This window comes from Lontra canadensis, unplaced genomic scaffold (genome assembly GCF_010015895.1).
Source record: "Lontra canadensis isolate GAN:19392208 unplaced genomic scaffold, GSC_riverotter_1.0 scaffold24, whole genome shotgun sequence".
Lineage (NCBI taxonomy): Eukaryota > Metazoa > Chordata > Mammalia > Carnivora > Mustelidae > Lontra > Lontra canadensis.
The window spans coordinates 5667236-5738274 of record NW_022631018.1 but is presented as its reverse complement, the minus strand read 5'-3'; the positions used below and the strand labels follow the sequence as shown (position 1 = coordinate 5738274).

At 45.5% G+C, this 71039-nt stretch overlaps 3 protein-coding genes across 7 annotated transcripts; all 3 read right to left on the bottom strand.

Annotated features, from left to right (window-relative positions):
* Positions 1–29757: 29757 nt before the first annotated feature.
* Positions 29758–38046, bottom strand: GLUL (glutamate-ammonia ligase). Of its 5 annotated transcripts, none has more exons than XM_032862699.1 (8): positions 37941–38041; positions 36768–36887; positions 35115–35296; positions 33599–33775; positions 31808–31954; positions 31062–31189; positions 30682–30881; positions 29758–30112 (listed from the first exon to the last, which is right to left on the bottom strand). In XM_032862699.1, the coding sequence occupies exons 2-8, from the start codon at positions 36872–36874 to the stop codon at positions 29794–29796; spliced, it is 1260 nt and encodes a 419-aa protein (XP_032718590.1). In that variant the 5' UTR covers positions 36875–36887; positions 37941–38041; the 3' UTR covers positions 29758–29793. The 5 variants fall into 5 exon arrangements, with proteins under 5 accessions (XP_032718590.1, XP_032718591.1, XP_032718594.1 ...); XM_032862700.1 differs by having other exon boundaries at positions 35115–35293; XM_032862703.1 differs by lacking the exon at positions 36768–36887 and having other exon boundaries at positions 35115–35293; positions 37941–38046.
* A 7457-nt stretch (positions 38047–45503) lies between these two features.
* Positions 45504–46458, bottom strand: LOC116870880 (transmembrane epididymal protein 1A-like). Its single transcript, XM_032863082.1, has one exon. The coding sequence runs from the start codon at positions 46407–46409 to the stop codon at positions 45504–45506; it is 906 nt and encodes a 301-aa protein (XP_032718973.1). The 5' UTR covers positions 46410–46458.
* An 8932-nt stretch (positions 46459–55390) lies between these two features.
* Positions 55391–70331, bottom strand: LOC116870875 (alpha-enolase-like). The gene is given in 6 exon segments (XM_032863072.1): positions 55391–55621; positions 64414–64583; positions 68945–69089; positions 69330–69547; positions 69550–69663; positions 69666–70331. Coding segments are annotated over 6 exon segments (1482 nt in total). The 5' UTR covers positions 70270–70331.
* Positions 70332–71039: the final 708 nt, after the last annotated feature.

Sequence of the window (71039 nt, the reverse complement as noted above, 5' to 3'; positions counted from 1 at the left end):
CCCTGGGAGACAGGTCCTCCAGATCCCAGGGCATAAGACTCTCCACCTTTATTCTGCAAAATCCCTCAGAAGCTGGACTCGGTGCCCCCTCTTCTTCGCTCTGTGCTACCTTCTCCGTGCTCAATGGCTCAAGAAGAAAATAACTGAGCTCAATCTACTAAGGCCCAGAGGAAGAAAGAGAGGTCTGGGTAAGGGTCAAGTCAGAGCAAGTACTTTTGCTGCCTGCAAGGCATTCATCATGAGCTCACTCTTAGGGTAAGACTCAAGGGAGGACTTTTATTTGGCAGAGAGTACGGGGCTTCATGTGTTGGCCGTGTGGTCTCACTGCTTCCCCAGAGTGTCAAATGTTTCCTCCAGGACTTCCTCCTTTAAGTCAAGGCTTCAGAAGCATTTGTGGAAATGTGTTGATCGTGTCTAAAAAGCTACTTAAATACCAACATTGATGGATTCAAAGTTTATCAGATCGACTAGCAAGAGACAGAGGCTTAAGAAAATGGCGCACAGGGGTGCCTGGGGGGTGGGGCTCAGTCAAATAACCAGCTGACTCTTGATTTCAGCTCAGTCATGATCTCAGGGCCCTGAGATGGAGCCCTGAGTCAGGATCTGTGCTCGGCGTGGGGTCGGCTTTTCCCTCTCCCTCTGCTGCCCCACCCCTGCCCCACTCGAGCTCACTCTCTCTCTGTCTCTGTTGCTCAAATAAATAAGTAAATAAAATCTAGAAAGAAAGCAAGCGAAGGAAGGAAGGAAGTATGAAGGAAGGAGGGATGGAAGGAAGGAAGGAAGGAAGGAAGGAAGGAAGGAAGGAAAAATGGAGCACTGGATAGTTAGAAAACTGGGAAGAAACTAGAAACTGGGCTGTGGAACTGCTCTCCAGAAGGGATGATGGGGTTGAGGCTCTGAAGGGCTTGAGGCAGTGGGCAAAGCTCACTGGATGCCTGAGGAAGCAGGCTGTGAGGTGAGAACATCACACCCAACAATTCCTGAGCACTTTGCTCTGTAAAAACTCTGCTAAGCAGCTGGTACACTTTCCCTCATTTCAGACTCACAGCACGCAACTTTATGAGGCAGGTACCACTGTCGTTGCAACAAAGAAACTGAATGAGTAACGGAGCCATTGAATAAGCTGTTAAGGACTGCACGAGCTAGAAGGAAGGAGATTAGGCCTCAAGTCATCTGACTCCATCAGCCTTTTACACGCACGCCAGTACCACCTCTGTGCTAGGGGCCCCCCAAGATAGAAGCTCTGGCCCGGGCATCTCTCGCGTCAGACTCCTGATTTCTTTAAAAGAAAGGAAGGGAGGAGGAGGAGAAGGAGAAGGTTTTCCAGGGCTCCTTACTCAAACACTTGCCCCTCCAAAAGCGATCTTAGATACAACATGTTTAAGCTGAACTCTTGCCTTCTTCCCCAAACAAAACAGAAACTTCTAACATGCAGGGTGGCTGCTGTTTCACCTAATGGCAACTTAATCCTTCCAGTTGCTCAGGCCCAAATCCCCAGAATCATCCTTGACTCCTCCCCTTTCTCTCAGATCACACATCCAGACCGTCAGGAAATACTTGTGGCTTAGCTTCAAAATACATCCAAAATCTGACCACTTACGGCCACTTCCTTCAGTATGAACCAGCATCTTCTCTCTTACCCAAATAATAGTAAGAGCCTCCTACTTGGTCTCCCGGCTCCTACCCTTGTAAACCTGCAATTAATTCTTAACACTATAGCCAAAGAGATCCCCACCTTTTTAATTTACCACTTTAATGTGAAAAAAATCTCACAAAGATACAAAAAGCTACAAATAAATGTCTAGTTTAACACATCCGTATGAGGTTAACACCCTTGTAACCACCACCCAGATCAAGAATGTGATGGGCCACCCGAGGCCCCCTTCTGTGTGCCCCATCCCAACCACACAGTCCAGTCCATCTGTGCCCCCAATACGAAGCATTACCCTGACCTTAATAGCCCTCACTTCCTTGTGCTTCTTCGTGGTTTTAGCATCCACAAGGACATCCCCCATACCACAGCTCAGACTTGCCTACTTTTTAAAACTTGGTATGTGTTCTGAGTCTCTTTTAATCTCCAGGATCCCCTCCATCACTTTCTTTTCCTTCTTTTTGTCCTGTTGAAGAACCTGGGCCATGTGATCTGCATACTCTCCCCTAGAGCGGGTTTTTATAGAGTGAACACCAGGATGCATTTCAACACGTTCCTGTGTCCTCTTGATGTCCTGCACATTGAAAGCTGGATCCTGGGACCCCTCAGTGGTTCAGTCAGTTAAGCATCTGCCTTGGGCTCAGGTCATGATCCCAGCGTCCTAGCATCGAGTCCCACATCGGGCTCCTTGCTCAGCAGGGATCCTGCTTCTCCCTCTGCCTGCCGCTCCCCCTGCTTGTGCGCTCGCTCTCTCTCTCTCTCTCTGACAAGTAAATAAATAAAATCTAAAAACAAAACAAAACAACCAACACAAAAAACCCTAAACTGTTTAAAAAAAAAAGAAAGAAAGAAAGAAAAAAAGCTGGATCCAAAGTAGATCAGACTCTGGTCTCATTCCTTTGGCAAACTGTGGTTTATTCTTTCAAGAGGAAACACATAAGTCTGGCATTGATTCTTTTTGTTTTATGGTTTTTAATAAATTTCATTTTTCAGTTTTCACTCTTTTTGATGTTAGCAGCCAGTGACGCTCATTGCCTAAACCCATTCATTCATTAAGGTTTGCAAAATGGGCATATCCGAATTGCATGATTTTGTTTCCATTTATTAGCTAGAATAATTGTATGAGGAGATGTTTCCTTCCATTAGTATTACAGTTGACATAGGAAAGGCAGGATATGTGATTGGCTTATCTCACAGATCTCCTGGTTCTCTTCTCCAGGACTTTGTTCTGGGGCTTCCCCTCCCCCATCTCTTTTGTCCTCTTTTGACTCCGCCCCCAGCAGCTTCTCCTGAGGTAGGACTGTGCTCAGAAACGGAGAATAACTGTTGACTATTTTGTGGCTTTTCTGTCCTCAGGTCCTGTCCCTTTCCTCTGCAAAGATGCTGATACCCTGCAGGTATTGTGGCTTTGGGTGATTGGTTTCTTTCTACTTCCCTTTTGGGGTTTGTGAGAATTCCTAGTCACCTAATTTTGAGGAAACTATTGTCCAAGTGTTCATAGTTTTCATTCCAGTCTCTCTTTCAGTTGTGATGTGGGGATTCAGAAATGTCCAAATACTATGCTGCCACAGCGGCCGCCATCTTTCCAAAGTGCTCCTTCTGAAACATGTCAGGTCGCACCACTTCTCAAAAGTCTGGAAATGCGGCACCTGGGTGGCTTAATTTGTTAAGCATCAGACTCTTCATTTTGGCTCCGGTCATGATCTCATGGGTCATGATCTCATGAGTTGTGAGATGGAGCCCCAAGTAAGGCTTCTCACTTATCATGGAGTCTGCTCGGGATTCTATCCCTCTCTCTCCCCACAAACCCCTCCCTCCATTCAGGTACATTCTCTCTCTCTCTGTCTCTCAAACAAATAAAATTAAAAAAAAAAAAAAAAAAGTCCAGAAAGGACTTCCCATTTCACTCAAAGTAAAAGCCGAAATCTCTACAAAGGGTTATAAGCCCTGTAGGATCAAGGCCTCTCCGGTACTCACCCCTCAGACCCTTTCTTGTGCTTTTCTCCTGTCTGTGCTCTTGGCTCTGGCTCCATGGGCATCCTTACTGTTCCTCGAATATGCCACGCCTCTTCCCATCTGAGCCTTTGCTCTAGCAGTTTCCTCTACCTCAGTCACTCTTCCCTCACAGGGAACTAACTCAACCTCTTCCTTCAAAACTGCGACCTCGCTTTCTCCATGACTTCTAGTCATGACAGGAGCCTCCTCATGGGCACTCCCCATCCCCTTTTCTCTTCCACTCTTTCTTCTTTCCAGAGTATTTCACATCTTTTAACACTAAACATGTCACTATTTTATGATGTTACTACGTATTATCTATCTTCCCCTTGCTAGAATATAAAACCCATGAAAGCAGGAATGTCAAGTTGGCTTTGTTCTTTTATGTCTATCGAGTGCCCAGAGCAAGGTCTGGCAGCAGATGTCAGTGGTTAATAAGTGCATGGATGAATAAATAAATGAAGCAGCCCGCCACTGGGGAGCAGCGTAGGGACTGAGTCACGACCTCCAGCACCCTTCTGCCCTCCTCCCTTTGGATGATCCGGTCTGCAAGCCCACTGTCTGAATAAGTACCGAGCACAGCCCCACAGTTTGTCCTTGAGCCTCAAGGATTATCAGAAGGCAAGCAGTGTCAGAAACATTCTTTCTAGGACTTCTGAGCTAAGCCCGAGCCAGAAATAGCACCCCAGCCATGTGCCTTCTAGCATTTCAGCACATCTGCTCCTCATCCCACTGGAAGAGCAGGGAAGCCTGGAGGGCAGAAAAAGGGAGACAACACCAGAGGGGCTCGCAAGTAGGCAAGAAGAGGACAGTGCGTGACAGTCAGCCTGCCCCTGGGTGCCAGCCTGGGCCCAGCTGCGTGCTGGGCTGTTCTGAAAGCCCAGAACCTGAGTCACTTGCGTCCTTGCCCCTTTCCATGGAATTCCTGACTTTTATTTACTTGGTGTTCTCCGCTGAGTCTCAGGGGACAGACGTCACATGGCCCCTCTTCTAGCTGTTCCAGCCTAACTAACAAAGTCAGGACCTGCCCACGCAAGCATTGGGCTCACTGTCTTACTTTCTAACCAGACCTAGTAGGTCTCAGGCAAGCAGGGTCCCCGCCCTCCTCTCCTTCCCTAAGAACAAAGAAACCTAAGGTGGGAGCCATTTCAACAGGGAAGTCCTGCCCCAGACAGTCTCTCTGAAACTCTAATTAGTCTTGAAAAATGCTCCCTGAGCTCGGGCGCCTGAAGGATCATTGCCCAATCAGGAGCTTGCAAGCCTATGGCCAGGCCCGAGAAAACAGGTATAAGGCCAAAACTGAGGCCTTTTCCAGCCCCACACTTAGGATCTCAACTCTTTCCTTCAGTTCTTTTTTTATTCTGCTGGAAACTGCCAACACAGCAACCAAGATTAGCTTCCAGACTCTCTCTGCATTGTCACAGGTGGGATTGTGTCCACGCCTCCCCTGAGCCTTCAGCAGAAGCAGCCCTTGAAGCTCTTCCTTCTCTTCTTTTGTCCTGTCTTCAATCCCAGCTAGTGGATGCATCGTTCTTAACCAGTGCAAATGAGTGGGCTCCACTTGCATCAACTAAGAATGAGCCAAGAACCCTCAAAGCACAGAAACCTGAGATTCCGATCATCTCTCAAGTTCTCCAAAGTTCCCTTTGAACTCCGACCAAATGTTCAGTGGTCCCCTTGTCCCCACCAGCCACCAGGGGCCCCCAACTCCTCTGAGAAAGACACTACTGGGCACCAGACATAGGACATAAGACATCTTACTTATTCCATGTAACCCCCGAAGATAAATACCATTGGGCCCATTATATACATAAGAACACTGAGTTCAGTTTGGTGGTGTAGCTTATGCAAAGTCATTCAATTCAGAAAAGACCCCATCTGTTTTGACTGCCTTTTGGGGTTTTCCAGCAAGCCTGGACAGTTGTGTTCTCTGTGTTTAAAGGTGACAGGGACACGGACTTCTGGGTTTCTTAAATGTTATGGAAATAGGACTACCAGATATTCTAGATATCCACCGTGCATCCTGGTGTCCCCAGGAGAGTTCTGATATCACTGTGTATTATTTTTTTTTTTAGATTTTTTTTTATTCATTTATTTGACACACCGAGATAACAAGTAGGCAGAGAGGCAGGCAGGTTGGGGGGAGGGGGAAGAAGGCTCCCCACTGAGCAGAGAGCCTGATACGGGTCTCGATTCCAGGACCCTGAGATCATGACCTGAGCTGAAGGCAGAGGCTTTAACCCACTGAGCCACCCACACGCCCCATCACTGTGTATTATTAGCAGTCCTCTTTTTTCAAAATCATCTTCATTTGGATAATAAGTGACATCGTCCCCCTATCCAAAGGAACAAAGGAGTAGGAAAATGGAAAAAAAAAAAAAAGAAGAAGAAGAAGAAGAATTGCTCAACAGGTCCCTGAGCAGCTGGCATAGAAAGGCCTCAATAGGGTTTTGAGGTGCTCAGGGTCTGCCTTACCCCAACTTCTCTTGCTGGTTTTGCCTCATGCGTTCCCTTCCACACTGCTATACTTCTCCTTGCACAATGCTGGAGCTAGGACCTACAGGACAGGAGGAAATGAGATCACTATGCCGGAGGGTTCTCAATACCCCTAGATGACCCTTCCTGTGGATCCCCGCATTGCTGAAAATAAACTAAGCCTCTGTTCAGATGACCTGTGTCTTTCCAACCCTAACAGATAAAGGACATTCCCGTGGAGAGAAATCTGAGGGATCACCAAGGTTTTGAATGTCCTACATGGAAGGAAAATAGGAATGTCTTTGACCAAAGTTTTCACGCCACATCAGACCTTCACCAGACACTCTCTTCCATCCTGTATTGAAATGACACAGTGGAATGAGCAGGTGTTTAGCCGTCAAAGATCCAAATTGTATGCTAGCTTGCCTGCTAATGAGTTGGGTGATCTTGGATCAGTTCGTCAACCTCTCTGAGCTTAAACTTTCTAATTCATCAGAAAAATGGGTATGAGAATGCTTACTTTGCAATGCAAGTGCAGGATTTCAGATGAGATTATGTATAAAATGTCCCACATATAAGAAGCACTTATTTTATAATTTTTAAGATTATTTATTTATTTATTTATTTGCCAGAGAGAGAGAGAGAGAGAGAGAGAGTGAAAGTACAAGAGAAAGCATAAGCAGGGAGAGCAGCAGAGGGAGAGAGAGAAGCAGACTCCCAGTTGAGCAAGAACCCTGATGTGAGGCTCAATCCCAGGACCCCAAGATCATGACCTGAGCCGAAGGCAGACACTTAACTGACTGAGCCTCCCAGGCATCCTAAGAGGCATTTATTGACAGTGATGATGACATAAGAATGCTAATCTCAGGGTATGGAGGAAATATTCCAAAGGCATAAACTCCAAAAAGAGTAACCAATAAATATTTGTCAAGCAGTCAGAACTCTTGAGAAGAAAGTGTTCAATTAGTTAACCAATTCAAACTAAACTGCGATTTATTTGGCGACTAGTATGTGCCAAATAAGATAATGGAAACTGAGGATTACAGGGATTTCTATACATGAGTTCATGCTCTCCAGGTGCTCACAACCAAATGAAGGGTCCGGGTTCAAGGGGGACATGTGTCCCCACTTTGCCATGATCTCAAGCAGTTTCAAAATACTGTAAGAGCAGAGAGGATGAGACAGGCCGTTTTGCTTAGCAGGTGCGAAGACCTAGCGGAAGAGTAGGCGGGGGAAATGACCCTTCATAGCTGGGCAGGATTTCTAGGCATCTGACAGCACGTTTACATTTTAAGCTGGGAAAATTCAGTTCCATTCTTCGCTCTGCAAAGAAGACAAGTCGTTTCCCAAAAATGAGGATGAAGGAGACTCCTTCATACTCCTCTTCTACTTTCTCATATGAAGTCAGTAGCCAAGTCTAAAACTGAATACACAATCTGAAAGCCACAGAGACCTGAGATTGAAAAAGAGCTTTTGATGCAGAAATTAATCAAGCCTTAGATACAAATACATGTCACGTATAAAAAAAAATGTTTCAACTTTGTCGAGTTAACTATGAGACATTTAATGGAAAACAAGGCATTGAATCACAAAATCAATGCACGAAACATGACTTAACAGAGGTAAAAGAGAAACAGTAATTGAGATATGTCACTGCTGAGAAATATTATCAATCAAGGTCACAGTCTGGAAAGAGGGATTAACAAATTCATTCGTTAGCCTTCTGCTTCTACTTCTATTATGCTTCTACTTGTTTAAAGTAGTAGGTTAGAGCTTCTTGGTTAAATAAACAGATAAGCAATTGGCTCTGGAATGGAAAATGAAACCAATGAGGCGCCTGGGTGGCTCAGTGGGTTAAAGCCTCTGCCTTCGGCTCAGGTCATGATCCCAGGGTCCTGGGATCATCAAGTCCTGCATCGGGCTCTCTGCTCAGCAGGGAGCCTGCTTCCTCATCTCTCTCTCTGCCTGCCTCTGCCTACTTGTGATCTCTGTCTGTCAAATGAATAAATAAAGTCTTTTTTTTTTTTTAAAGAAACCAAGTCATGATTTAGTCCAATTGTTCTTCTTTATATATTAGATGGCAGACCATGATGTGTTTCTGTGTCTGCTACTGGCCTCCTTGTCCATTTTCCCTTTTTTTGCCCTAAGTCCGAAGCCATAGTTGTCAGGTAGGGAGACTGCAGCCCAGATTTGGTCCAGGGCAACCCCACAAAGCAAAAAATTATCCAGCCCCATAAGTCAATGGTGCTGAAATTAGGAAACTCTGGACCAAATCTGGATAAGTTGAGAAAGGCTTTGCAAAGAAAAAGACGGAAGATGGGATTCAGAAAATTAGTACCTTTCTTCGTCATGATAATGCAGGAGAGTATTAATATAGGCAGGTACTTAAAACCAAAGCTCTTACAGCATTTTGAGAGAAGCAACAGGAAAAGGGCAGCTCCTGGCTTCCCAGATCAGAGGCTCCCTGGCTGCTGTTCAGGTCTTTTGGTGATTAGAGTTTATGAACTCCAAACTGAGCCACCAAGGATTTCTTTTTCTGATTAGTGAATTTGTTTATCTGAGATTTTTAAGCAGTAAAATAATTATACCATGTATTTTTGAATGTATCTGTATCTATACATATATAGCAATCCTGTTTTATCCAAAAGAACTATACTATGACAATAACTTCAATATCCATCAGTGGAGGGCTGCTGATATAGATTATGGTACATATCTTTATATCAGAGTATCTGTGTATCCGTTAAAAATAATAAAGAAAGACAAAAATGGAAATATGACATGCTGTAAGGGATTTGCCTTAAAATCCTACAATGAAGATTTGTAAAGTGAAAGAATAGATTCTAAAATAGGAAAATTATCAATTGCTGAAGCTGGATCAAGGTTATATGAGAGGTTAAATTTCCTATAGACTAATTTTGGGCCACTGGGGTGGCTCAGCTGACAAGCATCATACTCTTGGTTTCAGCTGGGGTCATGATCTCAAGGTCTTGAGATTCTGCCCTAAGCCTGGCTCCCTGCTCAGGGTAGAGTCTGCCTGAGATTCTCTTTCTCTGCTCCCCCCGCCTCTCTCTCTCTCTCTCTAAAATAAAATAAATAAATAAAATCTTAAATTTCTTCTTTTTATACACTAAGTTCTAAATTTCTGTGATAGAAAAAGTCAGAATAATCATTGGGAAGCACTCTATGTTCTTAGCTGGAAATAAAGATACAACGTGAGCAGGAAGAAATGAGAGACAATATGAGAGGACACAGTGGGGAAACATTTTATTTTTACGTACGTAAATGGTGAAGAAATTATAGAATAATACCCAAGAAATTAATTGAAGTGGTTACCTAGGGTACAGATAGAGGAGTCAGGAACTGGAAAAATGGGAATAAGGACAGGAGCTAGACTTTTCGATGTGTACCGTTTTGTACTTTTGAATTTTTCAGCCATGTGACTGTATTCCATATTCAAAATCTTAAATAATATGAAATGCAAGTTCATCAGATAAAAATTAATCTGTTCTAAGAAACGTAGGACATATCGTTGCCACACTTACATTCCAGCTTTGAAAAGAACTCGTGTTACTTTCACAAATATTATCTCATTTATCTTCACAAAAACCCTGAAAAAATTTAAAATGGGCACAGTGGCATGAGAAGTAGAAATTACAGTCTGATATGGGCTGGGCACATCATGTGAAATGGGAATGAGGTTTGTCCTCCCTGGCTCTTAGACCTAGAAAAGAAACCAAAGTGTAACATTAGAGAGAGGGAGGAGAGAGCGTTTGAACGCAACAGAAAGAATTATGGAAGGTCACATGTCTAAGGAGGCCTTCAGATATGTCAACTTCTCTGTGTGATCTCCACACGGAATCGTGGGGAACATGCAATTTAGCAAAAGTTTATTGAATTTGGGCTGTGCTAGGCCCAAAGAGAGACCTGAGTCAAAGATGAAAAAAAAAAAAACCACATTCTTAGATACAGCTATCTCTGCAAGAGAGTGAGAGTTACCAGCAGTATCATAAAGATTTAAAATACCCTCATCCGAAAACCCAGGAGTTTCATTTTATGGTGTCCACATGTGCAAGAGAGGCTCATGTATAAGGATAATATTTGCATCGTTGTTTTGCAGTAGCCTGAGTTGGAAATGACCTATGTGTCAATTAATAGGGATCCGCTGAATAAATGATAGTATTACATATCCATGCTAGGAAATACCACAGAGCAATTTGGCAAAGGAAAATAAAAGATAATTTGGGAAAGCTATCGATAATAAAAGAAGAGATTGCCAAGATAGACAGTTGAGTTGAAAACAAAAGAAAAAGGCTGCTGAAAGAGAATCCATATCATATGGTATGAATGAAATGTTAAAAAAAAAAACCTCTGTATTTGCATATAACGTGATTATATGAAATGTATAAGATCATATAACATCGTTAACATGATTATATGAAATGTGTAAGAAAAGTTCTGAAGGAAAAATAAAGTGATCAGTGTTTGCTCCCTGGGATTAGGAAAAGGGATGGTTGAAGTCAGGGGGTTGTCAAAGGGGCCTTGAGCCTTCTCTGTAGTATTTTTAATTTTGACAAAGCAAGTGAATTTATGAGTCTGTTGTTTAGTGAAAACCATTGTTTTCAGACTTCAAAGTAGAGAAGAGAAGAAGGCGGGACCCTTGCTCAGGGGGCTCACAATCTTTTAAACGATGCATTAAAATAGAATGCAATATGATCTGTGTAGCGATCCAGTAACAACAGCTAACATTTCTTAAACTCTTATTATGTACCTTGGGCTACCTAGTTATTAAATCATTTCATCCTGACCACAACCCTAGAAGTAGGAACCATTATTACCCCTACTTTGCCAAGCCCACAAGGCCAGTGAGTACAGAACAGGGATGTGAACACATACGCTTCTGACTCCAGAGTCCAAACACTTACCCTGCACAACCTCTTGCCCAAGTGTGGCGAGACCGCAGACGACCTTTGGCAGTACAGCGGGAAACATTTGAGAACTTGAACGGGGATCCCCAGGGGGAAGCACGGTCATGGAAGACAGGGCTACCTACATACACAATATTCCTTTCCCCTTTCTTTTGCACTAAGAGAACCCTGACTTGGTGCTACGTGTCGGAATTCATTTAAAACTCTCACAGGCCCCTGTGCGTGCGTGGGCTGGCGGGTGAGATGCAAGCAGAGCATGTTTGCAGGAGAGCTCGTTAAAGGGGCCAGTGCCACCGTTAAGGGCCACTTTGGCCTTTTGCCCTCCACCGTTGCTCTTTTTTCTTGCCTAGAATGCAGAAATAATCCTGGAGATGCAAAAGCGGTTTCAAAGGAGTTTGCTACGTTAATTACAGCCTCCAGGCGCTGCAGAGCCCAGGCACCTACCTCCAACTTCTTATTGTGCAAGAAAAATAACCTTCTTTGGGGTTAAGGCCGCAGTCAGGTTCCATGCGGATGAATGCAGTCTAATGAACACGTGGGGGTCTATAGAGGGTCGTTTCGATGGGGAAAGAACAAGATCCCTGAAAGGTCTCAACCTCGCCTGGTTTTGGAAATGTAAAAGACTTGCCGCTTTGCTCCAGTTCTCCCGGGGAAGACCAGGCCCGGGGCACGTGCCAGCCGGGGCGAGCCATCAGACAGAGCGTCAGCCCACAAAGACACAGGGAAATGTGGAATGGAGCCAGGGGCTGCCCTGGGCCTCAGATCCCCCTCAGCAAAAAAACACGGGGCCAGAAGGACGGTGGGCTGGAGTCGAGCACCTGCAACCTGACTCCTGGGTTTAGGGCTCTAGATCCCAGGCTACTTATAGCTGCAGCGAGCTCCGCGGGGGGCAGGGCAGGGCTCTGGCAGCTGCACGTTGTTTTGTTGTTGTTGTCGGGTTTTTTTGTTTTTGGTTTGTTTTTGTTTTTTTTTTTAATCAGCTGCTTGTTTTGAACCTGCCTAGGCAGATCCCGGAACATTTGTTTCAAAAGCAGGCGAGGGAGGGGGGACATTTCCGGGTTGGGGGGAGGGGGGAGTGGAATAAGGAGCATGGGGAGAAGAGGAGACATACACACCCTGGAAATGGAGTAGCCAGCGCTAACTCTCTGAGAATTCTATCCCCCAAGACAGTGCCCTGGGCCTGACCACCCCCAAGGGCCAGGCTTGCCCAAGGCGCAGCTCCAGCAGAGGTAGAGGTTGTCAGAAAGTCAAAGGGGGACAGAAAACAAGCTGAAGAAGAGACAGGAGTGTCCGGCAATGGCTGTAAAGGGGAGAAGAAGAAAAGTTGAGGAAGAGTCAAGTGGGTCAAGCTCCTTAGGCCAGGGAGGATGGGGACATGTAGGCAGCTGGCCAGGGAGTGTGGGCAGCCGGGGTTGACCAGACTTTCCTAACATCTGTCAGCGAGGGAACAGATATGGTAGGAGCTTAACAACAGGATGGGAGGGAGGAAGGCAGGGCTGTCTAGACCAAGGAAGTAGCCAGTAGGGCTGCGGGGGCAAACTGAGTGGGGATGTTAGACACCAGGGTGCAGCCACAGCCCTCCACTCGCCTCCCAGGGTGCCTGCTCTCCCTTTTTGCCATTAGGGTCCTTCAATCTTTTTGGCTTTCAGGATCTCCCAGAGAATTTGAACTTCAACTAGAAAAATCTTAAAACTCAAAACATTTGTCATGTCCAAAGACACAAACTTATCATGGTAGGTGCTGAGTGGGGGAGGGTACTGTGATCTTTAAATGATTTTTTATTGAAATGACATTCTACTTAAAGGTCATTCAAAGGGCTGTGCATCGAGCCAGCTCTGGATGGAAACTTGTGAGTATTTTCCAATGACTAAAAAGAAGTCAAAAGCCTAGAACGTGAACATTGGAAAGGGGAATGGACCACCTAATCCAAAACCCATTCCCTTGATTAACGAGAAGAAACGAAGGTCCGAGAAAGGAAGTGAGCTGCCCAAGTTACACAGCTAATTTGGGGATTATAAAAGCAAATACAGAGCACATATGACAGGAACTTTACAGATATTCTGACAGGCGAAGTTATTCAGTGGAGGTCACACAGAGACAGTCAAAGGAAGATGTGGGATTTGAACCCACGTAATCTTTCTCCAGAGACTGTGCTCTTGACCACTTCTTTTGATTCCCTTTTGATTCCCTCAGCAGCCTTTTCTCCATTCTCCCAAGCTACCTCAACCATGCCCCACTCTCTACTTCCCTCCCACGCCCTCACCTCACCCCTTTCAGTGTCCACAGACGTCCTCTCCTTGCTCCCAGCCTCTGATGGAGGCAGGGAAGGAGGTTGGTTTTCTCTGGTGTGGAAACTATGGTAAAGGAAGAATAAAAAGGACCATCATGGAGGCCAGAAAGGGGCTGAAGCACAAGCCAAAAAGGATCAGAGCCCACAGCCCTTCCGGGATGTAAGCAGGGAACTGGCCTTCCTGGGGAGCAGGAGTTGTCGCGTAGAGCATGAGGACCTGGTAGGTTGGAAGGTGACCCACCGCGGGTGGTGGTGTGCAAAATTCTGATCATATGAATATTTTAATATTTTAACATCCCACCCCCATCAATGCAAAAGCTGATCTAGAATGAACCAGACTCTTGGTGTTGCCCTTTCCCTCATCTCCTGGGATCCAGGGAGATACAGCTGTGATAAGGAGATCAGAGGACTGGGGATGGAGTTAGGAAACTAGGGTTCAAATTCTGCCTCCACCTCTGAACTAGCTGTGAGGCCTTAAGCATATCATATTACTTCCTGGAATCTCACCTTCTTGATCTCTTATGTAAGAATAACCTACCTCTCCCATAGCTGTGAGAATCAGAGGGAAACCAGCTGCAAGCAAGTGCTTGCCCAGCTCAAGCTTGGCAAGTAGCCTTTGCAGATTGCCAAATCAGGAACACCGAAGCAATGGCAGGACTCCCAGACAGAGGGTCTTGGGGCAGAATCTGGTGGAAAGAGAGCCTTGGGCTATTTGATTTAAAGCTAGATTTGCAGAGCAAGCACAGGGCTGTTTTTTTATTCTTTTGTTTTACTTTGAAGTTAATTTTAATTCAAAATTCTGTTTTTGTCTTAACATCAGCTTCCCTATTAAGAAATGAATGTTAAATGTTTTCACTATAAAATAATGCATTTTCATGATTCAACCCTTAGAAAATCTAGGAAAATCAGCTTTTGTTCTACCATTTAATTTTAATACCTAACATATTTTTTTGAGGTTTATCAAAGCGTGCCTTTCTTTGTTTTGACTTTGGTTGATGTTGATAAAAACTATCTAATTGGGTTTTATTTGCTCATAAGAGAAAACTATAAATACAAATGGAGAGAGAGGGGGGAGAGAGAGAGACAGAGACAGGGAGAGACAGGGAAGGAGGAAGATGGAGAAGAGGGGGGTAGATTTATTTTAAGACATTGGCTCACACTATTGTGCAGGCTTAGCGAGTCCAAAACCTGATTGGGTAAGCTTGCGTGTGGAAGATTGAGGAAGAGTCGCAATTCAAGTCAAAGCAGAATTCCTTCTGGCTCAGAGAAAGCCAATCTTTGTTCTATTAAAGGCCATCGTCAGATTGGATGAGGGTAAACTTTACCCAAGGTCCACCAATTTAAATGCTCACTTCATCCAAAAATACCCTCACAGAAACATCCAGAATAATGTTTGACCAAATATCTGGGCACCATGGCTCAGCCTAGTTGGTACATAACACTAACACTTTGTAAAAAACTTTTTATAAATAAAAGCTAAAAGGATCAAATGAACTCTGTAAGTTGCTTCTCATACCATAATGGTATCTGTGCAAAGCTTTGTGGAAACCATGTCAGGTGTGCAACCCTGGGCATGTTCAGCTTAACTCCAAGAGTTTTCTAGTAGGGAGTGATGGTGTGAGAGGAATGGGTTTACTCTCTGGAGTTAGCAAGAACACGACTTTTGTTTAGGTTGTATGATGGGCATGGGACCAAGGAGATCTGATGGAAATTGAGGTGGGAGTGGTTAAGTCACATGGCTTCCCTTGGTGGGGTCACATGGCTTGAAGGGAACTAGCGGCACAGTGGCATCCTGACAGTGTCTCTTAAGAAGATAATGAAATGTCCTTGTCCGTGTCTCTAGATCAAGGTGTTTGTCCTCCAGAAAGTCCTCAGGTCTAACCCTGCTGCTTTGACAGAGCTCCATACCCTCGGGAAAGGGCTTGAGGCAGCTACAAGGTGACCATGGAGAAAGGAAATTAAAACTCTGGCAAAGACTTTAGGCCAAAGAGAGGATGTGAATTGGAGCCATGAGCTCTGTGTTTCTATCTTCTCAGAGATTACCAGTCCAGCAGGCAGGCAACTCTATCAAGAGTGATTTGCAGGGAATGAGAGCCAATGGGTCATACGGGTCTGAGGAAGCCACAGCCCCACCCCTGCCCCACCCCTGCCCCACCTCCCAACACATCCCCAGCAACCTCCAGTCATCAGCAACCTTAGTCATCCCCAGCCTAAAATAGAGATGTCCTGAAGCCTTAGCAGGAAAGGTCAGTTGATTTAAATAGCTATGGCACCCACGGCAACTTCCCTGGCCTAAGAAAGGAAACCCAAGCTGTGCGAGATGATGGGCCCATGGCTCTACCTATGGTCGGGGTGGACAGAGGGCGGGCCTGACGAGTATTCGTTGGACATTTGCTGTGTTCCCAACTAGCATGCTTTGGCATGTCCACATAGTGGCCTGACTTAATCCTGAGGGCTGTACATCATTACAATCATGTTATAGGTGATGAAAAATCTCACCAAGATTAAGTGACTTGCCCGAAGATAATAGGATTAGACACCTCTCCTGCACTGGCTAAGTGTTATAGACTCAATGCCCTGGTACTAAAAAGTATAGACTTCGTTTCTCAAAATATCACAAATGCATGCTTTTTTTTTTTTTTTTTTAAACCCCAAACTGGGGAAAAACAACCAAAAACAATTCTTTCCTACCCCTGTCTCCCGTTAAGTCACTACGATCAGTACTTGCAAGTTTCTCCAGGAACTCTATGAATGTAAGTGTGTAAGTCTGTGTGTCTGTGAGTGTGTGTGTTACATGCACACACACACCAATGGTAGAATACAGTATGCTATTTGGCACCTTGCTTTTTCACCTAACGATATAGCTCTTATTTCTCTAGCCATACAAATAGACCTCTTTCATTCTTTTTTTTTTTAAGATTTTATTTATTTATTTGAAAGAGAGCGATCACAAGTAGGCAGAGAGGCAGGCAGAGTGAGAGGGGGGAAGCAGGCTTGCCTCTAAGCAGAGAGCCCGATGTGGGGCTCGATCCCAGGACCCTGGGATCATGGCCTGAGCCGAAGGCAGAGGCTTTAATCCACTGAGCCACCCAGGCGCCCCGACCTCTTTCATTCTTGTTAACAACTGTATATCACATATGGATGGGCCATATTTTTCTAACCAACTGATTCCAATAGTTTGCTAATTTAAACAATGGGACGATGATCCTTTCTGTATATGTCTTTAGACACATAGGCAAGCATGTTCATGCCTAGAAAGAGAATGCTGGGTGTCAAAAGGTTATGTACATTGGAAATAATGATGTAAATTGCCAAACCGCCCTCACATAAGGATGTCCCAATTCACGCTTCCGCTAGCAATGTCTGTGAGCCTGCCAGTGATTCCAACCTGCAAGAAAGGTCCAGAATTTCTTTCTATGCTGTATCTGGCAGAACCAGTGCCCAGACCCAGGACTTCTGGTTTTAAGTGTAGTGTTTATTTTTCCTTTGATGCAGAAGTTACCTTCCACAGAGACAAGGTCTAAGAGAGGTGGGAGAAAGTCAGAATTTAGATGAAATGGAAGGGATAAATTTTCTACCTAGCTTCGTTCCTAGGAGTAAAGAAAGCAATCCAGACTTTTAAACAAATCACTCGACAACCCAGGTTCCAATGGACAGCCCTAATTCTGAGCCTCATAGCCAGAGCAGGCATAGAACTACTTGAAAATGTTACCTTGTCTCTGCTGGATCTTCTGGGCTTATCTGGCTGGCAGTGTTTGACCATGTGGACCCAGGAAGCTTTGCCTTCCTTCCCTGGTCTCTGAGGATCTGGTCATTCTACTCGTGTTCATTCTATCGGTTTGTGTGATGAAGGTGCCTACAACATTTCCTTGATTCATACCACAAAAATGGGACATCTTTATGAAGACATCTTAAATAATTCTTAATGATTTTACTTGGGATGCAATTATAAGAAGGTGAGCATCTTCAGAAACACTATGACCAATGCATAGTAGCAGGAAAAACTCTGCTTAGCACTTAATGAATATTGTCTCATTAATCCTAATGAAAACCTTTTAATGCTATGTTAATCCCATTCTACTGATGAGAAAAATAAGGCACAGAGAGAGGAAATTAATCACAATATCACAGAATAGGTAAACAATGGGACCACCAATTAATCTTCCATCAAATTCCACATCCCCAAATCTTTCTAGTAAATCATATTGAATTATTGAATAAGGAATTAAGATAATAAATGCACAATAGATGAGCTTGGTAGATTGGTACAATAGATTGGTAATGTTATGCCAACTCTGATACTTGTGATGAAAAAAACCCTAAGATTGACGTGATGGAATAAGCAGAGGACAATGTCAAGGCTTTAGAGGATGTCAGGGAAAAGCTTGCTCTGGGAAGGTGGCAGTGACCTGAGATCTTGAGAGTCAGACAGCTCTGCTTGGAAGTGGGGAAGATGCTTTGCTTACTGAAGAAATAACATATTTAACGATCACCATCTTGGTGTGTTCACAGACCAGAAAGTGGGACAGTAGGACTGAACACAGGGAGAAAAGGCACTCTGGTCTGAGATGAAATCAGAAAAGCAGAAAGAGTGCAGATGAATGCAGGGCCTAATGGGCAGCAGAATGGAGCATACATTTCATTGCAACGTTGATGGAAAACCATTGAAAAGTTTTAGAACAGGGACGCCTAGATGGCTCAGTCAGTTAAGCATCAGCCTTCTGCTCAGGTCATGATCCCAAGGTCATGGGATCAAGTTCCACCTTAGGCTTCCTGCTCAGGGAGGAGCCTGCTTCTCTCTCTGCCTCTGCCACTCCACTCCACTCCCCCTACTAATGCTCTCTCTCTCTGACAAATAAACAAAATCTTAATTAAAAAGAAAGAAAGAAAAGTTTTAGAAGAGATAGGACATCCCCTGATTTAGGTTTTTAAAAGATTACTCTGGTTGCTGTTGGGAAATACATTCACTGGAGCTTAGAGTTGAAGGAGATTGGCCATTTGCGAGGCTAAAGTAGAAGTACAAGTGAGAGGTGTTGTGGTTGGGGCTGGGAATGCGATGGAGGTGGGTAAAAATGGAAGGATTCGAAATGTATTTGTAAATAAAATGTACAGATTTGCTGATGGATAAGGCTGGAAGAGAGCATGTAATGAATGAAAAGGAAGATTAAGATTAAGATTAATTAAGATTAATTACTAGATTAAGACTAATGAGCAGGTTTGGCAACAATGGATGGTGCCAGAGAGATGGGGAGGAAGGGTCTTAAAAAGGGTGCTTTGAAACAAAGAGCTCCATATTGGTCATATTTAAGTTTTCGGTTTCTAGTAACCAGCCAACAGGGTTATCAAGTGTGAAGTTGGATACACAAGTCTAGAGCCCGAAGGGGAGAAAAACTGGAGCACAGAGCCTGAGGGTTATCTGGGGGGAGATGTACATTTTAAAAGTCTAGGATAGAGCCCTAGAAACTCTCTAAAATTCAGAGGTTGAAGCTGGTCAGGAGGGAGGAGCCAGTGAGGGAGATGAAAAAGGAAGGGAGTTAAGACGTGGGAGATATGGAGAGGCCAAGAACTCAGAGCGGCATCTGCAGATCCAGAGCTCTGGATTCATACATGCAATTGACCCCGAAGGAAAGCCTTGTCCTGAAGGTGTTGGTCAAGGTGAAGAGTTGGAGGGCATATACAGAGAATAAGTTAGGACTAGTTCCAGAGAGCACAGTGGAAGGGTCAGATGTGGAGAAGCGGGGAGTGGATGGGTCTACACTAGGAGTTGTGTGGAGCAGCATGGACATGAAAAGACTCTGTGATAAAGGCTAAGGTGTGGGCTCCAGGTGGTCTGAGAAAAATAGAGATCGAGGCTTGATGAAATTAGTGTAGGATAGTCAGTTCAAAGTATAGTCCAGAATCATCCTAATGCCTGAGGGAGGAGGCTAGGCTTTGTAGCTACAAGACCCTTGTGCAGCTTGAGGTATTATAAGCTTGACCTTACAGGAATGGACCATTAATCTTACTAAGTTTAAGTAAACTAATGCCAGGTGGAGAGTGAACTCAGGCTCTTTGAGGCCCAAATCATGGCCTTGCTCAGTATTCTGAAGCCACTGGGTATTTCCTGAGATCAATTGACAAGAATCATTTGGGATGGTTCTTACAAATCTATACTCCGCTCTCCCTCCTTTGGAGATTACTATGCAGTTAGCTTTAGGGTAAGGTCCCTGATTCTGAAAGCTTACAATTTGTCCCCATTGCCACAACTGTGGGAAAGATGATAGTGCTAGGAGCACAGAACTCTTTGGTTAGTTTGGACTTTTAGAAGATCATCTTGTGTATGGTTGTGAAATTTGAGGAAAAAGTGGCATGGAAATGACAAGTTAGTTATAGCTTAGACTAATGTCCTCCTGCCAATTAAAACCAAACAGTATATGAATTAAGTCCTTTGCCTTTGGAAAAGCAACATTTATATGGTCAAAGAATATACTCGCTGTAAAGCAATTGCCACTTCTACATCCAGAAAGCATTTCTCTGAGGGACCTCAGGAAAATCACCCTTAGTTTCTGTGTTCCTTTCCTCACTGAACTTCCTCTCCACCTGCCTTTGAGGGCTATCCTAAAAAGGCAAGAGGTAGCCTGCCAGTATGACTGCCTACTTAGATGTGAGGAACCGAGTTAACTGCGAAAATCACAGTGGGCAATGCATCCTGCTGGTTTTCCTTCCTCATTCATCATTTTAGCCCCTGGTTGCCATTGTTTCAAGAACCCAACAGAGTCGTCATTGTTATGCTTCAGTCTTTTCAGATCATACAAGACAACGAAGTGGATATGACATCTTCTCCTCAGGATCTTCCTCTGTCACTTCCTCTCTCCATCCCAGCGCCAGGGGGCTTCCCAGTCAGCGTTAATTAAAGATATAAATCAGGAGATCGCACTTTGTAAGGGAGAAGAAGAGAGCGTCAAGAAGTCAAACAACTTATCTGCATCAGCAATGTTCTCTCCCAGGGACACCTGGGTGGTTCTGTCTGGTAGGCGTCCGCCCTTGGCTCAGGTTGTGATCCCGGGATCCTGGGATCAAGTCCTGCAAAGAAATGTTCTCTCCTGGGAGACACGAAGGCAAAGGAGCAGACACCAAGAACACCAGCTTTCAAACAAAACTGTGGCCATGTCACAAGAAAAGGGAAAACAAAAAGTAAGGAATCTGTGACTCTTGTAGCTCTTGTCTAAGAAATGTGTCTTGATGCCACAGCACACAGGTAACAGAGTGTGAGGCTGCACCTCATCTTTTCAGTACCTCAGCCCTCTTCTCTGTAAAATGGGAATAACAATAGTAAGGCTGCTACAAAGGGTTGTTGTGCAGTGAAATGAGTCAACAGCACCTGACGTCAGTAATTACCGATGCAAGGTAAAATCTTTATCTTTATCTTCATCTTTATCTTTACAGAGAAAGTCTTTCCTGATACAGATTTTTGTATAAGATTTTATTTATTTATCAGAGAGTCAGAGAGAGAGCACAAGCAGGGGGAGTGGCAGGCAGAGGGAGAAGCAGGCTCTTTGCTGAGCAAGGAGCCTGATTCCGGACGTGATCCCAGGATCCTGGGTCATGAGCTGAGCCAAAGGTAGATGCTTAACCAACTGAGCCACCCAGGTGTCCCTGATAAAGAGTTTGTAAGTTTTTAAAGCAGACGCTCAAAAAGTAGAAGAGGAAGAAAGATGAGTAGCTCAGATCCATAAGAACTCGTCTACTCATTTGAAAACATGGATTGGGTATTTTCCCAGATATTAGATAGACCTCAGGAGCAGATGCCAAAGATAGAGTAGAGGGCTCTGTTTTGTGGGTGTAAATTCAGAACCCTCTACCCTATCTTTGGCACCTGTTCCTCCTGTCTACCCAAGTTCCTGGAAGTAAGCTATCATCTTCTGAAATACAGCAAAGGAAGGAGGCCTCAGGTCTCCAGCTCCCTTTGGAGCTTCCCCACTCACCAGCGAGCATGGCAGGCTCAGGAATGACCTTCACGGTCACCCTTGCGTGTGCTCCTACAAGAACACTCAGTGCTCCACCATGCCAGTGGCTGCGATCTCCAACGGAGACACCAAAGGGCCCCAGGGTGACGCCTGCAGGCAGCTGACATTCATTGAGGTCCTCTACAGATTGTGAACCGAGGAGACCTTTGGCACAGCTAAAATGAGGGGGAAGACCTTTACAGGTAGCGTACGATGTCACTGGAGACCAAGAACGTATCAACAGGCAGTGAAAATTAAACGGTCTCCCTCTGTCTCCACCCTCCCCTCCCTTTGTCCCCTCTCTCTCTTCTCTTTCTCCCTTCCTGCTCCTTCCTCATTCTCTCTCCATTTCTTTGTTCTTCTCCTCCCCTTCTGTTGTGACCTCTAAGTTGGCTCAGTGTCACTGTTCCAGATCTTACATAATATGGCTTATGAAAGCAAAATAACCCTGCTGTCTGCCGTGCCAGGCTGGGCGAGATCCGGAGTGAGCAGAAACACCTGGTGCTTTCTGACTTTCTTGGACTGTTTGCAAGGAGGGTCAGCGGTCCCTGGGGTCATGGGCCCCCAGTCTCTCCCGAGGGCACCAGACCCCCCAAGTCTCTCCTGAGGTGCATTCAGTCAGGTCTTGGAGTTTCCTGATCTGCTAAAGGCAGAGAAAGAACATGTCAGAGACAAGGGAGAGTGGGGGCATAGTGGGTGTTGGTAAGGGGAGACCAGATGGTTCAATCATAAGAGGACAAGGACAAGAGTCTTCTGTCCTTTCCACCCTCGGTGACTGCCTCTGGAATTCTTAGTTGACATCTCTACTAAAAACTTTGCACGATCCATATCATGGATTCTGGAAGTGTTTCTTGCTTTTTCAGTAGTTGTGTAGACAGAAGGGCAGGGTCATACCAATATTTTGAAGCGTCCTGAAATGGCTTATGATAACCTTGTCCCCTGGGGAATGTCCCTGGTTCCCACATCCTGATAATTCGAGCAGAAATATAAATTGGGGTCCTTTAGGTTCCTTCCCAGGAATGCTGTAACAAGAATATAGGAGTCTTGGGGTGCCTGGGTGGCTCAGTGGGTTAAAGACTCTGGCTTCGGCTAAGGTCATGATTCCAGGGTCCTGGGATCGAGCCCCGCATAGGGCTCTCTGCTCAGAAGGGAGCCTGCTTCCCCCCGGCCACCGTCTGCTTCTCTGCTTACTTGTGATCTCTGTCTGTCAAATAAATAAATAAATAATCTTAAAAAAAAAAAAAAAGAGTATAGACATCTTTGGGGGTTTCTGAGTTTATATTCTTTCTGCTGAGAATCTGCTTTTCTTCCTGAAGGATCAGAAGAAGGGTTGTTTGTTCATGAAGTTTTTGTTTTGTTTTATTTTGGTTCTGGGATTAGAGAAAGTTTAGTCTAGGGTAAGGAAGGAATCAATCACATTGTGTATATATGTCTTCTCCCAACACTTCAATCCAGATGAGATGTAGTTAGGATGACTCTCAGGTGTGTCTCTGATGGGGAGATGTCACGGAGAAGCATGCAGGCATGGGCTTGTGGTGGGTCTAATGTGAAGACAGAGGTTGCAACTGGTTTGGGAAGGCCGATAGGAATCCAGGATAGCCATTACTTTATATGCATTAACACACACCTTCGGGCTTTTTTGGTCCCTGTAGACATTGTCTCTTTCTTCCTGTCTGCTCCAGGTTCCCTGAATGGCTCGCAGAGGACCCTCCTCCTCTTTGGGATGGAGAAAGGGAGAGACGCAATCAACCTTATCCCTCACGTCCAACGAAGTGCGGACAATGTCCTGGAAATCCTGAATTCCACTCTCTGACAAACAAAAGGGCACAAATAAGAACCAGAGTCAAAGGAAAGAAACCAGAAGCCTAAATAAAAGACTTTCTCCCTAGGACAGTAGTTTAATCTTTACTATTGGCTCAGGGCCAACGTTGACAAGGGAGGGTAGGGGACAAGAGTCCATTGTGGTGAATTTTAAAATTTACCCACAAATTCCTAGATACACATCTCCTCGAAAAGTGGAGCATTTCCTTCCTCCAAATGTGGACTGAATTTAGTGACTCACATCTAGCATTTAGAGTACAGCAAAAAGTGATGGGTTATCACTTCTAAGATTAGGTTATAAAAAAGCTGTGGCTTCCACATACTTTCTTTCTCCTTCTCAGATTTGCTTTCTTGATTCACTCACTCTGGGCAAGACATGTCCTCAGCAGCACTATGGAGAAGTCCACGTGGCAAGGAACCGAAGCCTCCCACCGACAGTCATGGGAAACATGATCTGCAGTTCTAATCACATCTTCATGGGTTGCAGTCCTTACAGTTTAATTATAACCTCCAAAGAAACTCTGAGGCAGAACTACCCAGCTAAGTCATTCCCAGATTCCTGGCCCTAGGAAACCATATGAAATCACAGATATTCGCAGTTTTATGGAACTACATTTTGGGGTGATTTGTTATGGAGCAACAGATAACACACTTAGGATGCTTTCCAATAACAGACATCCCTTGGGGATGGAGAGTCCTGGGCCAAGCCACCTAAGGAAAATTGCTACCCAGCTCTAGAATGCCTATCCATGAAGCCGGAGTCTTCGAACAGAGGAATGATTCTCTCTCACGTGGAAAAAATGAGTTTTAAATCACTTAGGGTTAAATATTCCTATTACTAGCCATACTAAAATGTCACCTCATAATTTTCTCCCCCAAAGAAATTCTGTATTAAAATACGGCTTGGTCATTTCTTTCTTTCAGTCTTCTCTAACATATCTGACTTTCTGAGTTCCGCTGAGAACGCTGATGGCAAATACGTATTCAGAAACTAGGAGATCACTCTTGTGCTCCCAGAAAGCACATTTAAGATTGAAATGCTTTATTTCAGTTTTGGAGATGATAGTTCATAACACAGAATTCTAAATCTGGAAGGAATCTCATCCCCTCCTGGGGGGAAGAAAAGAATGTAGAACACTCAGCTGCTACCAGGATATAGGAATTGGGGTGATCACCCCCAAAGGCTCTGCATTTTGGATCAGGGAGAAGATATTTCTGAACCAGGTACTTTAGAATTAACTGCAGGAGTGGGACAGCTCATACCCAAGCCATTAACACCTAAGACTAATGCTTGTGAATAAACCTACTGTAGGTTTTTATCCACTTCCTCTAGCCAACAATATTGGTAGTGACTTTTCTCTAACAATCTAGTTCAACAAACATTTACTGAAGGCTAACTTGGCTGAGTAACTTAAGTGGGCTAGGTCATAATATAGGTATATAAAAATGTTTCTAAGTTGGCAGTTCTGGATCCCAAGGCCACCTAGGAATGAGGCTGGTGGTAGGCTCCTTAGGGAGAATTCCAACATTTCATTTTATGACCTCTTCTAAAGGAAGACCCGGAGAAGTGGATACTCCTACAGCTCTGTCTCTCTAAACTTAGTTCCTAACAAATCACAGATTCCTTCCCAGAGACAAGTGTTTACTTTTCCCATACAAGAGCAAAACTAACCAACCCACCCAACAAACAAACAAAAAAAAACCCAATCCTCCTCTCTCCCCTCTACCAATATAATACTGTACTTCTTTATACGTAACATTATTTGAGTTATCAAAACAGCTTGCAAAATCATTTGAGGATAAGCTAGTATATATAAGGATAGGACCAGAAGTCCCATAGCGGTTGGTGATGCCAATGACATTCTTTTAGCTATAAGAAGAGGAGGGCATAAGGAGAGAGAAAAATTTCCATTCATTTGACCCCTTCATTCATATGCCTGTGTCAGATACACCAAATAGTGTCTATATGGTGCCCATTTTATTACATTTTGGAGGTATCTTGAACGTCTCTTCCATTTAGTGTCAATATAATAGTCATATGATAGTCCAAGGAAGGAATTACTCTGAACTTTTACTGAAAGTGCAGAAAGGCTTCCAGGCAGAGCTTAGATTTGTGAGTCCATGCCCCTGGAGTGAAGTGCGCTGGTCTGCCGACCAGGCAGTAGACAGGGGGCAGGAGCTGAGCAAACCGAGACGAGCTGCCGTCCCAAGACAATGCAGGTAACTCAACCTGAAATTCATGAGAAAGAGGACAATTTGCTGACGTCCAAGGCCCCCAGAAAACAACTCATGAAATGGCAGTAGGAACCACATCCACACCCCTTGGGAATGTGGAACTACGACACCAGTCCCTGACATCAGAGGGCTCTGGGCAGTGAACCGTAGACAAATCCTTCTAAGTTGACAGTCCCTGAAAATCTCCAATCCCTAAAGCAGAGAAAGAGCTGGCCGCAGAACCGTGCTTGAAGACTTAACAGCTTTATGGCCTGCCTTCCCAGTCCTAGTGACAGCTTATCAGCCCGGTGACTTCCCAATCCTAGTGACGGCTTATCAGCCCGGTGAATTCTACTGCGGGTGTGCTGCTTCTAGAAGGGATACTCCTAAGTCCCTGTCTCCTTCATAAGATGCTGTATCTTGGGGAAAAGGTTCATGTAGGAGACCCGTACCGCGTGTCTGATGTGTACATATATGCATGTCCACATACGGTGTATGGCTAGTCTGTGCCCATGGGAATGTGTGTATATCTGCATATTGTAAGATCAAGTATGACATTTTGTTAAACGAATGGTTGGTGATTGAGCTAAAGGCTATAAAATGGCAGGGCTCTAGTCAGCTCAAATTTGTTTACAGTTGCAATTGACCTGAAGCCTTTGGAATTACATAATGAATTGCCACTTCCTATTAGTTATAACTCATAAAGCAACACAAGGCTCTTGGCAGCCTGAATCCGGGCAGAATGAACTACGCAAGCAGTCATTAAGCTCAGTGAAACAGAACTTAGCTTTGGTGTCATGACCCAGGTTAGAACACAGCCAGACCACCGAGATCTCATGGGTTTGATGTCACCAATAGAGCCAAAAGGCTTAGAACTTACAAAACTGAGAGTTAAAAATAATTCATTAAGCAAGTCGCTCAGGCACCACGACAGGCCTGGGATACAGTGCTGAGAGAAAAACAGGACCCCTGCCTTCCTGAAGTTTATAATCAGAAAGTCCTGTTGAGGGATGGGCTTTCTTTAGGATAGCAAGTTACTTTCTAGACTTGACTTCATTGGTGTGAGGGCCGAGCAGTTTCTGGAATTATCTAAGGAAGACTTCGGTAAGATATTTGAAGTCTTGGAGCCACAGGTGTTTTCAGGAACATCCATGCTCACATGTGAGTGTTCCCCTGTGAGCTCCCCCCAGGAGCACAGATCGGCCTTGTTAAATGGCCCCAATGTGACCATCCAAGGAATGCCACGGAATCCTCCATTTGCTCCCTGACATTCCTCTAGTAGCCTGTGCTGTCATTGAGCTCCTACCCAGTAACTGGCAGGAGGAAATTGAGGAAACTTGTGAACACTAGCCTCTGTCTCTTTAAGGCTGAAGACTTGGCTGCCATTCTGCTTAATCTATCACTGATAACTTATCAAGTAACCCAGTGTCTGTTAAATGAGCTATAAAAAAAAACACCTTAGAATACAAGGGGATTACACCGCAACCTGTAGGTCAAAGCTAATTCTAGGTGAGAGGGTAGAGAAGGAAATAAACTTGTTTCCACCGAAGTCTGATCCCATTAATTTGGAGTTCCTTTTCGTGTGATCTTTCCTGGGGAACTCTGCTTGGGCCATTGCCTTGATCTGGTGCTTGTGGTGCAGATAACATACCCTCCCATGTCCCCTTCCACCCGCCCTGGACTGCAAGGGTGCTCCAGTGAACGGAAACCAATTTCAGCTGGGAAGGGGGAAGTAGAGCTTCCATAGAAAGAAAACCCCACAATTTATCAGCAAAACCAGGAGAATGCTGAGTGAGAGGGGGCACTCTTGATAATCATGCTGAAAACAGCCAATATAAACTGGAACCATACCCAGCAAAGCAATAACATCATCCAACTTTGAAAATGTGGGGAGCCAAACTTCCTAGGGAAAAAACAAACACGAATATCTAGGATTGCTTACAACTAGAGCAAAATATACACCTGCCCCCCCCCAAAAAGGTCATCTCTAAGTCTGCTGTGACAGGACCCACCTACTTCCAAACTATCATAGAGGACACCATCTTTTAAAGATGGTAATTCTTATCATACACAATACCTGGCACATTAGCTTCAAGGGTTGGAAGAACAGGGCTTTTGGCTAGAGGTACATGCACAGCGCTATAGCGAAGGGAGCTCCTACCTGACCTGCATGGACATGAACTAAGATACACCAGGAAAGGTGAGAAGAAAACTAACTTTCCAGCAAAGGGACGAAGAACAAGGGCACAGAGGTGTCACATGGAGCTTTGGGGGGAATCGTGAGCGGCTCATTGGGCTAGTGCCAGGGGAGGCATGTCCAAGGCACATCCCGGCTAGCTGGCCCTGAGAGCAGTCAACCTTGGAAGGCTTCAACCAGGTTAGCCACGGGGTCAATATGGGCCATGTAGAACCATCCCTGGCAGGTGAGTAAAGGTGAATTCAAGACCAGCAGAGAAATGAGAAGCCTTTGTAACACATTAACAGTTTCAGGCTGCTTTAAAATTAAGCCAGAGGGGTGCTTAAGACAATGTTGTGGCATTGTAAGTTAAAGCCAAGGTGTGGAGCACAGAGAGGAGGGTTGGAGTTTGTATCCTCCTACTAAACTGTACAGCTGGGCTATGCCTTCATCCTGAGATTCCCAACACCCGAAGTACAGGGAAGAACTGGTTGGCCGTGTGACTCAGGATAATTTTTTAAAAATTCCTTGAACAAGTAAACTTGAGCTTCCTTTGTCTCTTAAAAAAAAAAAAAAAATCCCCTTTTTGCATAGGAAAGGAAAAGCACATAGGGATTAAAAGAAACACAAAGAATCAAGTCAGAAGAGATCTTATAAATGTTAGGTTGATTTATAAGAGCCGCTCTGGGCAGTTAACAGTCTGTTTACAATGAGCTGTCTACCGCTGAACATACTGTACATGGCAATTAGAAGTCGTCACGGCAAGAGGAAGCCACGGCTGGCCTGGGCGGCGAACAGGAACCACATGAAAACAGCCAGACACCGTAGGGAAGATGGGAGGGACCAAGGTGGGGTTTGCTTTTTATTATAAAAGAAAAAGAAACTCCTCAGAAATCTGAACAAAGGGAAGGAGAATCTCACACTCAGAGAATCAACACCAGGACACAAAACGACCGGTGTTCTGACTCCAGGCTGTCCCCGTCTCCTCAGAGAGCGGAGATGCGAAGGGGACCGTTGAAGCCAACAAGCCATTCTGTCAAAAGAAAGAGACTCAGAAACCCTATGAGCAGGATTAAAATCTAAACTTCTGGTTTTGCTTTTTAAAAAATTTTAATATATCAAAAGGCCTGCTTTAGTGACATGCTAGTCCCACCAGAAAATAATCCCAATCACCCCTTGTCAGTAACATGCTCAAGTTGACCAGCCAACTCTTATTTCTAAATCCGTGTGGGCATGTGTGTCTTTTAAACCAAAGCTGCGGGGCTCAGGTGAGCGCTCCTTCCACAACGTGCCTGCACCTGTCAACCCGACCAGGTGTCCACCCCCACCTCCGGAAGAGTGGGCAGAGGACATAGGACCCTACAGTGACAGCAAGGGAACAGCAAAGGGCCCCAGAGAGCCAGCTTTGCAAGCACTGCCTCCCTCACCCCCACTCAAGAAGAGATCCCTTATTTCCAACCAGACTATTTGTCTCCAGTTTGGCTCCCCGGTGACCAGAATGTTCTTCTTCCTTTAGAAAAAAAACACACATATCTGCACACCCATATATATAATTTTTTTTGTTTTTACATTTAAATATAAAAATACTACTCTGCTTTGTGTTATAAATGAAGGACCAAGCAGTTAAGAACTTTTTCTTCTAAGGTAGGTCAATCCATCCTTATGCTGAGCTTGTCTTCAGGGGAGGGCCATTTTGGCCTGGGTGAGGGAAGCCCTGTACCAGGAGGACGGGGGTGCATTTACTGCTGGCTCTCTCCTAAGTCTCACTTTTAATAGAAAGTTGGTTATAACCTGACACCAAGAGGAACTCCCCACCAAGAGGGGGAAATCCTAACCTAACCCCAGAGTAAGTAAGTAACCCCCCCTCCCCCAACACTCAGCTAGCTGGAAGAAAGAGCCCTCCCCCTCCCTTCACAAACACTATGCTCTGTCCGGATCGCTACGCCTACTGGACAAACACACCTGATTAACTGCAAACAGTGGTTATGCCTCCCCACCCCCTCCCCACTAAGGTACTAGACAGCATCAGTGACAGGGAAAAAAAGATGGGGGGCGGGGGTGTAAAAAGATTAAGAACCTGACCCCTCTATCCTGGCCAAAGGAAGCAAAGAGATATTAACTGGGCATGAGGAATAAAAAAAGACCTTGATATTCCGCCCTTTGAGTTACAGCTATTAGGACGGTCGAGAGAGGGGCAAACATGAAGGCAGGATGGAGAGAGAATGAGGAGGGGTTTGGCGGCTGCAAGTCTAGTCCACTTAGTTTTTGTACTGGAAGGGTTCGTCGCCAGTTTCATTGAGAAGACATGTGCGGATGAGGGCTTCTGTCACGGAAAAGGGGTCACAGTTGGCAGAGGGGCGACGGTCTTCAAAGTAACCCTTCTTCTCCTGGCCGACAGTCCGGGGAATGCGGATGCTAGCCCCACGGTTGGCCACGCCGGCGGAGAAGTCGTTGATGTTGGACGTTTCGTGGAATCCAGTCAGGCGCCGGGCGTTATCCAGGCCCCCCTTGGGGTCGTAGGCTCGGATGTGGTAGTGGTGCCGCTTGCTCAGTTTCTCGATGGACTCCTCAATGTACCTAGGAGGAGAAAAGACGGGGGTCCAACCTGGCACCCGGAAATCTGCCCTTCAGTGGCAGGTGCACGTATAGAACTAAGCATGACGGGACTCATCTATCAGACTGTTCACTAAGATGCTGTCCCCGCAGATCAAAGGATCCATGAGGGCAGCAACTCTGCCTTCTTACCCGTGTGTCCCGCTTAGGGCCTCAGCATGGTGCTTGATGCTCAGTAGGTGGTATTTGCTGAATGAAAAGACCCTAATCAAAGACCCTGCCCCACCCAGAAACATTAAGTTCATTCAGTGCTTTTATCGCTACTAAGTTATTTCATACTGAAGATTTTCAAACCCATTAAATTAGGTCCCCCTTTCCGACAGCTATTCTTGGATTCTATTCCTAGAGTATGTTTTGGTCCTCTTCAAATACGAACAAAACAAGAGAATTAGAAGGTAACTTTCAAAGCCAAGTGCTAAGAGCTAAGGTACGAATGGAGAAGTCTGGCTTCCTTACTAGTCCCAACACATCAAGCCCTCGGCAAGTGTGCCAGCAAAGAAAGGAAGACGACCCCATCACAAGAAGGCACTTACTTCAGACCGTTCTCTTCGCGCATGGCCTTGGTGCTGAAGTTGGTGTGGCAGCCCGCACCGTTCCAGTTCCCAGGAATGGGCTTAGGGTCAAAGGTTGCTATCACTCCAAAGTCTTCACATACACGATGCAAGATGAAACGGGCCACCCAGAGATGATCTCCCATGTCGATTCCTTCGCAAGGTCCTATCTGGAATTCCCACTAGAGAGAACAACATGGCTGGCCTTTAAAAATAATGTCAATTTCTTACCCCAATTCACAAGCTCCAAACCCTGTTCTTTTCTCACCTCTATTCCAACCCACCTAAGTTCTGGGTAAATGAGGGGTGCCAGTACATGTCCCCACTGGCCCCTATGTCCTACAGATGAACACATCATTTACCTGGGCAGGCATGACCTCAGCATTTGTCCCAGCAATCTTGATGCCAGCGTACAAGCAGGCTCGGTAGTGAGCCTCCACGATATCTCTCCCATAGGCTTTGTCTGCTCCCACGCCACAGTAGTATGGACCTGCAGAGGCATTAAGATGAAAGGTTAAGAGACAGGAAACCAAGAAATCCCTTCCCACAAAACTCAGAAATCAGAAAGCTCTCAACACTTGTTTCTGGAATCACTATCCCTGCCTTCACAGGGAGGCGGGGGTGTGGCGTGCAGGGGGTTCCTCTTGGTCATAACGTCAGTGGACCCAAAGGGTTTCCCTCCATATTAATGTCTAAAAATCCTTATCTGGGGGCGCCTGGGTGGCTCAGTGGGTTAAAAAAGCCTCTGCCTTCAGCTCAGGTCATGATCCCAGGGTCCTGGGATCGAGCCCTGCATCGGGCTCTCTGCTCAGTGGGAAGCCTGCCTCCCTCTCTCTGCCTGCTTCTCTGCCTACTTGTGATCTCTGTCAAATAAATAAATAAAATCTTTTTAAAAATAAATAAATAAAAATAAAAAATAAAAATCCATGTCCAGATTTGGGTAACAAGAAGGCTCTTCTCCACGTTATACCAGCCAGCCTCAGTGATATGCCCACAGCTTTTCTGATCCATGAGGAATCACTATCATCTCTGGAGAGGGAGTCTGTCCTTGGCAACGAAGCAACCAGGGAGCAGGAGGTCCATCTCACGGGGCGGGGAGACGACATACCTTGGGGCCCAGGGAAGCCGTTGGAAGGCCAACCAAAAGGGTGCCCATCTGTGCCCATGAGAGTATACTCCTGCTCCATTCCAAACCAAGGATGCTGATTGCTCACCATGTCCATTATCCGTTTACAGGTATGCCTCAAATTGGTCTCTAGAAAAAAAGAGTCAAGGCACCGTTAGAGCCATATGGGCAAACCCATTGAATGGCAGTGCTGCTGGGGCAAAGGGCTCTGGATTCCACAAAGCTGAAGTGTGGACTCTCAGGTGAACTGACCCAGGATAATAAACCTTGTGTCCCATCAGCCTGAATGTAGAAAAGGGGCGAAGCAGGGGCGCCTGGGTGGCGCAGTGGGTTAAAGCCTCTGCCTTCGGCTCAGGTCATGATCCCGGAGTCCTGGGATCGAGCCCCGCATCGGGCTCTCTGCTCCGCGGGGAGCCTGCTTCCTCCTCTCTCTCTCTCTCTGCCTGCCTCTCTGCCTACTTGTGATCTGTCAAATAAATGAAATCTTTTAAAAAGAAAAGAAAATGGGCGAAGTGGTAATCGTACATCTGCAGGGAGACTCCTGGATCACAAACAAACCCCATGACTCCGGATCCACAACAGAGCAGGTCTGCACCTTATCTGCATGCTGGCCACCTCCCAAGTGCCACATGTCAGGCACTTCAGCTCTCTGTGCACAAGACAGCCGCTTTAGCGGTCAGACTTATCCCTAGTTTCTCGAGCGTTTAGAGCCAAACCTGTCATTTTCCTGGAGAGAAATCACTGGTCTATTGGGGGCCTCCCATTCCAGGTGTAGCACAGAAGTAAGATATTAAAATGAGAGGAGCTCGGCTGGAGACGTCTAAGCTGGAAAAGAACTTTAAAAGAAGTAAATACAGACTTCTTATCAGGTGCTTAACTATATCCCAAAACACCACTTTAAGACCTCTGCATTATGGAAAACCCACAAGAGGAGTCTATCTGGCAACCCTGAGGGACAGAGTAAAGCCTCTACTTCCACACAGGAGAAAACGCAGCTCAGCTCAGAGACACCGGGAGGCCTGCCCAGCTCACACGGCGAGTAGCAGAACCGGGAAGGCGGCAGCTACCTTGGCTTCAGAGCTCATGCCCTTTACCAGAATGGTACTGCCTCCCAAAACAAAGGCAGTTAAGGTCCAGGCATGGACGGACTCGTCACAAGTCGCACTGGCAGAGCGTACCAAGAGACTAAACAGCAGGGAGGACGGGGGGCTTCTGCTATGGTAACAAGATGCTTGGCGGAGAATCAGGATCAACAGCTACGCCAGGCAAAAGCCAAAAATGCAGATACAGTGAACTTGAGGCACATGTAGGTTATCGGTGAACCCAGACAGGAGATGGATTTTATCCCCCACCCCACCTTTTAAAATCAGGAAAACTAAGGACAGAGGATAAATCGTTTGCCAAGGTTCAAAGCCAGGTTAAGTGACAGATCCAGAATTCAAACCCACCATTCGAACTTCAGAATCGATGTTTTTCAAATCTAGAGGCAGGTGGGAGGGCTGTGTCATGGGGGAGCTCTACTGGTGGACAGATTTAAAGGAATTCACTGTTGTTTTATTTACACAACCAGTAGAGGAGACCCTGCGTAGACGGACCACCCCACCTGTGAATGAGGAAGTTTGGAGTGGAGATCCAGGTCCACTCACCCAGACCCCTGAAACAGTTCTGAACCCTGAGATCGTCTCATCTAGTTTAGTGTTTCCAGTACTGGTTTCGGGATCTCCTGTACTTCCCCTTTACAACGTTCGTGGATTAAGGAGGGAGCATCCCTACCTCTCCAATACACACCTGCAGGTTTCCGGTTGTACTTGAAGACTTCACAGAACACCAGCTTGTTGGGGTCCTTGCGGAAAGGGTCCCGAAACATGGCAACGGGGACAAGATACATGTCACTGTTGGAGCCTTCGGACTGAAAGGTACTAGAGCCATCAAAATTCCACTCAGGCAACTCTGGGGTAAAAAGAGAAGGGAAAATTAACTTAGAAATGCAGAGCTTTTTAGACAAGAATACAGCCCCTTCCTTAACCTTCCCACGTCTAAAGATCTACACTTTCTTTCCAGAAAGTCAGCGATGTGGGATTCCTGCTACTCATATGCAAACTCTGACCACTGCACATGGCTTGAATGTCCTTCCTGTGGGAGCTGCACAGACCACTGCATCAACCACCCAAGGAACGCCCGACGTATCTTCCCTAAGTCTGTCTACCGGACACCAAGGAGACAAACTGAAATATTCTGACAACCAGGAAGTCAATCATCATTTAAAAAACTGGAACAAGAGAAACAGATTCTGATTCCCCTACTAGGCCACCTGTGTTGCTTAACTCATCTCCCCACTGATTCTAGGGACTGTTCTAGCTCAAGTCATGTCCTTATTCTATAGACAAGGAAATGGATAACTAGCAGGGTAAGTGGTCAATGGTGCTCCCATGATCACTTATCGACTTTCCTCACTATGTTTTAAAGGTGGGTTTCTTCATCTCTCAAGTTGACTAGGAGTTCTCCGAAAGCAGAGAGATCAGACTCTCTTACCTTGTACCCCCTCCCCCAGCACCTGTCTAATACCTGCCACGAAGCAAGTACACGCCATATACTTAATTTTATGCTTATGCATTCACTCCAGTGTAACTACTATCAGAAGAGTAAGCCATCCCAAAAGCAGGTAAGAGGTGATATTTTTTTCTCTAGTCCCCCTCCAGGAGGGCGGCTACGGTTTGCTCTAGACTGAAAAATGAAGGTCACAGCGACTCTTATCTAAGAGCCCCTAGTGTGATAAGCAATCAGGTGGTTTAAGAATTTCCAAAAGTAGAATCAACCAGAAACAAATGATCGGCCAGTCCTATTTGGAAACCACTTCACATAGAGTCTGCTTCACATCCAGAACCTCACTGATAGGAATCCGAAACAGTACTCTATAGAGTTTACACAGTAGATAAGCATAGTCAGGTTAGAACAGTGGTTTTCAAACTGGGTTCTTGGGGATGCCTCAGAGCGAATTAAGTGGGGATGCCCAAGTCAGCAAAGTCTCCAACCCCCTCCTGCCCCAACTAAACTTTTAATCTTTTTTCCTCAATATACTGGCTTACATGGAAGATTCTATTGAAATAAAGGGGTCCATTGTTGCCACGCTTTGAGGCAGCAGAGGAGCTTAGCGTTGAATGAATGAAGTCTGAGAAACCCTGCCTCAGGAAAGCTTGACACACAGAATAATAAAGTGGCCAAATCTAGTGGCTTGCTTTCAGGCTGCTCCCACCCCTCCCCACGGCTCCCACTCTGCTCAGTCTCTCACCTTCTATACACTTGGGCTCACTGTCCAAGGTCCGGGTCTTGCAACGCAATCCTTCTCCCGTCCCGTCAATCCAAATATACATAGCTTGCACTTTCTCGCCCTGAGGCAGGGACATGTACAACTGCTTGATGCCTTTGTTCAGGTGGGAGCTCGCGGAGGTGGCCATGGTGGACGTTGTTCTGCTGAGAAGAACCAACCAAAAAATGATTACCAACTCCAAACTGTTCCTCTGGCAGGAATGACTCAGTAAAGACAATTAAAGCAAAGAGTCCCGATGGGAAATGTCATCCCCTCCTTTGGAAGCCACTCTCCACGGTATACTTCTTCATGCTGCTTTCAGAGGCATTTAAGCTTTTGTACTAGACAAAATCTCCCTCTAGGCTTCCTTGAGCTAGAATCCACACTTGTGAGGACTAAGCTCTATTTTGTCAGTGTAGCCAAGGTAGGGCAAGCGTTTTATATTTTATACTAAAGCACTGGGTGAAACACTAAAGTTCAGAGAGCATTTGCAGAAGGTCTCTCTCCCCCAATATGAGTGAAATCCAGCCACAGAAAGGCTGGGCTGCTATGGTGTCTGGGTCCATCTCCTCTCTTCCTTGCATTCTAGCCGGAACCTCTGTGAAAAACCCTTTGCGGAGGTTCTCCCCTCTCCCAAAAGCACCCCCACACATTGAGACATTAGGAAGAAGAAAACAGGGGAGCTAGCTAGAGTAGGCAAAAGCCTGGTGGGGTTCTCCTAACAGCAGCACAACTGCAAATCCCCCAAGTATCAAAGAGCTGATCTGCGTTGGATTCTGAGCAGCAAGCACACTGCCATCGTTTCCACGGGACTTCTCACTTCAGAAGGTAGATCTACATTTGCAAAGCACATTCTCAGATCCCACCAGAGAACTTTAATGAGGAAATTCCCACTTCGGTAACAAAAAGATCTGGTTTTTTTTAAAGCTGGGCACGCTAAAAACTGCGAGCCACTACCACAAAACCTCTGAAACAAGAGAAACCCAACGCAAGAGGAAATGTTGGACACCGCTCCCCTCCCCCAAGCTCAGTGGCCCAGAGTGGCTGGAAAAGGAACACATTGTTCTCCAACGACTTGGGCAACTTTATGAAGTACAGTGGCTAAGTTTCTATGGGCAACCGTCCATGTTTGCCCAGCTGAAAACAGAACTGCTCTCCCTCCAAGAGCCTCACCCCTTCCCTTGGGGAAGAGCAGAACCTTCTTGGTCTGGTCTCCAGCACTGGATTGCAGAACCGGTCCTTTTCCATATCCCTCTGTATTACCGCGCGTGCAGAGGTCTCCGTGGGTCACACACATCCCCCAAACCTCCGCCACCCCTGCCTTGAAAGGCCGGAAGGAACACCACCTGACGCCTTCAGCGCCCACTACAAAGCCTACAACCTAGTCTCCGGCCCTTCCTCCCCAACCTGTGACCACCAGCAATATCCAGCCACACTTTGTCCCTTTAAGCCTCAGTTCCAGACTTCCTGCTCTTTTCCGTGAGACGAGCTGGATGCCAACATTCTAGTCTACTGTTACCGACTCGTAACGCGGTGCCCTGAGTTTATGCAGGGTAAAAATGGGATTCTGCACTTTCTAGCTGTTTCTGCAGCTGTCTCCGGCTCCGGGGTCTTCCTCCCTGACTCTTCACTCACCCCAGCCACAGAAGGTCAATCGGATCGTTGGGGTAGCCCTCCCTGGCCCTTCTCCTTTTGGAGTTGCGTTCGCGGCTCTCCTGGTTCTCCGGCTCTCGCTGGTCCATGCACCGGAGCTTTCTGGGCGAGGGAGACGGAGACGGAGAAGGAGGGGTCAGGGCGCGTTCGGGATCGCATCGGGACGAGGAGGAATACGAGGGCTGGTGGGTCACGGTCTTAATCTTGACTCGTGATTTCTCTCCGGAGTTCATCGAGTAGGCGACGAAGCCGAAGCAGTTGGAGGGGGACTCCGAGGACCGCGACTCCCCTTCTTCGTCTTCATCTTCGTTGTTGGTGGTCTTCGCGGATTTGCGGCTGGGGGGGGTTACCCGCTTCCCGCCCCCGGGGCAGTTGGGATAATCCACTTTGAGGGTAGCCCTTTCCCACTAAAACGTCCCTAAAGTCGGCGCCCTGCCCCTCGGGCCCCGGTCTGGATCTCAAGGCCTGGCCGAGGGGGCCATATCCCTCCGAGGGCCGGGGCTGGGAGGGAGTGGAGATGTCGCGGGGGAGGGACAGCGCACCGCCGCTGCCTCTGCCCCGCCAGGCCTCTCCGCCCGCGGCGCCCGCCGGCCACACCGCAGCCCGGGCTCCCCATTGTTCAGTCACAGTGCAAGGCCCCCGGGACCCCGCGCAGGAGCGGCCCGTACCAGCGACCCTCACGGCCACTCGCCTCCGCGTAGGCGTCTAGAGAGCCTCCAAACCACGACGATCCTCCAAGGCCCGCCACCGCGGAGCAGGAGCGAGCCTCCCAGGGGCCACCCGGCCACTCCACCGCGGAGCACACAACACCGCCGAGGTGGGAGCGCTGGGCCCGAGCAGCGGCTCCACCGTTCGCCTCGCAGAGCGACCTCCAGGGGCGGCGCTTAGGGCCGCGAGCGGCGAAAGAGATCAAAACAACTCCCCGCCCTCCTCCGAGCCCGGCGAGCAGCGCACCCCACAATCGCCAGCCCAGAGCCTCCGGGAGCCGCGGGCGGCGAGAGCACGCGGAGGGCGCGGGGGTAGAGGAGCACCGTAGGGACCGGAGGTGCAAGGGGCTGCCCCGAGCCGCGGGGTCGGCAGGCCGGGCTCAGGGGGTTCGGGGGCTGCAGGGGCGGCGCGCACCACTTCCAGCCCCCGGGACGGCGGCGCGCTTACCTGGGCGGCGAGCAGGCGGCGGGACGGGCAGGCCTCGAGAGCGAGGTGAGGTGAGGAGAGGAGGCCGGCGTGCTGCTCAGAAGCTCCCCTCTTCGCCCATTCTCGGCTCTGCGGGGCTGCTCGCTGCTCCGCATTTTTTATCCGCTGCCCGGGCCGCCCCCGGCACCTTGATTGGCTCCCAGCGGCCGGGAGCCGGGGCGGATCGACTGATGCGCGCCCGGGCCCAGCTGCCATTGGGCGACCGGTGGAGCCGGCGCCGTCGGGGTGGGGACTCGAGGGCCGGGAAAGAAAGAAAGGGAAAGGGCCTTGGGGGGGGAGGGGGCTTGCGGGGGGAGGGGAGCGGAGGAAGGGCAGGCGGGCGGCGCGCGGACAGGCGAGTTCCTGCCAGGAAGGACCCCGCCTGCCCCGGCTGCCGCTAGCCCTGGCGCGCCCACCGCGGGTTTGGGGCCGACCCCACAGGCCCCACCCCCGGGCCCGAGCGAGGCGCCCCGCACACCGCCCGGCCTCCGCCCCTGCCGCCTTCAGGTTGGATAGTTTTGCAGGAGAGGCCTGTCTTTTTCGAGGTCCTACCGCAGGCCCCAAGGCTCCCTAAGGACGTTCTGATCCCCGGGGACGTCGTTTTGCCTTTTGTTGTTAGAGAACCTGCAGCCCTCCTCGGCGCTGGCGTCTGGTTTGAGGCGCGGTGCGGGAGCGGGGGCCGCGGCCGGGGCGGTGGTGGGGCACCGAGGGGGCGGCCCGAGGAGGGCCTGCGGGAGCGGGGCCTGCAGCGCGCGCGCCCGCCCGCCTGGCCTCGCCGTGGGGCTGGGGAAGGGAACAGCAGTGTGCGTTCTCCCTTCAGTCCTCCGCCCTGGAGAGGATCCGGGCGGGCACAGGAACGGTCAGGGGACCTGTCAGATTCTGCCTCCGACACTGCGAGACTAGTCTCTCAGCGACTCTCTGGGCCCAGGCTTCCTCATCTGCAAATAAAGCCCTTGGAGAGAGGACTATAGAGTCGCCCACCAGATCTGAAATTCTGGGTGCGAACTGTTCCCCAAAGGCAGCTGAAAGAAAAGTGAGGTCTTCGCGTGCCCCCCCCCCCCCTCCCGGAAGCCCAGGGTACGTCCAAATTTTAGAATGTTTGAAAGTAATGCTTTGGTTTCCTTTTCAAGGTACTTATCGTGCCTTCTTTTTAATCTGGAGAATTCGAATCGGTACACCTTCCTCCTGTCAGCCTTGCTATGACGGTTGAGAAAATGTGTCTGTGAACACAATCTTGAAATACATGCTTGTCAACAGATACATAATAACTGTATAGTATAGAGAGAGACGCACACAACGCCCGCACACCTGCCATATTTTCATCGCTACCAGTGCCCTTGCTTGAGGATTTTTTCTTGCGTGAAATCCCCCTGATGGTCTCTAGTCTTTATTGCATCTTTCAGGAGCCCCAGGTTTGAGGCTTGGAGAATTTTCTGTTTGAAGACCAAGAAGCAGCCTTCTTTGCCTTTGGAAGAGGAAGGGAAGAAGTTTGTTCTTGTGGTTATTTTTCGTACCACAGTTATGGAAAAGAAATGTTACCACACACACATAACTTGGCTTTTCTGGTCACCATCCTTCCAGAGTGTCTGACACTGTAATGCTTTCAAGTGACAGATGCAAATTTCACCTCAAAGGGGATTTTGGTATATTTCAGACAGGTGACATTCTGCACAGGGTAGAGTTCCTTGCAAACCCTTAAGAGGGTCCATCTTGAGTTTGAGTGCTATATGTTGAACTATTACAATATGTTTAAAGGCTGGGGTTCATGTCAGACAAACACCCGTTCAAATCCGGGCTTCACATCTTACCAGCTTTGTGTTAGCGTTCTCATCCAGGTGAAACCACAGTTTTCTTGCCCACATAACAGAGATAACTGTTAACTGTTGTAACTGTATTTTAAGGATTCCTTCTGATAAGCACATACACTAGATGCATATGGTAAACTTGGAAAACAGTAATTATAATTATTATAGGTCAAGGTAATCCAAAGAGATTGGATTCTTTCTTTCCCAGTAACAACCCATGAAGTACAACATTCTGACTCAGTCCTGAGTTGAGGGGAAGTGGGGAAGAGGAAAGGTCATGTTTTTATTTTAAAAGATGGTAGTTTTCAGTTGCCCAACTGCCTCAGCCAAAACCAGAGCCTTCTACTGAACTCATCACCGCCAGATTCTGAGATGCAGGTGGCAAGCATAATACAAAGCGGGACAGCAAGAAGTAAATGCAATTTTTAAAACTTATGGGATTATATTTTGCTGTGTGGTATCACTTGCTAGGGATCTTCACTGCCTTGAACAACTGATCCATCTTTCTATCTCCCAGTAGTGTCTGGAGTTCAATAGGTGATGTTTGTTGATCACACAGAAATGACAGCGGCACCATCAAGAAAACATGTGCTTTGAGCTGCTTTTCTGAGAATGCAAATGGATTTGCTTTGATCCATTCATGTGACCAGAGGCATACTTGGTGAGGGTTAGAAATGTAATACATGACCACGGAGTCCTTCAGGAAGGAACAAGTGGCCTTGTCCTTGGTCGGCCCCCTACTTACTAAAACCAGCCCAGTTAGGGCCCAAATGAGTCTGGGGGCCGATCAGGGAAGCTTTAAAGAGTATGAGGGGAAGAAAAAGCAGAAGAAGCTAACTGGTTCGCCCCCAGAAACCCAGACTGTACTTTTAGAGAAGTTAAAAGGAGGACTGCCTGTGCCATTCAGTTTGACTTTGCTGTGTCTGCTGGCCTTTGTCCTCTTCCCCCTTCCCTAAATTGCCACTCGCCCCCATTTTCCACCCTCTCCATAAAAGAGCATTAGCATGCTTGAACCGGTGAACTGTTCCATCTCTTGGTACACCGAGTATCAGAGCTGATGGGGGGGGGGGTTCTGTTACATGTGCTTTGAAGTCAGGTTTTTCTCTCTTAGAATAAGGTAGCTATGTCCAACAGGTGAGTGGAGTGGGAGAGCAGTATTACAGGTAAACATTTTTTGCTCCGAATCTACAGAAGGGCTGGGGACTAAGAGCTCCCCTTCTGTGTTGTCCTGCTACCTGTAATAAAGGCCTTGTCTTGGGTGGGCTTTGTCTGCGAGCTCTTCTCTCAGTTTCTCTCTCTCTCTCCTAAAGGACCGATTCCCACCTGCCAGTTGTAAAGCTCTTAAAGATTTTTATTTATTTATTTATTGGAGAGTGAGAGAGAGCACCAAAGCCAGCAGAGCAGCAGGCAAATGGAGAGGGAGAAGCAGGCTCCCCACTGAGCAGAGAGCTCAGGACCCTAGGATCACAACCTGAGCCAAAGGCAGATGATTAACCAACCCATCCACCCAGGAACCCTGTAAAGTTCTTAATCTAGTGGTCTGGAAGTGCCTTCCTAGGGCCTGTGTGGTTGTCTTGCACTCATCATAGATGGGATTGGGGGTAGGGCTCAAACATAATCAAACCTTCAACCCTAACAGGCAGTTTGGGAAGTGGAGTTTTCCTTATATTTGAATGATTTCAATAAGCATTCAACAAAACTCTTGCTCAGGCTCAAAAAACAGAGCTGAGACCCAAAGTTGAGTAACACCCTGGAAACCCAACCCAGAATTGTAAACTATACTTTTTTTTTTTTAAATAAAACAACACCAGTTCTTTCCCAAAGAATAGACCATAGTATAATCTTAAAACAAAATGAGAAGAAAACAAAAAGAACAAAACAAACAGCCTTGGAAGTTGATATTGTGACTCTTAAACCAAATTCTGGGGAGAAGCTACCATTGGCCAAGCTTTCCAATTTCACTCTCCATAAATAAGGAAGGAAAGACCAGGTTTTCCTTCAATTCAGTACCGAACACTGAACACAGAAGAATTGCTCTTTATATCCTTCCTGGTTTTTTGATAGTCTCCCATCCAAGTACTAACCAGGCCTGACCCGGCCAAGCTTCCCAGATTCCTTGAGATGGGGTGTGTGTCCAGGATGGTATGGCCCCAGACTGGTTGTTTGATATTCTTGAACTCAGGTTAGGAAACTGAGAAGCTCACGTCTCAGCTATCTGTTCTTTAGCCTAATTTGAGATTTGTTGAAGGCCCCTTGAAATCACTGGGATACAGGGAACACTCCATTTCCCAAAGTGTGTGTTACCATGGAAGTTTCGTTGGGCTTGAGCCCTCCTCCTAATCTTCACTCCAATAGGAACCTGAGGAGTTAAGTTCATCTTCGCTAACACCGTGGGGAAATAAGTCCTACTGAGAAAATTAAAGCCGTGCACTTCTGGAACTAATCTGCACATCCTTCTGAAAGATGAGAAGGCCAAGGCACCCATAACCTGCAGTAGCTTGCTGAAGTCACCCTAGGGCAGTACTTCACAGCCAAGTGCACTTCCCAGGTGCAACTCCCTTGGGAGCATTTTCTGTTTTCCTTCCTCCAGTCTGCTGTGGGTGCTCTCCTGGGCCCCCACGGCCACACCCCTGCAATCCCTCTCCTTCCCACTGAGCAAAGCGCTCCCTGAGGGGGCCAGCCAGTCTACCTCCAAATCCTACAGGGTGGCTTGTCCAGTGTCTCCCACAGAGTGGACATTCTATATGCTCTTTGTGAATAACAAAGGGCGGGGGACACTCTATGTCAGGTTCTCTTTAAAGGAATCTTTGGAGAACATTTTGCCTATTTAATCATCTGTCCCCAGTTTCATTATTTCATGAATCTGGGATTTTCCTAGATAAATCTTGTTCCTTATTCTCAATATATGTATGGATCTCTCTTCTCCAGATTGATTGGAACATTAGTGAAGCTTATTTTTAAAAGCTTAGGGAAACAAACTGAGGGTTGGGGAGGGAAGGGAGAGGGTGGTGGGTTATGGACATTGGGGACGGTATGTGCTATGGTGAGTGCTGTGAAGTGTGTAAACCCAGAGATTCACAGACCTGTACCCCTGGGGCTAATAATACATTATACGTTAATAAATAAATAAATAAATAAATAAATAAAAAATAAAAGCTTAGGAAATTTAGCATCGTGGTTTAAAATAATAATAATAATAATAATAATAAAGAAAATTTGCTTGGACCAGAGTGTGTCCTTTAAGTCAGTTCTTTTCCCAGAGATAGCCTCCACGGGTTCCCCAGTCCTGCCTTCTACACTCTGTCCCATTCGTTGATTTGAAACCCTGTTTGCTTCCTTTTCTCATGCCAGATTTTAATGGGAAACAACCCTGGGATATGTTCTCGGGATGCTTGCTTGGGCAATACTTAGACTTAGTTCCTTATTTTTCCTGACGTCCTATCCCCTCCCCCCACTTCTTTTAAACCAGTTCTGGGAGCCTTGTTTACCACGTTGGAGAGCCGGAGGCTTGGCTGGGGCGGCGTGATCCTAGCGCCCTCTGGTGTAATTTTGTGAAGAATACCCCCAAAGCTTAAGAGCGGCAATCCCCCCCGCACCACCACCAACTGGCCTGCAAGGGGAGGGCCTCTGTGTTATTATCTCCAATATAGTAAATTAATGACATGCAAGTTTACTACCTACACTGACATCTGAGAGATACTGTGTTGGGAGTATGAACTGATTACCAGTGGTTTATTATTATAAAATTAGTTTTCAAATAACTGGGAAAGAGCCGCTTAAGAATGTTTGGTGCTTTTTCCTCATCGCCCACCAGTGTGTACAAGAGGTAAAGAGAAAAGGATGTCCGCCATGAAGAGTAACTGAAGAGTCTAGAACCCAAGAGCTAAAGGGGGGAATGGCAAGGATCAGAAAACGTGGTTCCAAACAAGTCTTATCCTCAGCCCTCCCTCGGATCTGAGCCCAGAAATTTAAGACCCAGCCAGAAGCTGAGAGTCTGCCAGACTCTCACTCCCAGGGGAGGCCAGGGTGGGGGTACTGGGTGGTGGACAGAAATCTGACATAGACATGCCCTTTAGGGGACATCTGGAGTACTTATAGGGTGCCACTCATTCCAGCTGGGCTTTCTGGGTGACCGTTTTTTCTTCCTTCCTTCCTCCCTTTTCTCCTTTTCTCTTTTTTTCAAAAAATTTCAGTTTGAGGATCATTTCCTTCACCGTTGCTATTAGCAAAGTCACTGTAACCCAGAGGACATTGAGCCACTGGCGTGAGTCAGACACACCTGTATTCAAATTCCTGTCTTGCTTTGTACCGGCTCTAAGATGTGGGTAAGTCAACCTTCTGAGTCTCGGTTTTCTGGAAGTTCCTTATAGAAACACTTTTGAGGATAACAAGCAATAACAGAGTAAACAATTTAGAAATAGTTTGGTGGATTTTGTTATCCCAGGAACGAGGAAGAGAGTGGGCCCATTACTAAGGACATGACTCAGGCTTTAGGACTGTTGGTGTTTCCCGAAGGTTCGCAGAACCCTGCACCTGTCTTGAAAAACATTTAGAAGAAACAGGGGTAGCGGAGATTCTGGAAGCAAATAAGCCATTATTAAGCATCACCTATGCTACATATCCGGTGCATGTACAGGAAAGTTTGTCACCTGGATCTGGAGAAGTCCCTACCATTTAGGAGTCTTTAGGTGGTGAGAAAAACCTCCCCAAAAGAGATTATTTCAGAGATAGTACAAAGCACAATGTATCAGCTATATGAACAGCTTGATAAAGTGGATTTCGTATAAGCACCTAAGAGTTCCAGAACAAAGGAGTCAGTAAGAGTTCTTGGAGAGGGCCTCCTGGAGGGTACTTAGTGGGGTGAGGGTGAGGTTGGGTTTTATGTTGGGTACCAAACAACATGGTAAACATGTGATTGTCCGATGGCTTTCTGTGAGATGCAAGGGAGTGAAATTTGCAAAGACCCAAGGGTACAATTGAGGATAATAACATGTGCAAAGGCGGTGATAGGGAAATAGGTAAGCTTTGACTGGAACAGGAGTAATAAAATAGGAATCTGAAGAAATACTAAGCCTTTGAATTCTATATTTGAATTCTGCACATTTGAAGTGTTACTAAATTAAAACATTGATAAAGTCTCATTTTATTAATTCGGATTTGAAATGAAGGCAGTCCTTAGAAGTGGGAGGGGGGATATGAAGCATACTTTCAACCAGTATAAATTAATTCTAAATTCTGTTTATATTACTTCCACGTGATGGTGCCACTTTGGTGAGCAAATTGAAGTACCCACTTTTCTTTATCAGGAGGAGACTTCAATGATTCCAGTTTTGAATTGTGAGAAATCATTATAGTCTCAGGTGAAAGGCATTCACTTGTCCCTGGAGAAGTAGCTGGTGAAGGCATGACTCTGCTCTCCTTCCTTTGAAAGCCTCCCTTCTATCTCATCCGCTGTCCCCCACTTCCAACCCCTGGCTTCTCTTGCACACTCACCTACTCCTCTGGTGCTCTCCCCACCACCCCACCAATCCCAGCAGTGTCCCTTTCTCAAGCCCCTCTCTCCTCATCTCCTCAGCAATTAGACATTCAAGGGCAGCAGTTGTGCCAGCAGATGGAGACCAGCTGTGCTCCTTCATGGCCATTACCTTCACTCGGTACCAAAAAGGGTCCAGTGCACATGACTGAGAGAACCTGCGTGGAGGAAGGTGGGTGGACAATGTGCCGAGCATTCTAGGCTGTCTCAGGAAGAGCTTTCTGAAAGGAGAAGAGCCTGGTCATCGCTTTCTGACAGCTCCACTTCCTGCAGTAATTTGTAGAGGGGTCCTACAGTGCCCTTGTGATACGGAGCTTCTTTGGATCCCATCAGCTTCAAGCTGGGACGGTAACAACGATGCCAAAGGGAAGAGATGCCATAGATTCCCAGCAGACACAAAGCATTGATCATCACATGCCAACAGAAGAAGGTGGTGATAAACATGATGTCGCTGATGTCATCATCCTGCCATGGGTAGCCAGTGACTGGCTTGTACAGAATAAAACCTGCCTGTATCAGCCAGGAACCCATCATCAGAAACAGAAAAGTCTCAATCAGCAGGAGGTGAAATGTGTCAGGAGTCCACAGCTCTACAGTCAACACCAGCATCAACAGGAACACCAGCAAGATGAGCAGACAGTGTATCTGAAGCTCTATCCCCGTTGAGTCCTGGACATGTGACGTCAAGAGCAGCAGGAACACATAGAAGGTCAGGGCCAGGGAACCTTTTTCTAGAATCACACACCTCTGAGGTAGCAAGTTCTTGCTCATGACATCTACACAGCCGTTGAGGGTAAGGAGGATGAACATGGTGAGATGCTGCCACTCTTTGGGGTACATAAATGTTGGTGGCAACAGTCTGTTCATCAGTATCAACCCTCCTTTAATGCAACGGATCTCATAAGCTATCAAGATGGAGCCGATCACCATCTTCAGCACACCTCCGTGGCATATCTTCCATAGTCTGGCCCATCTTCCCTTCTTCCTAGGATGGCATGAAGGGTCCAGCAGAGAGTCTTTGAATATCACAGCTTTAGAGACTACTATTGCCTGATACAGTCCATATAAGATTAGAAATAGTCCTGGGTACACATGACCAATAAAGGTTCCCATTGAACTACAAACCTGCCTAACAAAGGAGAGAAGAGCAAAATTTGCGCGAGTCCACACCTTCTGGGGCCACTTCAAGTTCTGGCCTTTGAAAAGAATTGCCTTCCACCATCTTTTATCATTTCACCCCACCCACTGCTCCCCCACAGAGGAAATGTTTCTTGACACAAGCCTACGCCTTTGGTGGTGTAAAACCTCATTGTTCCATTCCATTCTGGTACATTGGGAACCGACTGACTTCTGCCAGAGAAGGAAGCTTGTGCATGTGCTTTTAGAGGCTCCTCTCTGTGGCCCTTGAGAAGGGTCCACACCTGTGCACACCTGTCCCTTTCTCCCATGGCTTCCTGCCCGTGTGCTGCCCAGCACTCAAATGAAGAGAAAGGGGCATGGGATAGGGGTAAAAGTCGCTGTGTTATCCCAAGGTAGCCTGGCCATTCAGACATAACTTTGGTCCAGTTCTAGGGTTTTCTTTCTGAACACCTACATTTATAAACATTGGGGTATGTGACCATATATTACACACCTAGCACCAATCTGGCTTTTCTTTTACAGACACATTCTGAAGATCCCCAAAAACCTACCCTTCACCTCCTCCTCTTACTTCTTCACATCTCCATCTGTGCCCCTACCCCCGCATCAGCATTTCTACTGGCCAATAAATGGATCTGAAAAGCTATCTTTTGATCATTGATTTTCAGGGACTGCGGTGGGTTAGTAGTGGGTCAGCTTCACCGAGCTTAAGCTGTATTTCCTGGAATGCCCTTCCTTCTATGGTTCCGGGTTGGGTTGGCTACAGGAGAGATTGATATGAGCATGTGAAGGCAGAACTGAAGGAGCAACCCAAACACACCCTGAAGGTGTAGGGTGCCAGGTGCCCCTGCAGCTCCTGCATTCTGTTCCTGATCTGTTGTCTCGTCTCCTTGGCATGGGCAGCAACCACACCCATAGCTCCCTTCGCTTCTCTTAGAGTCCGGGCACCAGCTTTTTCAGAGGGTCACTTGCCAATGAAGTATGAGGTGGCGAGAGGCAGGCACAGGCTCCACTTTGTTCTCATAGGTTTCGGTCTGTCCTTACTCTTCCCTAACTTGCTGCGGGATTCTTCCTCCTGACTGCTGCCATGTTGAAATGACCTCTGGCCTCATTTCATAGCAGCCTTCCCTAGACTTCTCCACTACAAATCTGTAAGGTCTAGTGGCCATAAGAAATTCATATTTCATATCACTTTGCTCCCAGGATTCATCCCTAACTCGTACAAGGGATTAAGGTCAAATCCTTAAAATGCAGACACTGTTGAGAGTGACACTTCTGAGTTGGTGTTGGCCATTTTATTTTAATGTGACTTAGCCCATCAGCTTCATTTATCTGTTACTCCACTCGTCTCTACTGCACCTCAGAAGACAGAGTCCTAGGTATTGGGTAATAGGAAGCTGAGTATAAAGCAGAGAGGATGGAAAAAAAGTAATGAAAATAGAGCAGAGAGGATGGTGGAGGAAAAAGGTAGAGGGAATGTGAGGTATGCCCTGGACCCACACATGGATTTGGGTTTATTGCAGTACGTACTGAAATAGTTTTTGGGGGCATGGCAGTTGTGCTAAGGGGGAAGGAAGTTCATCACTCAGCATGAACCATGCTGACATCATAGTGTTCTGCGTAATCATCAGTCCTTACAGTATAAGCAATGTCAAAGGGCAGAGAGGCAGCACCTGTATGCCAGCAATGGCCCTAGAAGAGAGGAGGAGAATTTATACCCAGGTCATAGCACTGTCTCCGATCCCTCCCTCCTGTCCAAATACCTACTTCTTCTAAAGTTCACTTAATTCCAGAAAAATTAAATCTCTCTCTGCCCTTGAGCATGACGATAATTCAGATTGCTTCTTATTATTGAGAGATTTGCAGGGGCTAAGATTTGAGGATGAAAGCAATTTGGAAAAAGGCTTAATTCTGCCTTATGAAGGAATTGCTTATTTTAAAATTTAGTTTTAGGTGGGTTTTTTTTTTTCCTTTTGTTTTATAGAGAGCATGTGAGCGGGGGTGAAAAAGTGGCATAGGGAGAGGGGAGAGAATCTTAAGCAGGCTCCACACCCAGTGTGAAGCCCAGTGTGTGGCTTGATCTCAGGACCCTAAGTCATGCTTAACTGGCTGAGCCACTGAGGCACCCAGGTGGGTTTTTTTTTTTTCAATTAATGTAGAGTCATTGTAGAAAAATCAAGTAAATATATAAGCAAAAAGAACAACATTAACAATCATCTTTAATCCTGTAATCTGGAGGTGACTATTGCCACCATTGAGGTATAGAAATGCAGTTTTAAGAAATGCATCAATCGGAAGTCATAAATCTGGGTTCTTTTTTCTTTAAGATTTTATTTATTTATTTGACACAGAGGGAGAGATCACAAGTAGGTGGAGAGACAGGCAGAGAGAGAGAGAGAGAGGAGGAAGCAGGCTCCCCACTGAGTAGAGAGCCCGATGCGGGGCTCGATCCCAGGACCCTGGGATCACGACCTGAGCCAAAGGCAGAGGCTTTAACCCACTGAGCCACCCAGGCGCCCCTTAAATCTGGGTTCTAATTCCAGTTCTCTCCTCATCTGCTGAATGTCATACGTCTTAGCTGAAAAAATTACGTGTTGTACTTGACTTTCTATTGAGGTGAAAATAAAAGATCATGGATATTGTTGCACAGAAGTGAGCATATTTGTCTCCTTTTTCTTTCTTCCTTTTTGTGAGGTATCAAAATGCTTGGAGATCCCAATAGAGCTCAGTGCTCAGAACAGGGAGATTCAAAGGAAGAGTCTGAGTTGACACTTCTGAAATGAGTCAGGGAGGAGAGAAGCCCAGGGATTCTCTTTGGTTTTAGACTTGCTCTGGGAGAAGCACAGGGTTCATCACTCCCCTAAGTAATGGTAGGGCTGGGCTGGGGAGTGCATGGTCTACAGGCCCCAGGGAACTGTATTTAGTCACTTTTAATGTTGCTCCTCATACTTCAAGGCTGCGGTCCCTGTATGCTGGGGGCAGCCGGGTTCATTCCAGCTCCCACACTCATCTCCCCAGTTGTTTCTGGCAGCTGTGAGCTGGCTGCCAGTGGTCAGGGGAGGAGGGAGATGAGCAGCACTGACCCAGCAGCAATTCGAGGTTGGAAGTGGTATGTATGAGGACAAGTAGCTCCACTTAAGGTCCGGTCTGGGATGCTCAGGCCCCCCACCTTGGCCAGGCACCAGCACTACATGTTGTTCATTAAAACATGAACATCCTGATCTCGGGCTTTGAAGATAGGAATCACCAAACCAGACACTGCCCACAAGTAGCTAAGAAGGAAGCCAAAGGTGGTGAATGATTAGCAGAACCGGTAGACAGCTCCAGGGTCTGTGGACAATGAGTGCCTGGACAGCTGTTTCATGAGGGAAACTCTGCTTGACCACAGGAGCCCCTGTGCTGCCTGTTCCACACTGAGACGCCCCTCAGACCTGTTCCATCCTCCACCCCACATGTCTGGCATGAAATGCTAGAATGAGCAAGAAGGTCTTTAGGAATTCAGTAAATAAGAATTTGCTACTGCGTGGATTCTACTGAGTATAGCAGGGCACATAAAAAATTATATGACATAGTTCTTACCCTCAAAGAGCTTACAATTTAGTTGAAGGCATATACCTCTGCATATACACACACACACATAAAACAGACATCAGAGACTCTTTGGACTAACTCTGTTTCATAGAAATCAAATATTACATGTAATTTTAAATTTTCTAACAGCACATTGAAAACACAAAATGGTGAAATTAATTGTAATGAGATTATTTTTACCCAAGATATCCAAAATGTATTGCAACATGTAATTAATATAAAAACTATAAATAAAGTATGTCAGATTCCTCATTTGATACTAAGTCATCAAATTCCAGTGTTTATTTTCTACCTACAGTACACCTCAGTTCAGACAGGCCATATTACAAGCACTCAATGACTCAATGTGTCAGTAGCTACCATATTGGATTGTGCAGATTTTGACAGTATGGAATGACATGTTAGGTGAATTTTAAAGTTTTAGAGAAAAGAACAGATCATGGAGAAGATAGAAGTTTGGTCAAAATGGCATCTAACAGGGCCCCTGGGTGGCTCGGTTGGTGAAGCATCTGCCTTCGGCTCAGGTCATGGTCTCTGGGTCCTGGAAAGGAGCCCTGCATCAGTCATCCTGCTCAGCGGGGAGTCTGTTTCTCTCTCTCCGTCTGCCCTTTCCCACCACTCATTTTCTCTCTCTCTCTCTTTCTCTCTCAAATAAATAAACTCTTTTTAAAAAAATGACATCTAGAGAACTACACTGTAAGCTTCTTAATAGCTGTGGGGTTTTAGTATGGTGTCTTCCAAAAGCATCTTTTATTTTATCTCCTTTCTTTTTAGGAGGGATATCATCATCAACAACATCAACAAAAAAATGATTGCAACTCACCTTGCTGCAAGGCAGAAATACACCACAGGAAGAAAAAGCCAGAGGCTGAGAACTCAAGAAGAACCACACAGGATGTGGGTCCATGGAAATATGCACAAGGTCAGAGATAGCCCATCTGTTCATGGGCCAGACTTTCATCTTAGTTCAAGTAATGGTTACTAAGCCTTGGGGTTTGTCACTGACTTACCAAAACAAGGCTCACAGGAGATGGAAAACAACATTCTAATTTCTCACTTTGAAAGGATATGTGTTCTTTATTTCTCTTGGCACACCAGCCCATAATTTTCCTCTTTGAATTTTTCTAGAATGTGAGCTTTATACCTCATTGCATAATTATGACTTAGGTTTCGCAGTTTATATACTCGATTTCAGGTACTTTTCAATGATCACATTTCAATGGGGGCAAATTTCTTTTTCTTCTGGAAATATTTGGCCAGATGGAAGTATATACTCACCTTACCTCTGTTATACCTAGTCCTTCCTTTATGACTGTGTGACCAGCTCATACCCATGGCTGAGGATAGAGCTTGAAGGACAGACCCTGGGCCTATTTTTCCATAGATCATTTCTCTTCCACACCAGATATGCCTGCCCAGGTTAGGAGTTAACCTTTGCTCTCTCTTCTTCATAATTCTTAATTCTGTAATTTGGGAACCCTACGGTTAATTTCCAAATTCCATGTGTGAGATTAATTTATCTCGTTTCAGTTTAGGAAGGATATCTTCATCATCACTGAATACTCTTGCTCCCCTCCCATAATGTAGTGTGGTTCTGGGACCATACTTCCCAGCCACTCAGTGACTGTGTTTGTCCAGAAGACTGTGTGTGGAAGTGATATACACCACGTCAAGACAGGGCCTCTCAAAACTTCTGCCTATTTTTCAACCTTTCCTTTTCCATATTTACTGGCTGATTATGTAGACTGTGAGGTACTAGAGAAGGACAAAGTCACGAGATGGGAGGAGTCATATCTGAAAGACCAGGTAGAAGGCTTATAAGCATGGGAGAAATAACCTTCTTTTGTGTTAAGCCAATAAGATTTAAGGATTTATCTGTTTTAAATCCATTAGTTGGTATTGTCTGCCAGGCCTCCAAGAGGCCCCTGGAAGCTCATGTAAATTCAACACTTGGCCATCTCAACTTTGATGTGATAAACCACCTGAAAGGTTAAGTGGATTTCTTCCGACCAGTTCTCTCCTCTGCCTTTGGTATCTCAAAGTCTAGAATTATTTTCATGGGCCCTGTCCAAGCCACTGTTTCTGGACCCCCAGAAACTAAGTTCACAAAGGCTGCCTTGTGATATAGACAGAGAACAAAAGAACTTGATGGTCCTGAAGCTTCTCATTCTCATTAGGATCCCTGCTTCATTTTGGTTACAACCTTTCAGCAATGGGCCACACATCTTAATGAGATACAGTGTTTCTCATCACTGACCAGTGCTGACCAGAACTAATACCAGCTATATTAGTTTTCTATTTTTGCATAACACATTCACATAAATATAGGAATTTAGGTGAACCACTTATTATCTCAGTTTCCTTGGATCAGAAATCCAACATGGGTTTGCTGAGACCTCTGCTGGGAATCTCACCAAGCTGAAATCAGGTGTTGGCTGGCGCTGTGATTCTGATCTGAGGCTCACGGTCCTCTTGCAAGCTCATTGACTATGGACAAAATTCAGTTCCTTGCAGTTTTAAGACTGAAGCTATTGTTTTGTTGCTGGCTGTCAACCAGGATGGCTCTTAGCATCTACAGGTTGCTCAGGGTTCCTTGCCATGGGACCCACAGGAAGATCACAGCATGGATGTTTGCTTTCTTTTAGGCCAACAGAAGTACATCTCCTCAATGATTTACCTTCTTCTAAAGACTACACCTGACAAAGTCAGACAATCCAGGACAATCTCTTTTCAGTAATTCAGACTCAATCAATTCGTAACCAGTCTTGGTCATGATAATCCATTATATTCACTGGTTCCATTTGAGGAGAGGAGATTGTACAGAGTGTACACCAGGGTCAGGAATCATGGGAGCCATCCTAGAATTCAGCTTACCACACCACCCAGTCCTCCTTTCCATTCCTTATTATAAGTTGCAATATAATCATGTACATCTTTGTATCTTTCTCCTTGTTGTATTGCTAATCCCTGCATAGTACCTGTAAAATAGTAGCCACTTGGGATTTTTTGTTAACTTAATTTAGTCCTTTGGTTGCCTTGATTGAATGTGGAAAATCCCCTTATTACCCACATGTTTACAAATTAGTCTCCTTTGTTGTATGTTCATGTTTGTGAAATCCAGTTGTAGTTTTTCTCTTGTCACTACTCTGAACCTCTGAGCATGAATTGTATTTAAGGATACTGGCCTCCTGGGCAAATTGCTCCACTGGCGTTTCAGATAGGGTCCCCACAGGAAATAGATGGCAGCACAAATTGGGATAGTTCAAAGAGGGTTTCATAAAGATACTGCGTATGCAGATGTCAGCAGGGTAGGAGACCACAAGAGAGAGCTGGGTAGCAGTTGGAGCTGTTGTAAACTCTCGGCCCCAAGGGACATAGAACAGGAGAAGCTCTGCTATAAGCAAGGACAGTGTTGTGGCCCCTAAATGGTGGCCCCTAAAAAGATATTTCCAAGTCCTAACCCCTAGAACCTGTGAATATGACCTTATTTGACAAAAAGGTCGTTGTGGATACAATTAAGGATCTTGAGATGAAAGCATCTTGGTTTTAAGGTGGGCTCTAAATCCAGGGACAGGAAACCTTATGAGAAAGTCTGAGGAAGATTTGAGCCACAGAAGCACATAAAAGAGAAGACAATGTGAAGATGGAAGGAGAGATTAGAGTATGTATCTACAAGCCAAGGAATGCCAGGGACTGCCAGCAGTCATCAGAAGCTAGGGGAGAAATACGGGACAGATTCTCCCGAGAGCTTCTAGAAGGAATCAACACCTTGATTTTGGACTTCTGGCATCCAGAACTGTGAGGAATTAGATTTCTGTTTTAAGCTACCTTATAAGTTTGTGGTCATTTTTTACGGTAGCCAGAGAAACTGATATTGATGGTGTCCTGGTGGCAGGGTACTGCCAGCCTGAGGTGACCCCAGAAGCAGGAGCTAAAAGAATAAACACCTTAATCTCACTCTTATCCATCATCCTCCTGGGGTTCATCATTGGCCAAAGGTTGCCTGAAGCCAGAGGTTAAGGAGCTCAGTGATATGCTACAGACCAGGGCAGTCTGCTGGGAGAGGGAACAGGATGGAGGTGAAAGGTGGATTTGGAGGGACAAACTGAAGACATACAGCACATCTCTCTTTAGGGTATAGGGAGGGTACCCATAAATCCTGGTGTGTCTGTAGCAGTTTGGTTTTTACCAGTTGTCCCAGTACAAATATTAATTTTGCCTTTTTTTTCCCTCAAGTATCCAGGTTTGAATGAGAAATTATATAAGGTCACATTAGTTATAGGTTAAAATCTGATTGAATTAGTATTCAAATTGAGAGTTTTCTGTAGGATATGTTAAGTGACGTTCACCACACCATTAGGATACCATCTCTCCTGATTGCCTTGTGGTCCTGACCATTCTTGGCGGGTGTAAGGAGAAAAATTAAGACCTTCTGAGGTCAACAAGAACATACCTGTCTCCAGAATCTGAATCATAACCACCCCACATTTTTTGGAGTTAGCTTTTTTCACTTCCTCTTGGAGATCTAGATGTCCTGACACCAATGTCAGGACATCCAGATCTCCCCTGTTCTTTTTAATTCCTGTATAGTGCTCCATAAATTATTTAATAATTTCACTACTGGTGAAAGTTTATTAAAGTTCTTGATAGAAAAAAAAAAATGCTTCAGTGACCATTCTTGTATATGCTCTTTATATAGTTGTATGAGTATTTCTAGACTAGATGCTATATCAGAGTTCCTAGCTACAGACAGTAAGAATCTATTCTGTCAAGTTTAAGAGGAGGAATCTATTTAAATAGATAAGTTAGTTCACAAAATTGGCTTAGGTTGCTCTTTTGGGCACTAACCCCAGTACTGTGGGACAGAACCAGTATAATGATGAACATAGTTTCCTATCTTTGCCACTACTCTTCTACAGAACAGAAACCCCATGCACAGCCAATTTCCTTACATTGCTCACTTGTGCATTCGAGTCTCAAGTAGGTGTGTCTAACTGGTCACATACCTGTACCCTAGCTAGCCACAAGTGAGTACAGAGATTAAATAAAAAAATCTACCAAAAGGCAGGCCTGATAATGTGGAAATTGTCCAAAATGTTGGGAGGCTCTTTCAAAGATGGCGTTAGGCTTATATGACAGATGTCCACTGCAGACAGCAAGAAATGGAATTGTTTGCTTGGCACACTCTGCCAAACTGACTTCAAGGAAATGTAGACAGTGTATGATAATTCCCTAGATTTCTTTCCCTACATCTTCTCCAGCAATAGGTAGGATTATTTCTTTAATACTTTGGATGATTTTGGACAACTTGACAGTGAAAAAAAGATCCTACCTTTTAAAAATCTGATTTCTCTTAAAATTGGTTAGACATGTGACGTCAACAATAGCAGGAGCACGTAGAAGGTCAAGGCCAGGGAACCTTTTTCTAGAAGCACACACCTCTGAGGCAGCAAGGTCTTGCTCATGACATCTAAACAGCCATTGAGGGTGAGGATGAACATGGTGAGGTCCTGCCACTCTTTGGGATACAGAAATCTCGATGCATTCTTGTCCATGAGTACCATCACATCATCAAGACAAGACCACATAAACAGCTAAGATGGAACCAGTCAACATTTTCAGCAAACCTCCATAGGATATTTTCCACAGCCTGGCCTATATTCCTTTATTCTTGGGGGGGGGGGGGGGGGTGCATGAAGGATAGAGGAATGAGTCATTGACTATCATGGTCTTAAAGACCACTGTGGCCTGATACAGTCCATAAGAGAAAAGATCTAGCCCTAGGTAGAAATGACATACGAACTTTCTCATGAAATTACAGGTCTGTCCTACTACAGACTGAAGACCAAAACTCAGGATCTCTCTTCTCTCCTCTCCATTGAGGGCCCTTCAAGTTTTGGACTGCATATTCAGAGCTAACTTCTACCTACTTTTATCATCTTCTTCTGCCCACTGCTCCCAGAGAGAATGCAAAGTTCGGGACAGGAGCCTATACTTTGGGTGATATGAGTCTCATTGTTCCATTCCATTCTAGTACACTGGGAACAAACTGACGTCTGCCAAAAAAATAAAAAGGAAGGTGAATATTTCCTAGTATGCACCGGTGAGAATGTATGCTCTCATGAGCTCTGTGTTTGGACTTTTGAGATGCTTTTGGTCATACTGTCTCTCTCTCTCGCCCATGGCCTGCTTTCTTCTGCTCCTGTCTAGTGCTTAGAGGAACAGCACTTAGAGGAGTGGTACATGAATTGGAGACTAACCAGAAAAGGCCTGGGCTACTCACAAATATTTGTGCATCTTTTAAGAACCCATACGCATATCTTTGGCCATATATTGAAAGCAACCATATTCTTCCCAGACATGGAAGTTTATAAATTATGATTTACTATGTGTCTAATACATATAGGTAAGAAAAGACCTAAGCATGAGATGATAGCCAGCTGCATTTAAGTCAATGCATGAGGGCAAGAGTCTTCATTTAGAAGGGATGATAGAGAACAAGGTATAGAGAATGTGAGGCAGGCCTTTGGCACACAAGTGGTTCTGGGTTTATTGCAGGAGGTATATGGAATAGGAGTTACTCTGAGAGTGATAGGTGTGTGGAAGAGGAGGAAGTTCATCACTCGAAGTGAAGGATGCTGACATCACAGTTTTCTGCATAATGATTTGTCCTCAGGCTAGAGCAATGCTGTGGGGCAGAGAGGCAACATTTGTATGCTCATAGCACCCCCAGTGGGAAGGAGGAGTGGTTACACCCAGGTCACAGCACAGATTATGAACCCTCATCACCTATCTCCCTTTCCTACCACTACTTAATAAATAACAGGAAAAAATCCAATCTGTCCATGCCTTTGGGGATGAAGGCCATTTCTTAGCAGTGGGAGAGTGAGGATTTGGATGTAAAAGTGCTGTAAAGAGAGAGCTTTACAGGAGGAACTTGACTTCCTTGTTCCATTTTAATTTCAACTTTCCTTTCTTACACAAGCATGGCGTATACTGGCCAGCATTTCACTATATTCATTTCCTTTTCTTCCTTTGGGCATTGATAAACTACATTTCCTACCCTGTCTTGCAGTTAGATGTAGCCTTGCAACTGAGTTCTAGCCAATGGGGTGTAAATGGAAATGATACCAATGACTTCCTGGCCTCACCCATAAAATCCTCCTTCATACTCTTCCATGTTATTTTCCTTCCTCTGGCTTTATACAGAATATCATAGATTACCATATGTTGTTAAGGATGGAGGATCCCTAGGAGGGAAGGAACAGGGTTCCTGGGTTACTCCTCCTAGAGAACTATACATTGTTCAGGAACACTCCTTTTGGACTATAAATAAACAAAGAATGAACTGTTTTTCTTGAGAAATGGAAATTTCACATCTGTTTGCTATTGTAGCTGGAATACCCAAACAAATCCAAAATAAACACATAGCCTTTATAGAAAAAATTTAGAAAAACACATAAGCAAAATGAGAGAAAAATAAGCACCTGCAGTTCCAAACCTGTTGAGAACCACTGTTAACATTTTGCTGTAAAATCCCAGCTTGGGGAGAAAAATGACTGGAAATCGAGAGACCAGGATTCCAGTCCCAGTTTCTCCCTAATTGACTTCTGGCTTCTCTATTAAAAAAAGAAAGAACTCTCGTCTGTGTTCTCTAAATGGAGAGGCGAGGTGGGGGGATCGATGGGGAGGAGGAGGGAGGGAAACACTTGGGGGTTTTGCATAGAAAGGAATGATTTTGTCACCCACAAGTTTTCCTTTTTAAGTGGTCAAACGCCCAGGAAACTTTAAAGAGCTGAATGCTCAGGGAGAGGAGGTACAGAGGGAAGCCAAGAGTATGACATTGTCATAGAGTGGACTAGGGAGGAGAAATCTCTGTGGTTCTTGCCTTGACCTGCCAAATTGTTGAGCTTCTCTGAGAGGAACTGGCCCTCAGTACAGCAAAACCCATTGCTCTACTAAGTATTTACCATCAGCAAAGAGCCAGCGTATGTTCCTGAGTAGCCCAGCTCCACCTTGAATGGACTGCAGGTATCAGAAGAAACTATTTGGGGTCACTAGTAATATTATCTCCACCACCTCAGTGCTGTGGGTTTAATGGACATAGTAGACGTTGAGCAATAAGCAGATACCATTCATCGCTTAGCCGCTGCATTTATCTCCATGTTTGGCCGCTCCTGGCAGATGTGAAGCAGTGGTCAGGGGAGGAGGGAGATGAGCAGCACTGACCCAGCAGCAATGCGAGGTTGGAAGTGGCACGTATGAGGACAAGTAGCTCCACTTAAGGTCCCATCTGGGATGCTCAGGGCCCCTACCTTGGCCAGGCACCAGCACTACGAGTTGTTCATTAAAACATGAACATCCTGATCTCGGGCTTTGAAAATAGGGATCACCCATCCCAAACCAGACACTGCCCACAAGTAGCTGAGAAGGAAGCCAAAGGTGGTGAATGATTAGCAGAACCGGCAGACAGCTCCAGGATCTGTGGACAATGAGTGCCTGGACAGCTGTTTCATGAGGGAAAAACCTCTTGACCACAGGAGCCCCTGGAGGTCCTTCATGTGCTGCCTGTTCCACACTGTTCCACACTGAGACACCCCTCAGACCTGTCCCCCCACCCCCGTTCTCAAGGATCCTCAAGCACAACCATTGACACTTGTCTGGTGTGAAATGCCAAGATGAGCAAGAATGTCCTCAGGAAGCTAGTGAACATGAATTAACTAAATGCTGTGAGATAATCTTATCCTCATAAAGCTTACAATGTAATTAAGTGTGTAGTCCACATAGGCACAGAGAATATACAAATAGATATTAATTACAAAATTAGTTAGAATTAGAGAATGTCATGCTGGGTTGTATATAGAGTGCATTTTAGAAGATTTCATTGATAGGAGTTGTTCATGGGGGAGGTTCAAGTTTAATCAGAATCACCCCTAGATGTGTCCTAGAAAACTGCCAGTAACTCAGGGAATGTTCTAGAGTCAGATTCTTTCAAAAGCCTTTATACCAGTTTTTAAGGAATCCTTCATTTCTCTTACCATTACAAGGCAGATACAGCTAAGAAATGAGGGTAACATAAGGGTTCTAGAGTGGTTGTGTCAATCAAGTGCTTGGCCCACCAGTCTCTACATCAAGGGCACTTAGGGATGCCTGGGTGGCTCAGTCAGTTAAGCATCTGCCTTCAGCTTGGGTCATGATGTCAGAGTCCTGGGTTCAAGTCCCAATCCAAATTGGGCTCCTTGCTCAGCGGGGAGCCTGCTTCTCTCTCTGCCTGCCATTCCTCCTGCTTATGCTTGTGCTCTCTCTGACAAATAAATAAAAAATCTTAAAAAAAAAAATCAGGGGCACTTATAGGAGGAGTAATTCTGGGACAGGACCAGGAAACAGGTGAGGCTGAGAACTTTGACTTCCTCAGTTCCTTTGAACCTGCCTTTCTGACGGAGGAAACCCCTCCCCCTACCTGAGCGAAGTCTTCCTCTGCATGAACACCTTTCAGTGTCTGCACCAGGGAGAGTCCCGTCCAAGGGGATCCCAGTTTCTGTAGGACCCACTTCCAACACACGTAATACCGCCATGTCCATAACAAGACTAGATTTCAGTATAGCCCTGACAAGGATGTACAAGACCTTGTCTGAAGTGGGAGAGGAAACCAATAAACCCAAGGAGTTATAAGGCCTCACCAGTCAGTTTCGGCAAGAGTGTGGGGAGCACGGATGTGAATAAATTCTAAAGATGTTTGACCATGTAAAGTGAGATTGGATCACCGATAGAAACACAACCATAAATATGAGTTTACTTTCCTGAGATTCTGGTATAAATAGTCTGTAAGTTGGCCAGTTGAAAGATAGACTTAATGTTGGCTTACACCCAGTGAAGTTGACATACTGGAATTTCCCTGGCAATTCCAGAGAAGCACTGCCAAAGAGAACTTTCTGTAAAGATCAGAGTCTTCTATAATTTATCCTGTCCAATATGATAACTTCTAGCCCCCGGTGGCTATGGAGTACTTGAAATGTGGCCAGTGCAACTAGGAACCTGAATTTTTCATTTTAATTATTTAAATTTAACTAGCCACATGTGGACAGTAGCTGTTGTGCTGAATGGTACAGTTCTGGTGTAGGAAGCCTGAAGGCTCAGGGGAATGGCAAGGACACTTCCTTTTTTACCTAGGTCCATTCTAGCTGCATCCCACAGGTTTTGAAATATGGAGTGCTCTCGTCACCGTTCACTGTTCAATTTTTACATTTCTATTTTTATTTTCTACTTAATCCAAATGTTATCTAGGAAAGCATCTTTTAATTTTTAAACAAATTGCACTCTTTTTTAATTATCCATTTTATGCTGATTTCTGTTTCTTAAAACTACATTGTTTTGGGCGCCTGGGTGGCTCGGTGGGTTAAGGCCTCTGCCTTCGGCTCGGGTCATGATTTCAGGGTCCTGGGATCAGGTCCCACGTTGGGCTCTCTGCTCGGTTGGGAGCCTGCTTCCCCCTTTCTCTCTCTGCTTGCCCCTCTGCCTACTTGTGATCTCTGTCTGTCAAACAAATAAATAAAATGTTAAAAAAAAAACTACGTTGTTTTTCTTCATAAAGGTCCCATGAGAAGTATTTGAATATTCTATATTCCTATTCATTTTGATATGATATCACTTCTGAGATGGCTGTAGTATAGTTTTTTTTTAAAGGTCATTTATTTTTTTAAAAACATTTTATTTGTTTATTTATTTATTTATTTGAGAGAGCAAGAAAGAGTAGGGGGAGGGGCAGAGGGAGAGGGAGGACCAGACTCCCCACTGAGCAGGGAGCCCAACATGGGGCTCGATCCCAGGACTTCAGGATCATGACCTGAGCTGAAGGCAGAACTTTAATTGACTGAGCCACTCAGATGCCCCTCTATTACGGTTTTTGACTATGACTCTGAATTTGTTCACTCTCTTTCTATTTCTTTCCATTTTTATTTTATGTATATAGCTGCCCAATATTAATACATTAAATATGTAATCATCATGTCTTCTCAGTGAATTGAATATAATAGAAGAAAACACCTATGTCCCTTTTAATTACTAATGACTCTCATCTTTAGTTTTCTTTTGTCTGATATTAGCATTTTAACATCTACTTTCTTTTATTTTTCTAGTATACTTTAATGCCTATGTTTTCAACCCTCCTGTGCTTATTGCTTAAGCTTGTCATATACTTAGCTTAACTTTGTATTTTAACTTGCTCTGGAAAATCTGTGTTACTTCAACAGGGGAATTTAAGATACTCACTCTTACTGTGATCATTGATATATTTGGACTTCTTTTATGGCTCCATGTTCCTTTTTTGGTCCTGACCCCGGTTCCTCCTTCAAAAATATTGCCATCAGAATGAGTAACTTACATTTACTAGATTTAAAATTTCCACTGAAATAAACATGTCTGTTGAAATTGAAGGTTTGGGGACTTGAGATTGGTGACACATTACTGTGTTTCTGTGTTCTCCAACTTTCCTCACTCCTTCAGCTCCTGTTTTATTAAACTTTACAAACAATCCTGTGGAAACTTGGAAACTTGACGTGCCACCAGACATGTCACATAAGGCAAAATTGTCCTTGAGTTCTTTTTTTTAAAAGATTTTATTTATTTATTTGACTGACAGAGATCACAAGTAGGCAGAGAGGCAGGCAGAGAGAGGGGAGGGGAAGCAGGCTCCTTGCTCAGCAGAGAGCCCAATGCGGAGCTTGATCCCAGGACCCTGGGATCATGACCTGAGCCGAAGGCAGAGGCTTTAACCCACTGAGCCACCCAGGCGCCCATGTCCTTGGGGTCTTGTAGCACCAGTAGTTGAACTGACAACCTCTATTCTTTCATTCCTCATAAATGAATTTTTATATATGAAATTTAATAGAAATCAAGGCCTTGCCTCACCAGTATCTCATTCAAAGCCACACTATCGGCTGTACCAGCTCTTGGCTAGAATCTTTCTTGCCTGCTAAGAAAGACTAGAACATTCTAAGATAGCCTAAGAAAAAAAATATAGTGAGGCAGTTAGTAGTCCAGACTCTAGGAGAACTCTGCCATGGTTAGACTCTCTTATTCCATGGTTGGAATTTTATTTATTCCCCATAAGTATAATATGGGGTCAATAATAATATTTCCTCAGGGGGTCACTGTGAAGATTAGAAAAAAGTAATCCATGTAAAAACACTAGGTACAATCCTTGATACACAGTAAGAACTCAGAAAATGGTAGCTGACATTGTTAGCAATTGTCCTAGTCCATACCCATGACTCTAGACAAGACTATTTTCATACAAACTGCTGTTTCCTAATTGCCCTTCCCCTTCCCTGAAGGAGAGCCTCGGAGCTCCTTGAAGACTCACGAAGAGATATGATCTACTTCTCCCGGTATTCTTAGCATTCCCAAAGCTGACTGAAGATATGAGCCCATGAACAGAGGGTTTGGGCTTTAAACAGGTACTACAGGCACTGGCCTTGTACTGGCGACCTCTGTGCTATGTTTACGTTTTGTCTGCGGTTGGTGCATTAAGAAGACCTGGCCTTAATGAAATATTCAGTCCTAGATCTTTTCATGTCCCAAATTAACTTTAATGAGCAAACAGGGAAAGATCAAGAGGCTGCGACTGGGACTTAGGGAAAACTTTGAAGCAGAAGCCAGAATGGGGTAGATGCCCTCTGGAGACGGGCCAGCATTTGCTTTTGATGACAGCGGACCTTCAGATCTTGTTCATTTGAGCTGCAAACAAGGTGCTCTGAGAAATCAGTATACCTGAGATTTCATTTTTTGCAATACCTCTCTGTTGCTCATTCAACAAACATGTGTTGAACACCATCTATGAGCAAGAAAGGTCCTCTAATGCTTTTATTATATGCTTTAGGTAATATCAAGGTGGATGAGGCACTGTCACTGCCCTCAAGGATTCCACGTTGTAGTAGAGGAAATAAGGGGCACACAAATGGCCACATTCTATGTGGGGTTGGGAGGGTGCGAAGACTGTGACATGTCACAAAAGAGGTACAAGACGGCTATATGCAGGGAGGTAGATAGAAGCTGCCCTTTAAGAATGGTAGGATCTGGAAAGGTAGGGGTGAGCAGTGGTCTTTCAGGTGGAGCACACTGTGAGAACTGGCAGGAAAATCCAGGGAATGTTTTGGTTGTAGCAAGTTGTACCTATTCTGTTTCTTCTATCTTTGTGTTCATGAGGAAAATCTCTTAATCAGTTCGAGCCTCAGTTTTCCCAGGGGCTAGTTCTATTTACTCCTCAGAATAATTGCAAAGATTAGATGACTTGTTTTATAATAGGCAAACATGGAGATCATCGTATGTGCTTGAATAATGAGAGTTAATGTCCCTCATGCTTATTTCTGTTTTTCTCTTTTATTCCAGTCCCTAAGCTGGTGAGAAGCATATCCCCAGGAATTTCTACTGGGATATGGAGTTTGGGGGCAAAAAAAAATAGGAGGAGGGAGTTTCAGGTCAATACTAATGTTTAAATAAGGACATTTAGGATTGCCACAGGCAGTCCTCAGCAGAGGCAGTTTTCTCCTATCATAAAAGGGTCCCAGTGTCCTGGATAGAACCAGTCCTAGACTGACTATCCACACTGTTTCTGTCCCATTACAAACTCTTGGCTGGCATGGTCATCTTTTCCACGTGTCCATCACAACCACACCACCAAAAAAACCTCTCCTATCAAAGACTGTTCCTTCACTGCTTCTCCAGGCTTCTGGTTGAAGACTTTCCCAGAAAGGAACTTAAGAATTCATCAGATGATCCAATCCATCAGATAAGCAGAGATGGACTTTGGATTTGTCTCAAGAGTAGTAGACCTCGTTTGGAGATGTATCTTGTCATGTTCCATTTGTGGTATTCAATTCAACAAATGTTAAAACAGGGTCTTACCTGTAACTCATCCTTTTGTCCTGAGTTTCAAAGGCTAATAATAAAACTGTTGGTGGGAAATCCTATTGTCATTCCAAGAGGAATGACAGTGGGCATGCACCCCACTCCCTCTGTGCCACCTCTCACCCAAGTGGAGGTTCTGGAGCTGCTATGCCAGACTTTTGCAGGAAACCCTGGGGTCATGATGCTGCTGGCTTTTCTGTACCAACCAGCTCTAGCTCATCTAAGAAGTTGATGTTGACAAAAGATTGGAAAGTGGGAATTTCTTTACAGAGAATTGTCAGTGTCCTGTGCATTTTCTGAACCATCCTCACTGGCTCGTGGGAGGGATGAAGATCCACTGCCCTTATGTCAAGCCATGGGACAAGGACTCCAGGAGGTGCTGTAAGGAGAGTAGGACTATGTTACCTGGAGGGATGGAGGGCTAAGTCTGACTCTCACCTGGGAGTCCAGCAGCAGGAAGCTTGCATGGGGTTGTTCCTACCTGGTACAGAGTGCTGAGAGCTGGCACAGAGGGAGTGGGGTGCGTGCCCACTGACAGAAGGGCAATGGCGATTGTGTCCCAAGTCTGCGTATAAACCCTGTGGAAGTCAGCAGGACTGGGCTTCTTCAAGGGATCTTTCCCTAGAAGGCCACCTGGAGGGATGAAGGGACCTAAGGGGTTGAAAGGGGGAGTCACAGGTGGTCATGTGATGGCAAGGCATAGCCAGCATTGGGGTAGCCTCAGTGTACAATCTCTGAGGAAGCACCAGAGGTATCTCTAGAAAGAGGATCATGAAGAGGGCGTGGGCAAATACATTAGCCTCATAAGACCACATGCCTTTCCCCAGTCTCCTTTTCTCTTAGCCATCCTGGGACAGATCAGGAAGGGTAGCTAGAGAGCGGACAGAGGTGAAGCGAGGAAGAGCGCGAAGCTGACCACGCACCATCTCAGCCATCCCCACCACCTCTGTGAACTTCTCAGCCCAGAGCAGCCCGAGCTAGAAGATGAGTTTTGAACTGGACAAAAGTTCAGAGTTTAGATAATGCACATGAATTGGGCTAGATTATTTGATGACTGTACCAGACTGAACACTTATAATTGTTTTTGTTTTGTTTTGTTTTGTTTCTGAGTGACTGAGATTTTGGCCCAGGAGCAAAGAGAATTGGTTCCACAGAGCAGGTTTTAGGGGGCCACGGTAGGAAAGAATAAATTGCTTCCAGCTTGCACCTGGATAGGTTGGACTGATTCAACCAACTAGAGTCTATGCTGTAACTGCAACTGTGTTAGGAGCTGTGGGAGTCAAAGGGTGAACACGGCCCAGTACCCGCAGTCTGGGAGCTGCTAAAGAACAGGAACACCTTTAATAAAAGACACACCCTGGGACGCCTGGGTGGCTTCTGCCTTCGGCTAAGGTCAGGATCCCAGGGTCCTGGGATTGAGCCCTAAATCAGGCTCTCTGCTCTGCGGGGAGCCTGCTTCCCCTCTCTCTCTGCCTGCCTCTCTGCCTACTTGTGATCTCTGTCTCTCTGTCAAATAAATAAATAATCTTTAAAGAAAAAAATAAAAGACACACCCTGAAAAGACTGACAGTAGCATTCCAATGGAATAGAGGGAAATGGGAAAGAAATTAGTGGAAGAAGAAAGACAATAAAAAATGAGCATCTATGTATTAGATGCTGGTAAAGGCTGGAGAGAAAAATGAAATGGGGCAAATGAATAGGATATGCCAGGCCTGTGATAGATGGCTGTTTTCAGTGGGATCATCTTTGAAGGCCAATGTGATAGTGGTGACATTCGAGCAGAGATCTGAGTGGTAAGCTGGGGAGTTACATGGATATTTGGGGAGAGACTGGTTAAGACTATGGCAGTTATCCACATGGAGGCTAATAGTTCTGACAACCAGGAGGAGGGGTGAAGATGGTGAGAAGTGGTCAGATTTCTGCATATTTTTTGAAGGTAGTGTCAAAAGGATTGAGAGAGCCATTACATGAGTAATATAAGAGCAAGAAAGGCCCCCAAAATGAAGCCAAGGTTTTCAGTCTGAAAAACTGGGAAGACGAATTTGCATTTTTGTGTGTGTGTTGGCAAACGCTTCAGGAGAAAAAGGATTTGGGGGAAAAGATAAGGAGTTTATCTGGGATACTTTAAGTTTGAGATGCCTGTTTGATATTCAGGTAGTGAGGGCAATTAATTAGAAATGCCTGGAGTTCAGCGAGAGATCAAGACTAAAATATAGATTTGGGTGTAAGGATATACTTCCAGTGTCAGTGGAACAATTGTCAAGAACTCTGAAGGGTATGAATTTTACCTGATTTACAAGCCAGGAAGTCAGCCCACCACAGCCTCATGGATGCTGGCAGAAGACAGGAGCCTCTGGGGTCATAGATAAAGACCCTTATTACGATAATCATGGTAAACAGAGTATCTGCCTTTTCCTTCCCTAGTTCCCTGAGTCTCAGTTCCCCAGGGCAGTGTGGAAGGGCCAGAGATACATGAAATGACAGGAAATGACAGAGATACAGTTGCATGACAGGAACCCCAAGCTGAGGAAACTTGAATCTTTTGTAATGTGCAGTAAGTGTGCTTACCCTTTGCTCTGAGGGGGACAGTAGTTCTGTGTTTGAAATCTGTTTGCTATACAAACAACCTTGAAAACATAGTTCAGAATAAAGCTGGTCACCATCTCTGCTCATGAGTTGTGCCCCAGGTCCCATACAACTTTTACTGTCAAGCATTCACTTTAGTGAAAAAAAATGTAATTAAATTATTTGAGTCTAGACTCTATTTCTACTTTATAAAATATCTTCAGTATAACTTACCAAACATGTAATATTTAATCATTAAGTCAAAAGAACATTGTACTTTGCTTTGTTTAGAATTCTATCCAAGTTAACAATTAGGGAAAAAAAATATATTGCTAACAGCAACACCAGTTATTTGAGCAGCTGTACTTTTGTCAGACTACAATTGTAGCTGACACAATTATAGTGATTTTATGTGTATGTGTATGTGTATATATCCCACCTTTATTTCATAAGGTCAAATACGAAGATTTTTTTGGAATATTATCTAACTTCTCTTAAAACTCATTCATTATGAGATGAGACAATAGTTAGATCCTTGTACAAATACTGCTGAGACATCAATGAAGAAGAGCACTGGAAATTGACCATTGGATTTAGAAGCATAGAAATCATTAGTGACCTTGAAAAGAGCAATTTCAGCGCAGAGGTGGGGACAAGAGTCTGTTTGAAGTTGGTTCAAAAGAGCGTGAGAGGACAGGAGTTGAGACATGAGTATAAACAACTTCTTTGAGAAGGTTTTCTGTAACAGGGAGCAGAGCAATAGGGTGACATGCAGAGCATTTGGCACAATGCCTGGCACATAGAGAGGGCTCAGTACATGTTGGTCAGAAAAGGTCTTGATGACCCATGGGAAGTGCTGAGGAAATGGTTTATTGACTGGGTACTAATAAAAAGACATATAGGTATAGGGGCTGGTGAGGAAGGGCTTCTTGGAGACTTTTCTTTTAAGCTTTAAAAGAAATGATGGAGTTAGGGGAGGTGCATAGAGGTGAGAGGGCGTTTCAGGCACAAGCCGAGGAACCAAGATGGAGAGATGTTGAGGGAAGGGGCAGCCTGTCTGCCAAGCCAGGGAGTTTTGGGGGGCTCCAAACAGGAGGCTTGAAGAGGAGGACCTGGAGACACAGCTGACAGAAGACCTTGAATTCCAGAGGGTGGCATTTATTTTGGGTCTGATGAGTCAGTAGGGAGCCAGAGATCTTGAGCAGTCAGAGATCTGGTGGGAATATAGCATTAATTGTGTTTTCAACTGCGTGCTGTGTTTCTATTCCAAGTGTTGAAGTTGGGCAGGTTACAACTCATGTTCCAGACAATCTAATGAGAAGCACATGTTTTTATGCTCACTCCAACCTTTAGTTTCTTCCCTAGGCTGGGACAATCCTGGGAATAAAATCCTGGGGATAAAGAAATAGAAAATTAATAAATAAATATAATTAATAAAAATATATAAATAAATGAATAGAAAATAGAAATTCACTTTAGGGATTTAAGGAGGGATGGGGAGAAGGGGTCCTCTGAATGAGCACATTTGATGTTGGCTTAAAAAAAGACTGTTTCTGCAGAAAGCCAGGGACTGCTGTCTAGGCTGGCCCTGTTAGCAACTGCCTTGCGTTTCTGAGGCAGGGGTGTGTATGCCTTAATGGCATCTTTCCCATTTCCATGAATCAGAGAGAGGAAGGAGTGACCTTGCTGGTTATTTTAGAGTCAGGGCCATTCATCTTGTCACATATGGTCTTGAGGTTCTCTCCAGATATGGTTGGTGCAGTCCCAGGACACAGGGGAATGAGTGGTGAGGAGGGTTCTAAGAGGCACTGTGGCCCAGGAGCAACCACCAGCCTTTGGTTCTAGCTGGACCTGAGCTTGAATTCCAGTCTTTCACCTCCTGCCTTCGGGACCTTTGGCAAGTCCCTGAACCTTGATTACTTTATCTGTCAAATAGAGATGATGCTAATTGTAAGCATTAGTTGTCACCAGCATTTGCTGATATGAAGAATATTTATTATTGCCATTAGTTTTTAAATTCTGTCCAGTCAATAAATGAGTAAATGGAGAAAAATAGGGGAGAAGCAGAGTGTCAGGCTGGAACATGATGGTTCCACCTAGATAAACCCCTCTACCTCTCAGATTATAGTGTTCTCTTTGGCAATCCTATTTTGTTCACATGGTACAGGTTATAAGGAAAGCTCAAACAGGAGACTGCAGTCATTTCTGAATTTTTTCTTAAAGATTATTAGATTCTGAGTCAATATCCCTTTGGATCCTGGGCTTTTTACATAGAGAGATTGGGCAGGTGCATAGCTATAAGGGAATGAGCAGGCAAATACAATGTAAATAGGGGACTTCGGACTCTCTAAGCATCTTAAACTGTAGTTTTCTATTAGATCATCTACAGCTGGCTGGGATGACTGGGACACCAGAAACGTTTCTACGAGTGTGAGAGCCTGGCTTACCCCACTGCACCGTGGAGAAGTTGCCATGCTGACTACATATGGGCAGCCACAGAAATTCAGCATGGCTGGTCAGGGAGTTGAGTCTGACCCCTCCATCTGGAAGGGAGTTTGAATTATTCTTCAGGTGGAACTTTGAAGGCGAGCCCTAAGAACCAGGAGCCAGAACAGGGCAGCCTCTGTGCCTGTAGAGAGAGGTGGAGAGACAGCCACTCAACAGGGTGTGATATGAAGGGCCTTCCAGAATGTCTTCTGAGCTGCCTCTTCCCTTTCCCTGATCTCCATGAGCCAAAATACCTGAATTCTGCCATTGTATGAAGACCTAGACCTGGGGTCTGGAGCTCCAACCCAGATGATAAATAAATAAATAAATAAATAAATAATCCACCTGGATGCTGGTGCGGGCAGTGAACTTCTGCCAAGCTTCCCAGTCATCCTGGTCAAAGGGGTCTTCGACGGACACCACTGGGTAATCCTTGATGAAGGACTTGTGCAAGTTGGCCAGCTCGTAGGGCATGATGTACCTGCTGGGGTCATTGGGAGACTTAAAGCCCAGGTCATACTTGCCCGACCAGAAGAACTCTGAGGCAGCTATTTCCATGCCATGACCACCTTGTCGGTGTAGCCGGCTGTCCCGACGGCATTCTTCAGCAGCTCCAGAGCTTCTTTGTTCTCCAGGATGTTAGGCGCAAACCTGCCTTCATCCCCCACGTTGGTGGCTCCTTCCCGTATTTCTCCTTGATAACATTCTTCAGGTTGTGGTAGACCTCGGTCCCAATGTGCATGACCTCCCAGAAGCCGGCTGCACCCACAGGCAGGATCGTGAACTCCTGCATGGCCAGCTTGTTGCCGGCGTGGGAGCCACCGTCGGTGATGTTGAAAGCCAGAACCCGCAGGATGACTTCGGCATTGCCCGCCAAGTCGGCAATGTGGCGGTACAGAGGCACCCCCTTCTTGAAGGCCCCCGCCTTGCAGACAGCCAGGAACACACCCAGACTGGTGTTCACATCAAATTTAGATTTATTTTCTGTTCCGTCCATCTCGATCATCAGTCTGTCAATCTTCTCTTGCTCCACGATGTTTAGTGTCTTGCTAATCAGGGCGGGTGCAATAGTTTTATTGATGTGCTCAACAGACTTTGAGACACCTTTTCCCAGGTAGCGGGTCTTGTCATTGTCCCGGAGCTGGAGGGCATCGTAAATACCAGTGGATGCACCACTGGGCACAGCAGCTCTGAAGAGACCTTTGGAAGTGTAGAGGCGAACCTCAACGGTGGGATTCCCACGAGAGTCGAAGATCTCTCTGGCGTGGATCTTGAGAATAGACATGGTAACTTTCTGGCCGCCAGATAGCGCTGCCCGGGAAAGAAGCAGAAGATGCTGCAGGCTCCGAGGACAATTTGTTAAGCCGGAAGGTCTGGCCACTCTGAGTACCATTTTTTTTTTTTTTTAAGTAGACTCTATACCCAGCTTGGGGCCCAAAGTAGGACTTGAATTCATGACCCTGAGATCAGGACCTGAGTCTCTGAGATCCAACACTTAACCAACTGAGGCACTTAGCCGCCCCTAATTAGTTAGCCTTTCTCAACATTAGCTTCCTCATTATCAAAGTAAGGACAATAGTTAGCATTATTATTAGCATAATTTCAGATATTTCTGTGAAGATTAAATGATTAAAAAAAAAACACCAAAACTATAAAGTCTAGAGGTGCCTGGATGGCTCAGTCGGTTAAGTGTTGGACTCTTGATTTCAGCTCAGGTCGTGATCTCAGGGTCGTGGGATTGAGCCCTTCAATGGGTTCAACACTGGGCATGGAACCTGCTTAAAATTTTGTCTCTCTTGCTGCCCCTCCCCTTCTCATGCTCACTCTCTTTCTCTCAAATAAATAAATAAAAATAAAATCTTAAAAAAAAAAAACAAACCCACAAAAGCAATAAAGCCTAACTCAGTGTCTGTCACAGAATACCTCAATAATTGTTAGCAACAAGGACATGTAAGAATGTTACATTGGGGGTGCCTGGGTGGCTCAGTGGGTTAAGCCTCTGCCTTCAGCTCAGGTCATGATCTCAGGGTCCTGGGATCGTATCCCACATCGGGC

What these genes read in the sequence shown, in the direction of transcription:
- GLUL (XM_032862699.1), bottom strand. Translation starts at nt 36,874, where the DNA reads ATGGACCAGCGAGAGCCGGAGAACCAGGAGAGCCGCGAACGCAACTCC. An exon ending in TGCAGGTGTGTATTGGAGAG is followed by an intron (nt 31,955 to 33,598) that starts GTAGGGATGCTC and finishes CTTTTTTTCTAG; the next exon opens with AGACCAATTTGAGGCATACC. An exon ending in CGCGAAGAGAACGGTCTGAA is followed by an intron (nt 30,113 to 30,681) that starts GTAAGTGCCTTC and finishes TTCTCCTCCTAG; the next exon opens with GTACATTGAGGAGTCCATCG.
- LOC116870880 (XM_032863082.1), bottom strand. Translation starts at nt 46,409, where the DNA reads ATGGGAACCTTTATTGGTCATGTGTACCCAGGACTATTTCTAATCTTA.